The 72,089-nt window shown below is 40.4% G+C and overlaps 2 protein-coding genes across 5 annotated transcripts; one reads left to right on the forward strand and one right to left on the reverse strand.

Moving 5' to 3' along the window:
- Window positions 1–1,676: 1,676 nt before the first annotated feature.
- Window positions 1,677–21,851, reverse strand: LOC124117034 (isocitrate dehydrogenase [NAD] subunit gamma, mitochondrial-like). 4 transcript variants are annotated; one of them, XM_046478712.2, is made up of 14 exons: window positions 21,733–21,851; window positions 19,469–19,546; window positions 18,031–18,131; window positions 16,972–17,087; window positions 16,735–16,792; window positions 16,028–16,160; window positions 14,848–14,981; window positions 14,353–14,455; window positions 12,725–12,871; window positions 10,947–11,041; window positions 8,891–8,951; window positions 7,574–7,662; window positions 4,281–4,303; window positions 1,677–2,482 (listed from the first exon to the last, which is right to left on the reverse strand). In XM_046478712.2, exons 1-13 carry the CDS (start codon window positions 21,802–21,804, stop codon window positions 4,288–4,290), a joined length of 1,203 nt encoding a protein of 400 aa, XP_046334668.2. In that variant the 5' UTR covers window positions 21,805–21,851; the 3' UTR covers window positions 1,677–2,482; window positions 4,281–4,287. The 4 variants fall into 4 exon arrangements, with proteins under 4 accessions (XP_046334668.2, XP_046334669.1, XP_046334667.1 ...); XM_046478713.2 differs by lacking the exon at window positions 4,281–4,303 and adding an exon at window positions 5,856–5,888; XM_046478711.2 differs by lacking the exon at window positions 4,281–4,303 and adding an exon at window positions 6,860–6,925.
- A 1,642-nt stretch (window positions 21,852–23,493) lies between these two features.
- On the forward strand, window positions 23,494–34,830 carry LOC124117035 (putative ankyrin repeat protein RF_0381). Its single transcript, XM_046478715.2, has 5 exons — window positions 23,494–23,591; window positions 25,169–25,440; window positions 26,960–27,111; window positions 27,958–28,157; window positions 30,477–34,830. The coding sequence occupies exons 2-5, from the start codon at window positions 25,305–25,307 to the stop codon at window positions 30,988–30,990; spliced, it is 1,002 nt and encodes a 333-aa protein (XP_046334671.1). The 5' UTR covers window positions 23,494–23,591; window positions 25,169–25,304; the 3' UTR covers window positions 30,991–34,830.
- Window positions 34,831–72,089: the final 37,259 nt, after the last annotated feature.

The following is a 72,089-nucleotide window of genomic DNA, read 5'->3' on the forward strand; positions in this document are numbered from 1 at the left end:
TCTAAATTGGTTGACAATGATCAAACAGTTTGATAGCTCAGGAATAATACTGGTCATATTAATGGTTATAAACTACAATTTTTTACATTATTTATAAATACTTTTGCGATGTTGTTTTATGTATATAATGTTCTTGAAAAAATATCGATGAAATACTTTGGTTAAACTACGTTGTGGGCCTATAGAAAGATAATGGGTTTTTTTAATTTCAGGTCCTTTGTCGACCAAATTCATTTTATCACACATTGTGATGAAATACATTGTAAATTAAACCTCTAACTGGATCAGTCTTCTTTATATTTCAGAGAAGAATACTTCAGAAAAATATATTGAAAGTAATTACAATAATCCATGATAAATATTTGTGATATATGATATATGTTGTCATGTTTCAAATTTATTGTGTGCATAGATCACCTGTGTGTATGTGTGTTCGTGTACTACCATGTGTGTTCGGGTAACTACCATAGTATGCATGCATACAATTATTTTTCTAGGTTTGTCAGAACCATACCCGTGCTTTTGGGTTTCACCGAAGTGGTAAACGTCTTAGACTTGCATCACTTCGGGCTTTCCTCCCACATTAAGTTGACACGCCGTGATATAACTGGAATAATGTAAAAAGCGGTGTTAAACCCAATTCACCCACTCACAATTCTTCTTCATAATGACCTTCTACTACCGGTTGAAGGTCCAAAGATCATGGTGCACAGAGTAGGTACATTTAACACCACACCCTTCATCCAAAGATTTTCAACAGGGCTAAAGGTGGAAGAGCAGGTATGCGTATGCCCTGTTGCTTAACAAGAGCACAGGCCACAGTTCAATGGTGTGAATGACCATTATCATCCTGAAAGATTGGCAACTTCTTTATCAACACATAGTCCTCACTATGTGTCCTCGTGGGGTACCACAATGGGGTCCAATAACATCTCTCTGAAGCTGCGTGGTGATATTCCCAACAACTGTGTCCTTGTTATAGCTGCAAATTGCTACAGCAGCATTGCAAAAACATTCATGGCCGCATCAGTAAACACAGCTACGGACACTAAAAGAGGTAGAATGGCCAAACTGACGACCATTGACATTGATTCCAACGGTGATGACCTTGGAAGCAAGCAAACAAGCTTGTCTATGAGGTAGCGTAAATAACGGACGAAATGCTGGACGTCGAGAAGGGAGACCAGCAGAACACAAACTGCTTCCTTTGGAGTTTTTGCCAGAGCAACTTTTGTAGCATGAATGTGCTATCTTCGATTGACTTGACCTCGGAAACGTATTAGGCAGGATAACAGTGTGAGTGAGTGAGTATGGTTTTACACCGCTTTTAGCAATATTCCAGCAATATCACGATGGGGGCACACCAGAAATTGGCTTCACACATTGTACCCATGTCAGGAATCGAACCTTAATTCAGCTTGACGAGCGAACGCTTTAACCACTAGGCTACCTGACCGCCCCTGCAGGACAACAAGGTTAACAAGGCATCTATCCTGTCTCTATGTTGTAACCCAATGACGACCACGTCTTTGACCAAGTCTTTGACCAAATGCAACAGTTCCAGTAGTTTGGTACTGCTGTCAATGTCATCCAAATATGTGATGTTAAACGTGCTTGCAACTGACATGACAGTTCATCAAACAGATTTTCCAGATATACTGAATATAGAAAGTGAATACATTGTCAACATGTTTATTAACGAAACAGGTGTCCTTAACGTCTCTATTCCACACAAGACTGTACAACAAATACACACTGGTACAAATAGCCTCATTAGCTGAGTACGAACAGTATTCACAGATTGTTTTCATCACAAATGAAGGATTGCAGAGCGTCATTAGAGTCAGTATCATCAAATATTTAACTGAGATTCTGCTTTACACAGACTGTGACCAATGGAATTGTTTCTCCCATCATCACATTCCAATGATTACCCAACATGACATACAATGAAAACGCATATTCAACTTTAACTTGAGGACAAGCAAACGATTTTAGCAGTAAATATTTACAAAGAATGATGACGGTGTGACAAAATGACATTGTTGTTTTTGATAATCTAAAGTCCAAAGACACATAATACCTTAATCACTTTTGTTACCATTTTGTAAAATAGTAAAAGAAATGGGAATATGTGTTTTCAAAGTGTTTCAGAAAATAATCATTGCAAGAGAGTGCATATCTTCACTCTTTTGTGACTGACCAACACTTGAGCAAAACATATAGATAACACAGGATCAACTACTTCCAAGGATATTTGCCACATCTATATATGTACAAAATATTACATGTAATATTTGTGGAAAATAATAAATAATATTGCAGAAAGATAATCAGATTCAGTTAAAGAACATTTGCTGGAAGGGAAATGCAGCTTCTACACAAGTGGCCTGTATGCAAGGTGCTTGCTGCAGTAGCTGCAGTGCAGTGGTGCACTTGGTGGGTCAGCCGCTCTACTGGAGGACCTTCCTGTCTGTTGGATCTGAAACAGCCACAACACTCAGTTACACCCAACACTATATCCCCTATATTAAATGTACTGAGCAATACGATACATTCCAAATAAATGATTTGCTAGAGACAAAAGTCCTTTGGATATTTTCGTGATTTTAGCAAATTATTACAAGATATGCTATTTATACCATCACCGGAATTAATAAATATATTCAGGACATTTTGGATGACAAAAAGACAATGTCCTAGAACTGATCTGAAAGGATGAGTTGTTATGATTACTATTTCATGCAATGATACCATATGAACTAGTTATTACCAAGATTACACATCATTAGAAAGTGCAAAGAGACCTTCATTAAAGTCATCTTTCACATGATCCATGGTGGCCATTTTGCCAGGAATTCAGAGTGAATACGTACAGTTACAATAGAACAAGGGGCTGATGATAATAACTGTATCACATGCATTTCAACACTACTACACATGACAACATATGATATATAGTATGATTGTCTTTCTAAAGCATGCACCGATAACATCACAGATACAACATTCAAGTACACAATTATTAATATGGATACATTTTCAATGTCTGTTTGAATATGAAGAATCTTTTTACTTGTTAATAATTTAAAACACCAAAATAATCATAAATGTATCTGACATAAAATTAACTTCAGAAGGATTCCTACTTTCAAAAATCTGTTAAAAAATGGCTCTCATTACACGTTCACAATAATTATTCCACACAAAGTCCAGAAAGAACAAGGCACTGAGTTAGACCCACAAAAATACATTTATGGTTTCACCTGACTTTTACACAAACAATAAATATTTCATAATATAAAACAGTTAGACACAATGAAACACCACTCTCCACCTGCCCACACCTGCTTCACTGGAAACACCGGGCGGTCGGGTAGCCTCATGGTTAAAGCATTAGCTCGTCACGCCGAAGACCTGAGTTCGATTCTCGACATGGGTACAATGTGTGAAGCCCATTTCTGGTGTCCCCCGCCGAGATATTGCTGAAATATTGCTAAAGGCCGCATAAAACCATAAAACTCACTCACTCACTGGAAACACTCAAAATCTAGTGAGTGAGTATGGTTTTACACCGCCTTAAGCAATATTTCAGCAATATCATGGTGGGGACACCAGAAATGGGTTTCACACATTGTACCCATGTGGAAATCAAACCCGGGTCTTCAGCGTGATGAACGAACACTTTAAAAACATCTAGTAATGTGCATTGGTTTGTACATGTGTTATGAGTTAGTATTGACATGCATCAAGTTGTTAAAACAGTGAGAAACCAAGCCCTTTCACAGAGTGGCTTAGGCAACTCTTTCTTTATTTTTGGTTTAAGGAACTGACCTAACAAACCCTTACATCTATTTTCCTTTTCCCAACACTCTGGTTCTGATGGCTAGAGAATCAAAAATATATACACTGTAACCACACAAAAAATGTAGTGAAAGTTTCAGATGATCATTGCGAAAACTTCTGATGTAAAACCTCACGTACATGTTTCTGTATTAATATTGAACATCCTGCACTGTAAACAGAATAAGCACTTAGCTTTGCCCACAGAACCTACTGCCCCAAATAACTTTATAGATAATAAACAAGAATTAGAAAAAGATATTTTATCTTAATTTCTGCTTCAATATACCGAAGCAAAATGGTTAGGCAAAAAATCTGTTTAAGCCTTAAAATAAAGAAAGTGTGTCCCTTCTGCTACATCTACTGTATGTAATAATACAGTAGTGCACAGGTCAGTTTGTGAAGGTCCCTCGACAACAGTTAGTGCCCCCACTCACCATCAGGTTAGAGCAAAGAAATGCTGTGGATTAGAATAGTTCAGGCACACTTTCATTTAATGCATGTTACTCTAAGTCGATGACAAATGTAATGTATTAGAGATGGGTTGCCTTTCATCCAGACTGATCAAACCTCACAGTATTATTCTAACAGAGAGTGAGTTGGGCTTAACACCGCTTTGAACAGTATTCTAGTTACAGGTTAATGTGGGAGGAAAGCCCAAAATGATGCAGGTCTCAGACGTTTACCACTTTGGTGAAACCCATGAGCACGGGTATGGTGCTGACAAACCTAGAAACATGATGAGGAACTGGGATTCAAACCCATGATCCAAGGTTTCTGACATGCCCAAAGGACGCAACTCTGCACAGCAAACTGCGGCACCTTAGACAACTGGGCCACCTGTGCCCTCCCTCACAGGACATTTTACCCAGGGCCGGGCAGGAAATGAAGCCATGAGCCACTTTAGTGATAAAGGATGCATCCCACAATCAGGCCTTACTTCATGAACTGAGGGAGTTCTATGTTTGGATGAAAGGTTTGCCAGGAACAATGTATCAATATACATCAATATATTAGAAAGATATGGTGAGTACAAATAAATCAGGTTAGTAGCACTACGATGCACATAATAGAAAGAAAATAATAAAACTAAGAAGAAGAAGAACAAAATCTCCCAATAAATTGCGGGTGAAACTGAAAAAGTGTAGTTCCTGTCATAGGTTTGCCAGAAATATGTCTTGTCAGCAACAAATTACAGTCTACATTCATAATCATAGACATGGGCTTAATATTGGAGTCCTATGGGTGAGTCATTGATCTTCTCTTCTAGATTTTTTGAATGTGTATTTTGAATCCATAAAACTTTCATAGGTGGATTCAGAGGGGGATCAGACCCCCCTCCCCCTTTGAAAACTAAATGAAGTATGTTGTAGACAATCTTCCCCCTCCCCCTGAGACTAGAGAGAGGATTTTGATATTTTGGACCCCCTCCCTTGCAAAAATGCTGATTCAGCCCTTGATATATAGCCCTATTTTCTTGCAAGGACCCTTGTTTTCGGTCTAAATTTCGAAAATTGAACTTGCATATACATGATATATATAGTAAGTCTCAATAAGTGATTACTTCTGAAAATATATAGTCGTATTCCAGCTACATTGTCTACATGGATACCTATGACAGAAAGGTGTTGATATGTTAGTGCAATAAGTAGGTCAGCAGAACTTACAGGAAAACAGAAGCCTAAGACAGAAAGTATGTCTACAACTAGTTAATGCCATGAGTATGCTAATCATCCTCGATTATCAAGTGTACCTTATCTCCATTCCATTGTAATAACACTTGGACCCGTTTGCTATATATAGATTTGTTTCTGAAGGTCGTCACCACCTCCATCGCTCTTATCTTTACCTTAGCACAAAACTTTACGCTCATGATTGATATGACAAGACGGATATTATTTAGTGTTGAAACCAAGCTAGGGTGGCAAATAGGTCCATATTTATATTAATATAATGGAGATATAATGCACTGGATGGGTTAGCACTGACTTATAACAAATGAAGTGACCTACCACTCAACAATCACACAATCTTCATGTTAACACCTTGGGAAACACAAACAATCATAGAATGCACTGTTATGGTACATGCTGTATGCATGATGATGCATTATGGACATCAGTGTAAATATAAACAAAATAAGGAGAACAGAAAGATAATAAGGAGAATAGAAACAAAGTAAGAAAGGCAGGCAGCAAAGGCATTGGACAAGTATATAACATTAAACACATGATAACAGTGTAACATGAATCCCCCACTCAGAGACATTATACTGACTCCAAGCCGACCAGTCCTAGTTTTAGCCCCTAAACGCCGAGCGCCAGACAGGGCAACAACAAGTAGTATGACGCTGACGTAGATTGAACCCCCGACCTTCTGCTCTCGGAGCAGATGCTCCACCACTTGTCCACAGAGGCGAACTGATCTTTATGTCATGCACAGACACTGGTATAACCGTTCATATGGACATTTCAAATTTAATAAGAACACAAGACTGACATTATGTGCATCGATCCATGTAACTGGGATACGATGACATGCCATCAACCAAGTCAGCGAGCCTGACCACCCGATCTGGTTAGTCGCCTCTTACGACAAGCAGAGTCGCCATTTACGGCAAGCATGGGTTGCTGAAGACCTATTCTACCCCGGATATTCACAGGTAAAAAAAACAGACTTGAAGTCTAGATCATGTGACACTGTGCAGCTCGCCACAACCAACACTGGCATAAAGGGAACAAAAAGGGGAAGTAACTCATGAAGAAAGCAGGAAGGCTTGTCGGGTCTGCACAACTGGTCTAAGGGAATGCAATAACCACACTACAGTGGAGTACAGAGTTGAAGTCGCTCTTGTTGAAAGCAGAAGGGGATGAAGAGATTGAACAACTGTTCAGAGAGCATGTGATCAAAGGGCAGAAAACCAACCAGCACATCTAGTTCAACCATGGTGCAAGTTGTCTGAAGGAGCAACAGTCAGGTCATTACGAGGGTTGAGGAAAGAAATGACATCCATTACCACATGTAAGGAATGTGGTTGTAAGAGAAGAGCTATGATTGTGTCGGCCGACGGGGCAAGACATTCCTAGGAAGGAACAGAGTTAAACAGCTACATTTGTCATACTGTAGACAACAGGACTACAAAGACTACAAAGAAAGATGGGACTGGTAAACATAATAATAAACATATCAATATCAAAACAAATCATTTATGACCTGATCTACATGCTTTTGAGTAAAACTATGCAACTATCCCTAACATGCTTAATGTCAAGTATGATTAGTTTGTAAAATGTTTAAACAATGTGAAGGTCATTATTAAATTTATATAAATGAATATATATATTACTCAACTTTTGATAGGGATATTCAGGGTTAGAAACTAACAGTTTTTGTATCAGTATCTTACATACACATATCCTAAACTGATCATTGTGGTACGATAGGAATATCCCTACTAAAAGTTGAGCAGCAGTCTGTGACGTGAGCCATCGGTCCAAAGTCTGAATCTATTATATTTCATCATACTCAGTTTTCTCAGTTAATAATAGTCCAAATATCATTAACACTCAAATGTAGTTTTTCTTATGAAAATGATCTCGCAAAAGCAGTCGGGACTAGTACAAGTAAACTCAAATGCTTGTTGCCACAGACTGGAGAGAGGTATGGCAGTTTAACATATGAACTGTTGAAGATTGTGTAACGCTCTGATTGTTGCCACTACCGTACATACCATGTTTTTGTCTTCGGTTTGAGGTCTTCTATGATAGCTTGGATCACCTCTGTGGTTGTAGCCTGTCCGCCAACATCAGGTGTTTGTGTCTGGGGAGAATACACAGAAACAAGTATACAACACCATGTTATCATATCATTATAAACCTATCACTGTATTACCCTACATCGCATTAGGTTCCTGACAACCTGGGGTAAACCTAGTAACCAGCTCGTCTTCCACACCTAGGTTTTGAAATGGGTCACTCATGAACCTGCTTTGAGGTCTGACATAAAGTAATATTTCAATAGTAATACCTAGGCTTTTTTTTCTCTCTCACAAACTTTGATCCATTTTCTTTTATACCGCAACATGCTGTATTGTTTCACTATAAGGTATCTCAATGTTTTCTTATTTTTTTCTGGTATTTTTTGCATTTAGGCAGTTCTTAAGTTTCTTCTATCTTATAATACGAAGCAGCTGAGTGGAAAAGTAGAACCAAACACATGATGGTAGCACAAAGTAGTCTAATCATTGTTCAATGTGCTTTACGGAAGAGAGGAAATTCTCCTTTTGAGGCGGTCCCTATCACTAATGGCATTTACATGTTGGTGGCCATGACAGTTTCTGTATGGATGCTACCTTCTTTGTGGGCAACACCGTCATTCACCTCCTGAATGGATAAGGATTATCGAGATATATGGTGTTTTACACCAATAGTGCCCGTCTTTGTTATTAATGCTGCAATCAGTAATATTACAGAGTCTAGGCTAGACAATCCAGTGATTAATATAAGCAACAATCCACACTATCAGGGTATGTTGACACAAATGAACCAAGTCTGCGAGCCTGACCACCAGATCATCTCTTATGGACAGCACACCCGTTGCAAGGAACCTATTCTAACACCACCAATCTTTCAAATGAAAAACTTAAAATAATGTACAACCTTTTCCGAAAATGTTTCCTTACACACTGTTTGAAGTGAAACTCATCACCATAACAGTGTATATAATATGTCATCATTTTCTTGGATCAATGTATTCAAGTGAAAGTCGATACAACATTATTTACCATAATTAGAGAGAAGGCTGATGGTACTGGTACATCTACTAGACTGTCATTGACTGTCAAAATGATAGTAGTGTTGTTGATTAGGTACATCAATGAGGCTAGACAACGATGCAATTACGTTGTGTATAACATTGTTGGCATTGTGATGAGTGAGTGAGTTCAAATTAAACGTCACATTGGCAATATTTCTGCCATGTCAAGATGACGGCCCTGTGATGTGTACCCTACAAGTTTCATATATCACCCCATATAACAAGCCTGTACCTCATGCTTTCCTAGCACATCCATGGTGGACTCTCTGATGAGTGTGGCATGGCGATGATGACTGAAACAGAATGTATATCACGTCAGCAGGGATACAAACCTGAAACATCCAGGAGCTGGGGTGGGATGATGTATAAGAACAACCTGAAAAGCCTGAACTGCTGCTAGCCAACTGGATGCTATTAATATCAGACAAATATAGTGAGTGAGTGAGTTGGGTTTAACGCCGCTTTAAACATTATTCCAGTTATATCACAGCGTGTCAGCTTAATATCGGAGGAAAGCCCGAAGTGATGCAGGTCTCAGACGTTTACCACTTCGGTGATACCCACGAGCACGGGTATGGTGCCGACAAACCTAGAAACATAATTGGGGTGATTCGGGATTCGAACCCACAATCATAGGTTTCTGGCGTGCCCAAGGGACGCAACTCTGCACAGCGAATCGCAGCGCCTTAGACGACTGGGCCACCAGTGCCCCCTCAGACAAATATACCTCGAGATAGTGGGCCAGTGCCAATTTGTATACTTGCTGCAGTATTCTGTCGGTGAATAAATACTGTTATGAGCAGTAGAAACTGTTGTACATTTATTTGCATTGATTGTCAGCAGCAGCAAATGATTGAAGTGCTTGTAAAATGTTAAGAGCTGTTGATTGCGCCAAGTGGAATTTTAGAGTTACTGCCCTTGCATACATGACCATGGCAAGCTTGATAATTTGTGAAGTTTTGGGATGGGACAGTTTCTAGAAGGCTGGCTGTAACTATATAAGAGTGATATGAGGGCGATTCAAGGCCTTTTTCAACCTGACTTGTGTCTTACCTACCTGCCAAATGCAGATTATAAACCTATTTGTTAACATCTATTCCTGCCATCTTCCAACACTATTCAGGATTCAAGAATGGAGACAGGACAATTTCATGACTTTTGACATTGACAAAATTCAAATCTCATTAAAATAAAATTTTAGTTCTCACTACCGCTAAACAAAGATGTAAGGACATCACATTACGGGTCACGTCGGAACGGCCTTTCATCTGATCAATCACAGCGTAACTTACCAGATCAGGACAGTGACAGTCGGAATGTCTTTTCTAATCATGCAACCTCGAAAAGGTTAACACAGGGTACTCCAGTTGAAGGCTGTAGGACCGATTCTGTCAAAATGATTGTCTATTTCTCGCTTCAATGGGATAAACATTTGAGATGGAAGAGACTTCGTAATCAGGAATGGAAGTCTTTAGTTTTAAACTAGTACCGTAATGCTTGAGAAAGCTGCTTTCTGTTTGGCTAATGTCTTCTTGTCATGCATTTCACAACACAAAGATTTAGGACTACTTGCTTCTTATTAGTGGAATCTCTTGACAAACATGGGGCACAAGGGTATCCTGCTCTGAAATCTCCTCATGGAGGATTCTCAAGAAATCACTGGTAAAACATACACTCTTTTTTCTCTAACACTATTTAAATATACTGACAGAAGAAATAGCACTTTGTGTACCTCATGTTCGGTCCCATTCTTTCTAGAGACTCCAATTCTAATGGAAGATCTGTTAAAATTGACAGAGCTACCACCCTTCTATTCACAGTGTTTGACACAAACACTGGTCAGCTGCACCGAGTCTAGAATATTTCCTTAAGGACCAGGACCCCGGTCCACAAAGCGATCTTAGCGCTATGACTGTCGTAAGTCAGTGTTAAAGAAAGGGAGTTACGATCGACTTAGCGCTAAGATCGCTTTCTGGAACAGGGCCCTGTACAACTCAATAAATGCCGGTCCTGTGGTCTAGTGTTATTTTGGGGATTCACAAAGTAATCTAAGTTTGTACTACTTTTGAAATCAGCGATAGATCGACTCTAAACTCTAAGCAACACCAGCAGCCTTAACAACCCTGCATGGTACAGTGGTCACCTTCGTGACTGGTTTCTCTCTCTAATTACCCACGCTAACATGTTGTATGAACATGATAAAGTATCTGCGAATTAAAACCCTTTTTCAGACAAATTTTGGTCAGGGTCAAACACAGATTCCCACTGCTGCCTGTAGAGACACCTACCCCAGATAGTCGAGCATGTCACAACTGGCCAGAAGCATGCCCGTCGGGTTGGCGATGTTCTTGCCCTTCAAGGTGCGGCCAGAGTTTCGGGTTCCCTGCAAAGACAAAGGTGAATCAATGTTATTTGTCAAAACTAAGATAGACATGGTCATTTATTACTTGCCCGTGAAGAGATCACCTGTTTAATAAAGATACAGCTGTATTACACATTGTGTTATACCAAAATGCGTGCTTATGTATTCTCGGAACACGTTTCATGAACAAATATTGAAAGCTCTCAACATCCCTTGGCTTATTCAACGACATTGCGTGTGGGGATGATAGAGGAGCTTATGCACACAACCTTGTTGCTAGGCTGACGTCACATGGCATTGTTTCACCGATGGATCTTGCATCAAAATTCCACAAACAACGTCATCGGGTATTGTGACGTGATTGTAAACTTTGAGGTGCAAGGCCCGTTCCACAAGGCGATCGTATTGTAGCGCAACGACTGTCGTTAGTCTAAGTTGAAGTAAGAGTTGCATAACCTTAGTGCTATGATAATTTTTGTGGAACGGACACCTGAATACTAAAGGTGGGCCGTTGTATGGTATTAAATTCATACTTTTGACGTGTTTGAAGTATTATTCTGTTAAACTCTATTGGATTATGCCGTGGATTGTGTAGGTGTCAGCCTATTCACACTCAACAGTATAATTCTAAAAATGTTATTAATGGCAAGTAATAAATAAAATACTAAACTCTCGTGTCTGAACTATTCACTCGTTTCATAAAATTGGTATCACACAGGAGCTCATTTAGTATTCTATATTTATACAACTGCCATAGGACACATATTTTGACCATCTTGACTATTGTGATCACAGAAGGAATAGCAGACTGTGATATTAATTTTACTATTAAGATTATGATTTGTTGATATATCATCTCAGATAAACAAAACTTCATGTCTCCAACACATTGCTTATTTAGTTTTCACTATTTGATGACACTTAAGCCAGAGTCGATATGCACTGTTGGCTCCCAACATGAAAGCATGAGAAAATTACTCCAAAATGTTGATTGTTTGTTGTTTAACACCGCACTCAGCAATATTCCAGCTATATGACGGTGGTCTGTAAATAATCGAGTATGGACCAGACAATTCAATGATTGACATCATAAACATTTATCCACGTAGTTGGGATACGATGACATGCATCAACCAATTTAAAGAGTCTGACCACCCTATCCAGTTAGTCGTCGTCCGGATTTTCACTGGGCTTCAACAAGTTGAGGTGATCGTGACCAATATTGACATACCCCACCAGCTCCACAAACCCAGTTCTGATAGTCACGTGATTCCAGCCAATACACAGAAGTAGGAAGTTATTCCAGGAGCGATTAAGTCGGATTAGAGTTGAACTTCGTAAGGCAGAAAAACCAAGTTACTCAGGTAATACCGGGTAAGTAATTACGGTTTCAGTGAAACGCATATGTACCAGCGATCATAATACTCAGCTGATCCTGTCACAGCTAAGGGACACAACTCTTCAGTTAATTCAAGTCCACACGGCCACCAGTTCCCCGAAATTTATAAGGAAACAGTAATTGAGAGTCAAGGTGCTGCAACATTAGCATCAAAACTGAATGGACAACATAGGCCTGCATAGTCCTGTGTACGGTTACTGTGCCAAATAGGGAACAAACACATATTACCAGCTGACCATCAGATACAAAAACATTTTTTTAAAAACATACAACATATTTTGTTTAGCCATGTTAACTTGACTTACTGTTTCAAAGACAGCATATTTTTCTCCTATGTTCATGCCAGGCACAACCCCTGCCCCGCCCACTAGTCCGGAGGCGATGCTGCCCAAGATGTTGCCGTACAAGTTGGGCATGACGAGGACATCGAACTGCTGCGGCCGAGACACCATCTAGTGGGCAGGGAGCAACACACATTAACTACTGGCAATCAGAAGGATACAAAATCATGTTAATGTGAAACATATATTTCTTTAAGCATGTTAAGATTTTGGTTTGGTTTGGTTTGTTTGTTCAACACCGCAACCAGCAATATTCCAGCTATATGACGGCGGTCTGTAAATAATCGAGTCTGGACCAGACAATCCAGTGATTGACATCATGAGCATCGATCTACACAATTGGGATCGATGACATGCATCAAACCAAGTCAGCGAGCCTGACCACCCGATCCCGTTAGTTGCCTTTTACGACAAGCATAGTTGCTTTTTACGGCAAGCATGGGTTGCTGACTACCTATTCTACCCCGGATCTTCACGGGGAATTTCTTTAAGATGCAGTATCACATTCAAATATAATTTCAGTGACAAACATTCAAGACTCCCTCCCTAAAATTCAAGGCCAATCAAATTTTAAAAATCAGTACACCTTCCACCATTTGCCTGTGGTACACTCTGGGCCCTTTTCTTCTTGAAGTTTGTTACAGATGCAGGCTTACAGGGTTCTAAAGGGGGTAGCCTAGATTAACATTTAGTCTATGAAATCTTATATTACACAATATCCTTCTTGACTCTAAAAATAAAAAAATAATTTTCCCGATGCTGATGTGGAATAGAGCTAGCTAGAGCTGGCTAGACTTGCTTTTGTATACGTTTCTAGATTGTGTTCTTTTTCATAAAATAAATAAATTCCACAGTCATGGTGCAGGACTGGTGGCAGCCAATTACTGGAAGGAAGCTAACTATGGACACTGGCTATTAATAGATAGTATACAAATAGCTTTCTCCATAGGTTTAAAAGATTTTAAAAGCATATAGACTCTATTTATTTCTGAGAACTTTACATTAGAAAATGAGAAAATACAAGGAGTTCACAAGGCCCATTATCTATTTTAAAGGCCTATTAAACATCTCAATTCAATGGCTTTTTTCAACATGCCTCAAACTGCAAGGCCACGTAAGACCATGTGAACAATGAGTGTTTCTGCAATGCATTTTGTATGAGGAGACCTATCACTTCACAGCCGAAATATTCAGGTTTACGTGTTTGTTGTTTTAGGGAGGGAGAACAAAAATATTGTTTGAGAGTGAAATAATTCTGATATATATAGTATGATAAAGAACAAGAACACTGATATACATAACAAAACCAAAAGTTTCTCTTGAGGAATTTAAGAATGTAGGAATAAATAATATCAGGATATAAGTCTCATCTGCAAAACATTTATTCAATCAATGAATTTGTCATATGCAACTGAAAAATATCTCATTGTGTTAGATACAGCTATTTGATCAAAACTGTCCAAACATTTTATACAGTATACATACATTGATACAACTGAAATTAATTTCTAAACCTATAACCCATATATCATTAAAAATATTTTGATAATACATATTGTTTTCAATAAGTGTTCCCTTATCTTGCTAGTTACCTGCATGCTTGCGTTGTCAATAATCATGTCACCAAACTCAATATCAGGATACGACTTGGCCACATTACGGCAGCACTCGAGAAATAAGCCATCACCCAGCTTCCTGAAATATGAAAATGTTTTTGTCAATCACTGATGCACCACAGGAAACATCAGACATACAAGCAAATCCATGACACGATCGTCTTCACAGAATGATAAATCCTTTTTTGTGTTGACCTTTCAGATGACTGTCAAAAATTGTTTGCCAAAATCCTAATTTAAAATCTCAGGAAACATGTTAAGAGGGTCAAAAGTTTAAAAGTCTGCAGCTTAATATATCAAGAGCACAGCTAATCTCTAACTCTGCAGAGAGTGAACCTTTCTGTCAATCCAAGAGGTATGTTAAGTAAAGGTTTGATTCTAAATATCTATCAATATTATTCTTTTTTACAATACTATGCTAGTTGTAAATCCCTGTGAATATTGTGCCTGGAGTTTGTGTTTACGACTCACATGATGTTGGCCTTGTGGATCGCTGTGACCTTCCTGCGGCCATGTTTGACGGCAAAGTCGAAGGCATACTTGGCTATACGGCTGGATTTCTCCTCTGTGATGATCTTCAGACTTTCCACCACACCAGGTACGTTCTGACAAAGAAGCCCTTCAGTCATTCTCATGTTTCTACACATGGTTTACAATCTGTATACTTTTGAATGAAGGAAAAGGGATCAAATCTAGTTTTTGTGATTTATACTGGAGTCTGAGATAGCACTAAACCAACAGTCTCCCCAACAGTCCCAGTATCAACATAAGGACTCATGACAAACATCTTATCACAGTGAGCTATTTCTACTCCTGGATATCATTAATGTGAGGGATGGTGCCACACAGGGACTTGGGTTGGAATAGGTCTCTAGACCTTCTTGCCTGTGCGCCGCCATTTGTTTGACGCAAATGCACGTGATATGAGAGGTGGAATCTGATTGGTCAGTAGGAGAGACATAAAAGGTACATAACTTGTAATAGCCACTGCAGGAGCTACGATCAAGCCCAGAAATTCCAACCTAGTTCGGCAAGGGTGGAAACTGGACTTCTACAGTCTGGTAACTCCCTTGCCTCATCACCTAAGATGCTGCATCACCAACATGCTACATTCATAGCCGGATGTAGGATGTGTCTACAAGCACTTATTTCACCTTATATTAAAATACTAGCTTCTGATTGGTTAAGGAGAGGGCAATTATTTTCCATGTAGCCAGCGCATGTAACCCTTTGAGAAATCAATCAAAACACAAGAGTTACTTGCATATCTCAAACAAGTATCGTTGAGTTGAAATTAACCGATGTTTCTGCTAAAGCATTGGGTAAAGGGAAGTAACTCTGTTCGTTTGTGTCGTCTGTTACAAATTTTGCTAACTCAGTCAAACTGCGGGCATATATTCTGGACCTGTATGAATGAATGTCGGTAAGATAAATTCATTGTCATCCAATCTGGAGGCGTATATGGTGTAATGTACCCTGTGTGGGAGCCTGACAGCTCAGGGTACATAGGCTCACACACAGGGTACATCGGCTCACACACAGGGTACATCGGCTCACACACAGGCTACATCACACCATATACGCCTCGAGATCAGATGACAACTTATAATGTACTGGGTAGCAGATGACGCCTGACAGCAAGCAGACTGACCTCATGCTCGAGTGAGGTATACTCCCCCTCTGTGTTTTCTCGGATGAGGATGATGTCGAGGTTGTCATGACGAGAGGAGAAGCCAGGGATGCTCTTACACCAGACAATGCTGGCAAACAGGTTCAGCTTGGTTCTACAACAGGTGGTGGTGCAGTGAAGATTGATTTTAAACCAGCAAACACCAAAATGGGCATCACATATTATACCTATCTCATGTTTATTTCATGTGGTGGTGGAAAGAAGATTGATTTTAAACCAGCAAACACCAAAATGGGCATCACATATTATACCCATCTCATGTTACTGTCAATAGATTTTCTTTCAGTGTTAGAAATAGGCACTAGTCCCCTAGTCCTTGCAAAACTGCCCAATAGTTAAGGTATCATAAGGAAAAGTAGAAATTTTCCATTGTTAAGGGTTTTGCTATATGTTATCATTATAAGAACTAGTGGACTAAAAATGTCAGTTTCTACCGCTGTGTTGTGTAACGCAACCGTCAGCAATATTCCAGCTATACCACAGTGACCTGTAAATAATCAAATCTGGCATAGGAAAACCTGTGGTTGATGACAGGTTAAATTTCCATGCAGTGAATATTGTGAAAAAATAAAATACTTGAACAAAGGCAAATATTCTGATAAAGACATCTAAAAATGTAGGTTTAATACACAAAACATACTTACTATTGGAGCTTATACAATACTAACCTTAGAGCAACATTCATTGAAGAAAATGTTGGATCATCAAATTTTGTCTCAATATTGCCTGAAAACATGAAAAAAATGAAACATTATGTAATGTAATGTAATACATTTTGAATAATATCACATATATCATGAGACATCAAGAACCAAGTCCAACTTTTAATTAGCTTCTAAGGATTCAAACAGCTATACAATTACCTAATTACATAATTACTATATGTCATACTGAATTACGTATACCTTTAATGGCCACCCCATTTCTCTGTACTGATAGTAGGGCCCCCTGCATGTGTTCCAACTCAGTGGTAGTAGCATTGATCTCCACAATCTCAAAGTCTATGGGGGCACCTGCATATCTGTAAGTAGATAGTGCATCATCATCATCATCATCCTCATCATCATCATCATCAATGTATTCATCATCATCATCATCAACATCATCATCATCTTCATGATGTCATCATCATCATCATCATCATCCTCATCATGTCCGTATTACGTCTGGTGTAACACATTGACTAAAGTGATTAGGACTACTTGTGGCTACAGAACAACTGTTAAACAAGAATCAACCTCAGTATTGTGGACCCAATCTTCCTGAGGCAAGAGAGTTAACCGACTACAGAATTCCCTTGCAGAACTAGGTCGGAGTTATGGAGTAATATTTTGGCTGGACTAACGAGTTCAATCAAAATCGCGTAACAAAATCGTCATCCGGTTCATAAAGTGCCGTGAAGATTTCGATCAACTGCAAGAGTTGCAAGGCATGTGTACCGCCAACTCGGCGTCAACAGATATTTTCCAAATCTTTTCACGTTTTTAATCAAGGTAATTACAGGACATTTTGCACTTGGCGAAGTAAGAACCGTGTTATTATTTGGATTATTATATTTGTTATAATATGGATTTTGATTATCAATAAGATCGTCTTGACTGGGTACCACATTGAAGCAAATGCAAGTCATATGAAAGGTCGAATCTGATTGGTCAATAGCAGGGACAAAACTCGTAATAACCACCAGTGGCGCTTTGACCGAGCCCAGAAATTCCAGCCTAGTTCCGCAAGGATGGAAACTGGACTTTTATAGACAGTTAACTCTGTTGCCTGGGGAAGATGCATGGACCCCAAGTTATGTAAGATAAGGTAAAACCCTGCCTGTCAGTATACACATTACATGAACAACACATTTTCTCTTTGCAACACTATTTGATATCATTCAAGTGACAAAATAACAAAATAACCATCTACAATTTGCCTGAAAGTGGCACCCGTGGTTGATGTGGACGCTGACTGCTCACCTGAAGACATCCCTCACATGGCCCAGTAGCTCCGGCCCACACCCATCCCCAGTCAGCAGCGTCACAGTATGGCGCCCACCATATCGAGCTAGAGACTCAAACTGAAATAACACCACACATCACTTCACCTCTTCTCTCATCTGTAGAAAAATTACCAAAACAATACCATTTCCAATACTTTTCATGGCTTGTATAGGTTAGTTATTGAACGCCACTATGACTGAAATATGCTTTTATGACATAAAATCAAACGTCTGCAACTTTAGCCACTGTCTGAAGCCTGTGTCGTGTAAACTTAGTTTACAATAGTCCGCATAATAAAGACCAATATTAACTGAAAATTATGGTGAGAGCAAGTAGACTCAAAACTTTCAACAATTACTGCCAAGACCAAGTGTTTCTGATTGGTCTTTATTCTAGGAGACTCACTTCTATCTAAAATGTCCAATAGAGTATTGTCAAAACTAGTAAAAATATTAAAGAATGTCTTTGATCACATTCAAAAATAAATAAAGTTATGAAAATGTTCTAGAATTTCTTAAATCCAATTGTCTCCAGCAAAAGCTTTGCAAGACCAGTCAAGTGTATAAATACCATTATAACTGATTAACACTGCTCCACTCATGCATTGCAACTTAGTGTGCAATCCTGGAAAACGGAACTCCCATAATGTGTAATTACTTCAGCCAAGAAGCCTAGCTCTAGTTAAGATCCCATAGGACTATAGGTAATAATATACCAGTAGTACCGTATCTTCTTGTGTATAGAATGTCCTGAAAATTGGCACTATTATAACATGGAATTACTTCAGCCAAGGAATCTAGCTCTAGTTAAAGATCCCATTGGACTATAGGTAATAATATACCAGTAGTACCGTATCTTATTGTGTATAGAATGTCCTGAAAAATGGCACTAATATAACATGGAATTACTTCAGCCAAGGAACCTAGCTCTAGTTAAAGATCCCATGGGACTATAGGTAATAATATACCACTAGTACCGTATCTTCTTGTGTATATAATGTCCTGAAAAATGGCACTAATATAACGTGGAATTACTTCAGCCAAGAAGCCTAGCTGAAGTTAAAAAATACCATAGAACTATAGGTAGTAATAATTTAGTATGGGTACCAGTGTGTGCACACTATGAATTTTTATTATTTTTCAACACAAAGACATTTCCATGATTACTTTGGCCTGATAAGACCTGAAATAGCATGTTAATAGATAAACAAAGATGTACTTAAGTTAGTCCTGTTATTACACTATCTGGTTACAATAAGTGAACATTGTCCATCTGGATTTACGTTTAATTTGTAGTTTGTAATATTAATTACATGGTCTGCATAACCCCCTTTATTTCTAATCCTGGATAATTACAACTTGCCCACTCCCTAATTTGTTCAGCCCCAGATGTAAACAGCAGTTTAGGGTTCTACCTGTGTACTAGTGGCAGTTGTCACATAATTCCTGTCTGTGTTTCCATAGTGTGCACTTGCAACCTTTCCAACTGAGACCTGAAAAAGAAATATTCACTTAAATACAACTAACCATATTAAGTTCATATTAGTTTAAGGATGTCTACAGTATGTGTACTGTTTGCAGGTATTTATGATAGATGATATAATTAAACTTTACAATCTTAAAAAGGAGTGAGTGAGTGAGTTGGATTTAACACTGCTTTGAACAGTATTCCAGTTATGTCATGGCGTGTCAGCATGATGCTGGAGGAAAGCCCGAAGTGATGCAGGTCTCAAATGAAAAACAGACAAAACCCAAGAAACATAGAAACATACTCAGAGCGAACTGGGATTCGAACCCACAATTGTAAGTTTCTGTGCAACAGCGAATTGTGGCACCTAAGATGACTGGGCCACCAGTGCACTCTTTAAAAATGAGGATAGTCCACATTCTATTGAGTTACCCCCATTACTAAACTGCGATACTAATTTTAAACTGTTGCTGTAGAGGCCTATAGGGAAATTACACACAGTTTTGCATAGCAATTAAAAATTATTATTATCATTTTTTCTTTGTTTTCACCAAGTATGGATTAAATGTTCATCTAGAAGAAAACATCAATATTTATACAAGATAGTGTGCTGTAGGAAATGGATAAACAAAATACACATTTACGTATTTCCTCCAATTTCTAACAGGCAGCAACATTTGATTGATGACATCATAATGGGCTTAGATGTCACGAAACAAAGGTTATAAAGTGTTATACAGTGACATCATTATTTAATGTACTTTTGCTGTAAGCAATAAGTGACCTGTTTTGTTTGACATATACGTGTTTGATCTTGCCTGCATCACTATTTCATTTTTCACGTAATTCAATTGGCTAAAATGGTTATAAATTGGAACTAATATACATATATTATTTTTTCGGTTCATTAATTTTCATTATTACACACAAGAATGCAGTTTATTAGGGATATTATATTGGCGCTGAACACATCCAAATATAGCTAGTATTAGGGTAGGTTACCCCGAACTCTATCCTTAGCCCTTTTATCCCCTTTTGTGTCGAATACTTTGGCTACTGGAAACTGTCCTGGAACATTTCACCGGCTACATTTTTTCAGTACTGATTCAAAAGCGAACTCACTGTTGTGTCGTCACTCATGCACATGCCTCCCTCGTTCCTTACTATTATCCACATCATCCTAACAGTGTTCCCCACCACACTTTTCTGTCACAAAATCCACCCGACGAATTATTAAATACCATATCATTCATGCGTACTCGCGAATTCGCCTGGAGCCTGGAGCCGTTTTCAGTTCGCACCATATCCGATCATTCCTCGCCACTCGGTATCTTGTAGATTACGGAATGGGATGAGTGTGCTAAAGGGCATCGGGATCATTCGTAAGTGTCCGTAGACTAAAGTCACAAGACACCATGCCTACCCGTAACCTTCGCAAGTGCCTGTCACCTATTCGACCCTTTTCGTTCAGTTCCATAATGTCGTAGGCATGACTAGGTAAATTTGCACTTTGTTTTACAGTGTGGACGTAGCTCAGTCGGTTAGCTGTCGGGCTAACAATCCGAAGGTCACGAGTTCGCGTCCGACGGATTCTCACAAAAACTGGTTGCTTGCCTTTGAGACATGTGACCTACGTAGAGACCGTCCTCACGAGAAGTTGTGGTACTGTATTCTAAAGGTGCACAGTAAAGACAAACTCAAACCAGCATCCTAACAATAAACAAACAGACTCAAGAGAGGGGACGGCATTATTAATTTGCAGAGAAAGAAACTTGCACTAGCCTGGGCCAGTTTGTTAAAGGCATCATCAGGGCAAGTAGAATTTAAACACTTTGGGGGTTATTGCTATGCCTATATGTTATCACTATTTGGACTACTAGAGCTTCTTGGTTATATTCTACGCCGAGTTTTTCTGTCAGAGTCCACATAATTTGTAAGCCATCAATTCACAATTCAGTTGTCTATTGAGAGCACTGGATAGAAACATAATTTATGCACCACCCCACTCACCCTTCACCCTCCCCCCTCCACACACACACACACACACACACACACACTCACACACACTCACTCACAAACACACAGAAGTCTGTTGAAGTGAAGATTGAAAAATATCAAATCTGATAGTCCCTTCAAAACCTGGTAATCTCATTGGTTTACACGATAGCCTTCACTAAAGAGCTTCGGAATCCTATTCGAATGCTATCTCACCTGAGACAGACGTGAAAAAGCATTGTTTTGTTTCAACAGAGCAGAAAGCAGACGCTTCGTGGGGGCCGCCATTGTAGTGACCTTGACCAACAAGGTTGCGTTTTGTAAATTAAGGAACGGGATTTCTTCTGAATTTGGAATTATTCATCGATATTCTTTTACTGTTAACATCGACGCAGGCTTGGAACGATTGATAACTTACAAGTGTAATAAAATATATTTTAGAAACAGGAATGCATCGATTTGTAAATAAGTTCTCAATGTATATTTCGAGTGCGTTTGAGAAGAAAATACATATAGCATCAAAGGCAACGTGCACTATGAATAATATTTTAAAATTATATTCGGATAATTTTTTTCATGCAATAGGAACTCTATATCCGAATCCACTCGGAAACTTCGGAGCAAGTTTGATTTAACTTGTTAGTCATTCACGCCTCACTGTGGCGTCACGTACAGTGTTGCACGTTCACATTTGACACTAATTAGTCTCGGTCGTAACTGGAATTGGACGTCGGGACGCATTAGGTATATATTGAAAGTGTTGAATGTCTTGTGCTCGTCTCCCCAGTTTTGTGAGTAGGTCCTGTGTATTAGCCCCAAAGCCTTGTGGGCCTTTAATTGCCTGATTGCGACGAATTAACAAGTAAATTAACAAACCGACGAGTAACGTGTTGTGGCGATGGCCAGACAGTCACCTTAATTGTAACATCTCACTGTGCGCGAAATACGCATATGTCGGAAAGCTGGCACGTTAAATTCCCAATTTAAGTAAGTAAGTAAGTAACATTTATAAATTAACCAGCTCTAGATAAAGCATGCTTAATGGTGACAACCAATGCACAGTCTACGTTTTGTATACGACCATACGTACGAATGCATGTGTTTGTATTGCCACTGGTGTGTGTATACATGATTGTGTTGCAGAGTGACCTAACAGCGATCGGTTTATTTAAGGTATGTATATTTTATTAATTACATTTTCCGGACACTTTACGAATGTACTTTGTTGAGTGACACATCATTAAGGAAATCTAGATTATTTCACTTGTAAAGTTTGATCGCTGGATTTTACTTGTAGTAGACTAGACTCCTTTTTGATTAATTAATTTGTTTATTTAATTTATAACCGATTGAAGACGTTTTGTCTCATGCTATTCTTCGTCTTGAATCTGAGCTAAATTCCCCGTCGACATACATGCTGACGTGTATTTCACTTACATGATCCATGATTCAGAATTTAATTAAAAATTAGATTTTACTTTTGAAGTGATTAGCTCGAAACGGTCATATCGTTTCAGACATACAGATGCTCATGTCTCAAATTATGCAGACAAGTCCAATTTTCTCACTCAATAAAACTATACGTTAGATTATGTATGTGCTCATTTCTTGCATAAATAAATCTGTGTAAGTAATGTTACGATGAAATGGGAGTCTGTTACGTATCGAGAGCATTACTGTATATAGATTGGTGACGCAACGCCCATTGAGGGATACTCACCTGGAGCGTTCAATAGCGGTGATTAGTTCCCCTAACGGCAACTTGGGGCCAGCAGGTTTTAAGCCCATTTTATCCAGCATAATGGATCGTTAACCAGCTGTTAACCACATGTGGTTGATAACATTATAACGGGAAATATGCATAGTGCATAATCCATATAGTGGATTGTTGTGTTGCATGTATTTCTGTTGTCAAGTGGAGTAATGTAAATTTAAGTTTTCAAGTCCGCATCCGTTTCCTCTCCGAGCACAGTTTTACAGAAAACCGGTAACTTGAGGGGTTGGGCACCGGGAGTCATGCATGAGAAGGACGATAATATTATGTCGGGTTGAAATCAACAATATGTCAACACGATGTGAGTCTCGCTGCATCCCTATATTCTCACTGCATAATTGTTAACAATGCTTATGTTTTGTTATATTCCTCCGAGTTGTAATTGAATTAGTCTAGAGGAGGAAATCCGTCACTGGAGCGTCTGTTGATTTGTGTACAGTGGGTGGGTGAGTCATGCTCTCTCGCGTGGTGTGGATTTTAATGTAGCATGTGATTTTGATGTTGTCTGTGGTGAATTTACTAACTTATACCTTGCATTATCAGCCTTGATGGAATGAACACTATTTAGTGACAATATTCTGAAATCGTGTAGAGTATACAGTGATTGTGAAATCCAGTTATCAACTGTTGATACAGATGTATAAAAATATCAAGGTCCTGTCTCCTGTTTCTGAAGGTAATTGTGTTTACATGAATAATCAATTAAATCAGTTAAATAGCAACAACTCACACACACTTATCTAATATTGATCTAATATTAATAATAAATTCAAAGTCAGTGCTCGTACAAAATTTATTGGGGATGTATTAAGAAAACGTACACATGGTATTGCTTTGGCGATTAGGGCTAGGACAAGTCCAAATTTAATACTCAGGTACCCAACCCCCTATTATCTGACCCGACCTGCATACCTGCTGTAGGTCTCAAAGAGTTGGGTACAAAATGTCTGATTGGGAATTGTTTTACCGGACCCCTTGCAAAAAGTATTCAGATATACATATGAAACAATCTGGGCCCACTTGCACAAAACGATCTTAGCGCTAAGACTATTGTAAGCCTATGTTAATGTATGGGAGTTAAGATCATCTTAGCGCTAAGATTGCTTTGTGCAAGTGTGCCCAGGTCAGGCATACTCAGAAATTGACTGAAACTTTATCTTTACACAAAGATATAAAAGTCAGAAAGATATGCAAACTTGTAGGTAACCATGGAGTTATAGTTGTGTACTTTTCTCACTACACAACATATCACAAGAGTAACAACAGGTCCGGGTAGTCCTGTGGGTACCGGGTCCTACTCTGTACCCACCCAACCAGAGTTCCCGAGCGAGTTATCCGTCCCAGCCCTGTTGGTAATGTTTCGATGTTGATTCTTACACCATTCTGAAGATGGGATGAGTATGACCATTATCCATATCCTTACTGTACATCTGGCTTCATCCAGCTATCTATGTGCTATTTGTTATCAATAACCTGTTGTTACTGTTATCTGCCATCACAACTTATCCTGTATATAAACCTCTCCTCACTTTCTTGTACTCATCCAATCTCAAGAACAGTGTAGAATCTACTTAGAATCATCTCCAATGCAATAAACCAGAAGTTAAATTGTTATCCATAAAATTGTTCTTTCTCTTATTTACACACCAACTAGAAGGGGCGGTGGGGTAGTCTAGTGGTTAAAGCGCTCCCTCGTCACGCTGAAGACATGAGTTCATGAGTACAATGAGTGAAGCCCATTTCTGGTGTCCCCCACCGTGGTATTGCTGGAATAGTGCTAAAAGTGGCATAAAACCATACTCACTCACTTACCAACTAGAATGCCAGTCAAACAGTTGATGATGTATAAGACAAGTTATGTTTTCGCACTTCTTGCAGAAACGTAGAAGAATCAGTACCATATCTGCCACATTGTAATGGACCTGGATAACACAAGTATTGCACGATGGAGAACGAAGATGTAGCAACGTGACACAGAAGGACACTATCCAGATCTCTGCATCCCGAGAGCACTATGACACACAAGTATGTATTGGCAGCAATCAAGAAGAAGGATGTGGACAAGTTCTTCCAGCTGATTGATCTCCCGGGCTATGATGTCAACACATCGGCAAAGGGTGACACGCCTCTCATTTTGGCAGCCAAATCAGGTATAGTCTACAGCCAGTATGTCTGTACAGTTTTCTTAAATGTTTGAAAACAGTGTAGTGCTTCAGATTCCATGTGGCTGGTGTCATGGGTAATATGTGTATGCAGTGTTAGACCAAAGGGGGTATTTGAGGTTTGTCGCTATAGTATTTTAATTTGGGGATCCCCTAATGTTTTAATTCTAGCTTAGAGTGATGACAAGTACACCTAGGCTTATGCCAAATACATGCTTAATTTATAACACTACTTAGCACCACTAGTGATATGATGAAGCTGGAACTGTTGTTCATGAATCTCTCCCCATCTTGTAATGAATCTCTCCCCATCTTGTAGGACTGTGTCACTGTCTCTCTCCCCATGTTGTTTGACTGTGTGACTCACTCTCTCCCCATGTTGTAGGACTGTGTGACTCACTCTCTCCCAATGTTGTAGGACTGTGTGACTCACTCTCTCCCCATGTTGTAGGACTGTGTGACTCACTCTCTTCCCATGTTGTAGGACTGTGTGACTCACTCTCTCCCCATGTTGTAGGACTGTGTGACTCACTCTCTCCCCATGTTGTAGGACTGTGTGACTCACTCTCTCCCCATGTTGTAGGACTGTGTGACTCACTCTCTCCCCATGTTGCAGGACTGTGTGACTCACTCTCTCCCCATGTTGTAGGACTGTGTGACTCACTCTCTCCTCATGTTGTAGGACTGTGTGACTCACTCTCTCCCCATGTTGTAGGACTGTGTGACTCACTCTCTCCCCATGTTGTAGGACTGTGTGACTCACTCTCTCCCCATGTTGTAGGACTGTGTCAGTATCTCTCTCCCCATGTTGTAGGACTGTGTGACTCACTCTCTCCCCATGTTGTAGGACTGTGTGACTCACTCTCTCCCTATGTTGTAGGACTGTGTGACTCACTCTCTCCCCATGTTGTAGGACTGTGTGACTCACTCTCTCCCCATGTTGTAGGACTGTGTGACTCACTCTCTCCCCATGTTGTAGGACTGTGTGACTCACTCTCTCCCCATGTTGTAGGACTGTGTGACTCACTCTCTCCCCATGTTGTAGGACTGTGTCACTCACTCTCTCCCCATGTTGTAGGACTGTGTGACTCACTCTCTCCCCATGTTGTAGGACTGTGTGACTCACTCTCTCCCCATGTTGTAGGACTGTGTGACTCACTCTCTCCCCATGTTGTAGGACTGTGTGACTCACTCTCTCCCCATGTTGTAGGACTGTGTCAGTATCTCTCTCCCCATGTTGTAGGACTGTGTGACTCACTCTCTCCCCATGTTGTAGGACTGTGTGACTCACTCTCTCCCCATGTTGTAGGACTGTGTCAGTATCTCTCTCCCCATGTTGTAGGACTGTGTCAGTATCTCTCTCCCCATGTTGTAGGACTGTGTCACTCACTCTCTCCCCATGTTGTAGGACTGTGTCACTCACTCTCTCCCAATGTTGTAGGACTGTGTCACTCACTCTCTCCCCATGTTGTAGGACTGTGTGACTCACTCTCTCCCCATGTTGTAGGACTGTGTGTGGTGACGGAGAAACTGATCAGCAAGGGTGCGGACCTGAACATGAGAGACGGCGATGGGAGGACTGCCCTGCTTCATGGCTGTCTGAGTGGCAACAGTGAGGTCGTCAGGCAGCTGCTCTATGCAGGCAGTGACACCAACAATGTGAGTACAAGATGATCATTGCCGTAGTCATGCAACAGTCATTACTGCCGCCTGCTGAGATGCATGGATAGAACTTTGGAACTACCCCACTGGCCCCAGTCAGCTGTCTGGTGTTAGGGGTACCCCAAGAGCTTGTAGTAGTATAATATTCCAGCAATATCACAGTGGGGGACACCGGAAATTGGCTTCACACATTGTACCCATGCAGGGAACACTGTGACCACTAGACCATCCCCCCACCCCTTTCAGGCTTTTAAGGGGCAGCCTGATATATGTTATCGCCATTGAGGGAAGCAGACATTTCAGATTAAATTCCTCTGCTGCTATGAATAAGATGTGAGTTAATAAGTTTGTTTTGGTAATGTGTCAAACAGGCAAATATGAAATAGCCACAACAAAACTCAATTGGCAAGTTCAATTGCAGGGGATTGGATGGAAATTAAGAGGATTTTTTGTGTGAATTAACATGATTAAAGGCCGTAATAATTGCAAGCTGGGGTATATTCCTGCTGTACTGCTTGTTGATGGTCATCTGAAGCTAAACTCAAGTGGTGTGGATTGAGTTGCCTGGCCTTCAGTTGATTAGTTACTGTCAATTTACATACTCACTCACTCACTCACTCACTCACTCACTCACTCACTCACTCACTCACTCACTCACTCACTCACTCACTCACTCAACCACTCACTCACTCAACCACTCACTCACTCAACCACTCACTCAACCACTCACTCACTCACTCACTCACTCACTCACTCACTCACTCACTCAACCACTCACTCAACCACTCACTCAACCACTCACTCAACCACTCACTCACTCACTCTATATCCCCCTGGTTTCAGTACACAGTGAATGGTGACTTCGCCCTCCATGAATCCATCACCAGCGGGGACATGGACACAGTCCAGACGCTGTTAGAATTGGGCACAGACGTCAACAAGTCCAACTGCATCTCCGGCTACACACCGCTCATGTTGGCGTTGCTCAATGGGTTCGGGGACATTGTCAGGCTGCTGCTCCGATACGAGGCCAACCTCAACCAGTGAGTATACACACGCACAGCCATCTGGTTTCTGAATCATATTGTTCAGCAATGCAACCAGATTCAGCACCTTGAATTCATCATGAAGTCACCTCATCTCAAAACCTCTAAATCATGTGGATGACCAGAGTCAAATACTAAACCCAACACAGAAAAACAAAGAAAAACGCCATGGCTAAACGATCACATTAAAAGTGAGCGAGATATGGTAATTTATATGAGGGGATAAGGTACATATAATTGTGGTGAAAGTTGTTAGAATATCGCTGAAATGTCAAACTTAACCCCCCTGTTTAAAAAACAGGACTTGTCCAACATTGCTGAGGTCAGATTGTATTCAGGGAGTCATCATTATTAAAAGACAGGTAAATATTTTTAAGGCATGTACTTTTTACTAAAATCCTTAAAGAAGCTGTACATGATGTTCATGTTCATCATAATCATTTTGTCACCCTGATGGAAGTAAAGAATTATCTCCCTTAGAATGCGTGGAATGTTATGTACATTAAGTCTTTTTGACGGCTCACAGTTGTACCATGACTAGTGCTAGCTTTCAATATAGATGTTAGTGATCGATAATCGTTAACTAAATATTGACAATTGTTGATAATTATCCGAGGAGTAACTTTCAGCAAATATACAAAAAGCTCAGAGACAAAACATCATATTACACATCACTGGTGAGTGGTGACACATTTATACATGGATTACTTTGTGGACATTTAAGGTATAACAAAATCAGTTGCTTTTGTCTTGAGCAGTCGACAAAAACAAGTTGCTTTGGTAACATTAAACTTTATTTCATCACAATAGTGGATGTGAGATATTATCGATGCCACAACTTTCATATTTGATATAGTTAATTAGGAAATAAACATACTGTGTTGTCAATGTAGAGCTAGGTTACCTGTAGATTTAACCGCACTAAATTGAATTTGGAACCAAAAGCGCAGCGTGAGGTTTCAAATGTTAAATTTAGCGCAGTTAAATAGTTAAATAGTGATATTGGGACAAATGATCATCTGAAGTTTCCTTTTTTAGCATTACTCCAATTGAAATGTACCTAGAGTAACCTCCCTTCCACCAAACTCTGCTTCCAAAATATAGGAAATTGGTTTGAATGTTTTTTTAGGCAAATCAATTCTTAGGATTAACATTATTATCCTACTTGCAATTATGTATTAGAGAAGTTTAAGATAGTTGAACAATTATTTCTTTATTGTGAAAATGCCAATTGTCAGTATGAACCAGGGAATTGTAAATTGAACACAGGTCTAGTTATGGCACCTACAGGTTACTGCTGGCTGTAAGAAACATCCATTGCCTTTAGGCAGATTATTACTGTAAATCTTGATATTAACTCGAGCGTGAATTAAATGCGAAAAATGCAAGTGGTCATCGCATTTATACCAACAATAAGACATTTTGGATAGCAGAAATTCCAACTTAGACATACGCTGAAAACAAACAACTATGTATTCCACATAACTGTTTATTGAGCAGCACTTGTTACAAGTATATAAACAATGTCATTCAAACACTAATTACATCCTGTGAATTGTCACTGCTGGGGTCAAGACAAGCGTTCTACTCACTCATGTCATCACTGATCACACCTGCAAGTCCAGACAGACACCACCCAACACAGTGTCTTTGCTCTTTGCGACTGCATCAAAGGCCGACACGAGCCAGCGCGCACGTATTGTTTTAGCTGAAATACTCTACTCAGCGCTTATAAGCCGTGTTATTTGGTGTGTGATTGGATTAATGTAAGGTTGGATTAATGTGAGGATTCTCCTGTAAACCTGACAGAGGACATTTTGTTTAGATATAAATCCACTGATGCTTGAGAGGAGGGGGTGTCGCATTCATATTGAGTCACATTTTTGGCTAGGGGCCAGTGGTCGCATTCTTTTGGAGACACATTAATTTCACGTTTTACAGTATTCATACATCAAATACTTGTTTGCTTGTCCTGGTTACTGAAGCCTGATTACTGTGAAATAGCTGTAAAATGACAGACAGTTGGAACTCACATTCACTCACTCACAGACTACACTGAGTAACTGACTAGAAGCATCATGGAGCCTCACTTCATTAGGTTTTTGGGCGGTCGGGTAGCCTAGTGGTGAAAGCGTTCGCTCGTCATGCCGTAGACGCGGGTTTGATTCCCGACATGGGTACAATGTGTGAAGCCCATTTCTGGTGTTCCCTGCCATGATGTTGCTGGAATATTGCTAAAAGCGGCGCAAAACCATACTCACTCACTCATTAGGTTTGTTGTAAGGATACATTTCATGAACTGTTTCCTCTGTTCAGGGCCATCATGGAAGGTGACACAGCTCTTCATCTGGCTGTTCAGGTTGCTCCTCCGGATGTGATTGCCGACCTTATCCATGCTGGTTGTAACATGGACATCCTGAACAACATGGGGGAGACTCCCCTCATCGTGTCGGTGTACGAGGGACGCATTGATGCTGCACGCTTGTTGATCCTCTCAGGATGCAGCATTGACAGGTACGACTACTTCTCCCCCCTCTGTGTCGCGTGTGTGCAGAACAGCGCCATCATGGTGCGATATCTCCTCTCCGAGGGATACAACGTCAGCAAAGATAATTCAGTGAAACAGAACCTTTTTTTCAAATTTGAGGACAACTACCCTGAACTTTTCTCCTACATATTTGAGGACAGATGTGTGAAGCCCATGAGTCTACGCGAGATCTCCCGAGTTCGTGTCCGTCAATTACTAGGTCCTGACGTGTCTGGTCGTATTTCACAACTCTCACTTCCAGGGATACTGAAGGACTGGGTCGTACAAGATGTGATATACTGAACGCAGGAGCATGATCTGCTTATTTATGGTCTGCCATAGATTCTGTCTACATCCAGTTCATCATGCTGAGTGCAGGCTGTGGTCTGGGCTGCTGTCTGTCAACTGCAGGTTTGCCCTTTCTTTGCTGGAAAACATACAACTTGGACATACAACTCTCTGTTACAGCAATATATATCAACAAGTAATATGTTTCCAAATATGATCACAATGATGATTTAGAAGCACCCTACAAAAACACTTACTGAGACAGTCCTGTGTCACAGGCCGACAGAGTTGTATGTAAAGACACTTATGAAATGTATGTAAAGACACTTACGAAATGTATGTAAAGACACCTACTGAGACAGTCCTGTGTCACAGGCCGACAGAGTTGTATGTAAAGACACTTACAAAATGTATGTAACGACACCTACTGAGACAGTTCTGTGTCACAGGCTGACAGAATTGTATGTAAAGACACTTATGAAATGTATGTAAAGACACTTACGAAATGTATGTAAAGACACTTACGAAATGTATGTAACGACACCTACTGAGACAGTCCTGTGTCACAGGCCGACAGAGTTGTATGTAAAGACACTTATGAAATGTATGTAAAGACACTTACTGAGACAGTCCTGTGTCACAGGCTGACAGAATTGTATGTAAAGACACTTATGAAATGTATGTAAAGACACTTACTGAGACAGTCCTGTGTCACAGGCCGACAGAATTGTATGTTAAGACACTTATGAAATGTATGTAAAGACACTTACTGAGACAGTCCTGTGTCACAGGCTGACAGAATTGTATGTAAAGACACTTATGAAATGTATGTAACGACACCTACTGAGACAGTCCTGTGTCACAGGCCGACAGAGTTGTATGTAAAGACACTTATGAAATGTATGTAAAGACACTTACTGAGACAGTTCTGTGTCACAGGCCGACAGAATTGTATGTAAAGACACTTATGAAATGTATGTAAAGACACTTACGAAATGTATGTTAAGACACTTACTGAGACAATCCTGTATCACAGGCCGAGAGAGTTGTATGTAAAGACACTTATGAAATGTATGTAAAGACACCTACTGAGACAGTTCTGTGTCACAGGCTGACAGAATTGTATGTAAAGACACTTATGAAATGTATGTAAAGACACTAACAAAATGTATGTAACGACACCTACTGAGACAGTTCTGTGTCACAGGCTGACAGAATTGTATGTAAAGACACTTATGAAATGTATGTAAAGACACTTACGAAATGTATGTAAAGACACTTACGAAATGTATGTAAAGACACTTACAAAATGTATGTAAAGACACCTACTGAGACAGTCCTGTGTCACAGGCCGACAGAGTTGTATGTAAAGACACTTATGAAATGTATGTAAAGACACTTACGAAATGTATGTAAAGACACTTACTGAGACAATCCTGTATCACCGGCCGAGAGAGTTGTATGTAAAGACACTTATGAAATGTATGTAAAGACACCTACTGAGACAGTTCTGTGTCACAGGCTGACAGAATTGTATGTAAAGACACTTATGAAATGTATGTAAAGACACTAACGAAATGTATGTAACGACACCTACTGAGACAGTTCTGTGTCACAGGCTGACAGAATTGTATGTAAAGACACTTATGAAATGTATGTAAAGACACTTACGAAATGTATGTAAAGACACTTACGAAATGTATGTAAAGACACTTACAAAATGTATGTAAAGACACCTACTGAGACAGTCCTGTGTCACAGGCCGACAGAGTTGTATGTAAAGACACTTATGAAATGTATGTAAAGACACTTACTAAATGTATGTAAAGACACTTACAAAATGTATGTAAAGACACCTACTGAGACAGTCCTGTGTCACAGGCTGACAGAATTGTATGTAAAGACACTTACTAAATGTATGTAAAGACACTTACGAAATGTATGTAAAGACACTTACGAATTGTATGTAAAGACACCTACTGAGACAGTCCTGTGTCACAGGCCGACAGAATTGTATGTAAAGATAACTGTGATTCACATTTACACAAACATGTATGTGATATTTTTCTCGGCCATGCAACAACTCTGAGTCTTGCCTTGCCAGGATCCACTTATTGTAGGTCTGAATTCAGAGGGGCGGTCGGGTAGCCTAGTGGTTAAAGCGTTCGCTCGTCACGCCGAAGACCTGGGTTCGATTCCCGACATGGGTACAATGTGTGAAGCCCATTTCTGGTGTCCCCCGCCGTGATATTGCTGGAAGATTGCTAAAAGCGGCGTAAAACCATACTCACTAACTCACTCACTGAATTCAGAATCATCCTGATTAAGATCCTTGGTGTGTCATCACCATAACCATTTGTGTTGGCATCAGTGTTGGGGTAGCTATCAATCCATCTTCCCGAGGCAAGAGCGTCCACTAGCCTTTTAATCAAGTCTTGTTACCACCCTTGCCACATTAAGCCCACTTCCCTGTGCTACATATGATTGGACTATCGCACATATTGATAGTCCAATCAGAAACAATTTCACAAAATCAACATCCATGACTAGTACACCTTCATTTGAAAGTGATTAACCGCTGCCGGTCTTTATTGACACGTCTTTTCCATCTTTTAAACCCCCCAAAGATTGCCTGATTTTGTGTCGGGGATAAAATCGCGAATGTTTTCCTTTTCTGATCGACTAGGTCGTTGCCTATGGTATGCATATAGTGGCCATCTTGGTGAAGATATAGGAGATAAGAACAGCGATCTGATTGGATATCGCGTTTTCATTACAAGGGGCACAACTTGTGATCTACACCAGGTGGCGCAAGGGTCGAGCCAAGAAAAGTTGCCTTGATGTGGCAAGGGTAGAAACTAGACTTTGATATTGGCTAGTGGACATGCCTTGGGAAGATGCCATCAATGCCACTCTGAGCTTTCTTCACACACCATGAGATGCAAACCAGCATGAAACTCTGCTCACTCACACTCACTCATTATTCTTCCAAGTTTCCAGGAAAGCAGTCATGGCCCTGTGTTTGTTGAATGTCCTATACATGTTTAACATCCGACTGTCAAAGTGCCCCGATGACTCTGAGAAAACGGGCCCAGCCTTGAACAATTCCAGACAATCAATAGTAATGTTGATCGTTGTGTGTATTATGTATTTGTAGGGTAATCACGAACTACTAATTTGTTGTTGGGGAAAGGATGTTAACACTTATTTTGAACTTTCCTCATAATATTAAAGAAGATTTACCCTTTCAAATAACTACTAAAGGGAACTACAGTAAACTATGGTTATAACGAACTCGAAGGGATCACTAATTTTAGTTTGTAATAACCTTAGTTCGTTATAAGCATATAAACAGCATTTATACAACAAATGGTCGGGACTAAAAATAAGTTTTTTATATTTACTGTATCTATTTATAATACTGATATCAATATTCAAGAAAAGATTTACATTTACTCAGTGGCTATCAAACTGTTTATGCAAAAGTTTATGATGTCATATTAGAATATATTTATTTGAGAAAAAAGCAGAGATAGTTGCAATCTCATTAAAATCAGACCTTAGTTCTCATGACCGCTAAACAAAGGTCTGAAGACATCCCATAAGGGGTCACGGCAGAACGACCTTTCATCCGACCAATCAGTGTGTCGCTTACCAGATTATGAAAGTGCCAGTCGGAATGTGATTTCTAATCATGCAATCTTGAAAACTATAACATGGTGTATTCAGAATGATAGTTACGGGTTTAACGACTGAATCCTTACAATCTAGACCATATATTAGCCATTCCAGAATGTTTTTTGGTTCAGGTTTCAAATTTGTAATCAAGAATTTGTCAAAATATGTTTCGAAGCGTAGTCGCCAATTTGAAATTTGTGCCGTAAAGCATGAGAAAGCTGCCCTCTGATTTGTCATTCCATTGGTCGGTCACAGTTCGCGCAAGGTCGGCCTGACGTGACCCGTAATGGGATGTCCTCTGATCTTTGTTTAGCGGAAGCGAGAACTAAGATCTGATTTGAATGAGAATGAGGTAGTTGTTTTGAGGGTACGTTGCAATGGGATTTATATGCACTGTATGCTAGTCTTCAAATTAAAGGAAAATGTTTCTCTAAAATATGTTGAGAGGAAGATTTATATATATTTACAATTTGTGATAAGAAATTTGTATATTCCTTTGTTTCACTTTAAATACTTTTGCTATACTTTATTTATATATTTATGCAGAAATTTAATGCCATTTTCCTTTTGGCATAATTGAGATATATGATGCATGTGTTACTGACATGTCTTCATGACAATTACTTAGCTAGCTTTATGTTGGTCATTCAAGAACTTGCTAATGAAGTGACCAAACTATGATGAATTTTAAAACTTTTTAGAATAATTCAAGTTTTAATTATGTCAATTCTTTTATGGACTTTTGTTAAATATTGGGCCCTGTTCCACAAATAACTAAGACAACTCTTATACTTTTAAAAAGACTTACGACAGTCACTGAGTTACGATCACTTTGTGGAATAACGCCCTGAAACCTAAGATAATTTTATGTTAACTATTTTACAAACATTTTGGTTATAACAGGACGGAAACTATGAGTGAATATATTTTACACTGAAAAGGAAAAATGTGTCTACAAGTTGCCTATTTCAGCTTTAGTATTAGTTTACAGACAAAAAAGATACAGCATTATTATGCTTATATAACACAAGATCTGATTTTATTGATATGTATTTAATGTTTTATTGCTTTCTTGCCATTGCGATGTGATTTTTGGTCTTCTCATTGGGAATCGCTATGTCTTATATGAAAAATATTTCACCCATTCCTTGTGAGCAGTATATTCCATCCTTATTTGTAAATATGTCATTATTTCAAAAGTCTGGGAATTGTACAGAATTTCTACAGACTTTAAAATTGTTCTTTATGCACTGAAATATTTTCTGCTAACAGCGTACACACAAACGGTAGCAGAAATGTCATGATGCTGTTACTATGGTTACAGTGTTTACAGCACTAAAATGTTTACTTTTCAGACGTTCAGCATGATAAATGAGTCTCTGGATAATAATATAAAAAAATCAGTCATTTGAAGTAAGAGAGGTGTCACAATGATATTACTCTTAAAGATTTATAAGGCTTTTATGTGTGTATTGATGAATGCTCTGCTGTATTGACATTTTATGGTGGCACATTAGCAGGGATGAATCCTTAATATAAAGAATCAGGACATCCTGGGTCAATAATAAAGAAAATATTTAACATGGTGATTGTACAGCCATCCCCTGCTACCTTCTTGGTGGCACTGATTGCTCAGCAGGATAAGGCATTGCATTTCGCCTGTACAGAGTTGTGTCCCTTAGCTGAGCCAGGATAAACTTGGTTCAATCCCCAGATTCACATCAGTCTTGATCCAGCAGCATCATTCCTGTGCTCATGGGTTTTACCAAAGTAGTATATTATCTTCATCACTTCGAGCTTTTACCACCACATGATACTGAAATACCATTCAAAGAGACCTTCAACCCAACTCACTGTCAACAGCAAAAACATTGTCGGGTTAGAATTAGTAGTAGGACGATGAACCAATGGACCGATGCATCAGTGGATCGCAAATTTTTACTTCTCGATACAATTATCGATCACAATCGCACTCAAAGTAATAAGTATCAATTCTAACCTTAAATGTATTCTTTTATAAATGTTAAACCAAAAACTAATTACTTGTGAAATTGAGTAGTGAAAAAGTAAATATTTTCATCTGTTGCGCCATACTTGACACTGTCAGCTGTAAATCGATAGTGTGCCAGGTATTTGGCCATCCTGTCTATGAAAAACATGGCTTACGCACCACAGAAAAGAGCACATGCAATTATTGTCGTGAGCAAGGTATCGTGATACGTATCGGATCGCACAGTTGGTGTATGCTCCCAGCCCTAGAATCGCAGCATTGATACCCCTTCCTGTAGATATTCATTGATGCACCCTGAGAACTGTGCAGCTGATACTATACATTAGAGAACAAATATGCACTTATATTGATGTTCCGGTTCCTGAAAACTGTCACCATGACATCGGCACAATTTCTTGCAACTGTGATAGTGTGATGTTATTAATGTTTCAACATGACATCATACAATATGTATGCAACACGTTGTAAATACTTATTTATTCAATTCTTTTAATAATTCCTGATTTTTTAGCATTTGTTTTCTTTTGTTGAGTTTTATAGTTTATGGTCATGATTTTGCAAACCATAGAACTAGACAACTTAGTTTAGAATTAACTTCAATACAGTTTTGTGTTAATGGAGGTATGAACGTAAACATACCATACTGTATAACTTTGCGTAGCGTACACATTTAGTTTTACGTTTTTGACTCCATAAATGCAAAAATATATTGATGTTTATTATAGGTCAACAATAATAACGACACTGACTGCTAATTAATCTTTGACAAATAAAAACTTCAGGCAACAATACGAAAACAGTGTCATCATTCACCTCAGGTGTTCAGCGCAAACCTTCTTTGATGTAGTCCCTTAATGGGCTTGGCTGAAATATTTTGTTCGTCTCATAGAAACAAAGATGAAAACAATTGCTTTGATGGTCAATTCAAATGCCACAATATCTCTTGTAATGTATAATTCATTAGTAAAAAATATAACTAATTGAAACAGTAATTCTACCAGCTAATGTAATGAATTAATTAATTTGTTCATATATCTGAAATGAATATTTTTGGATTTAGGAATTATAGAATGTGTTTAGCAATGGCAAATCAACGTTTTACAATCAACAACATTAATATTGTGTATGGCTGAGCCAACGTATGAGATGGTATGTTGTTGGCAAGGATAGTTGCAAACATCTACAGTATGATAACTGCTCTAATAAGACATTAAAAGATATTGTATAAAAAATGTATATTTTTCTTATTGCCATATGAATACGTTTCTGATGAGATATTACTTCCGTTAAGATGTAACAGGTGTTTCATAACCATGATTACAAATATAATTCTCTCCATCTTTCTAATCACAATTATCCTGTGTATTATTTATGTCAATGCTTTAAACATCCCACTGAGAGATGGAGATATTGTATTCAATGGGCCCAGGGTATGTATCATTTAGTATATTGATGGAGATGCTTGTATATACTCTAGCTATTTAACCTAGGATGCAATATTTCATTATTTCATTTCATTATTAGATACATTATGTCATTTACCTGTGTAATTCCATAAACACCCTATCAATTCCTTGTTGCTTGGGTTCCAGAAGTATCTGATTATACATTGTGTTACATGTACGGTGCTCACTATTTATAACTCTACCATAATGTAAAAATATCTATAAATAAAAAAAAATATACATTAATTATGTGTGTTGTGTATTTATCGATTGCAGCATTCTGTTGTAAAAAAGGCAATAAATCAATAGTTTCACCGGTCCATCAAACTGATGAGTCATCCCACAGCTTGGAGTAGCCTTCCCTGCACATTATTCAGACAGTGGTTCGAATCCCAAACAAGAACCAGCACTTGCATTAGCAGTGTCTGAAGCCATATAACAGCTTAAAGTGGAACCCTGTTTGTTTGAACTATACTATTCAAAAGAAGTTTAAGAACACCCGATTATTTCATATTACTATAGTTAATCTACTACGCCATGACACTAACTATAGTAATATATCAGGATCGGGTGTTCTATAACTTCTTTTGAGTAGTATGTACTGTTTCCAATTACATCATTTAACTCATTTTCTGATTAGCCAACGCCTCTGTGGTGTAGTGCACAGGGAGTCATACCAATAGACCTCAAAACTGGTAAAGGGCTAAAAAGGACTGGCCGTCTTGGAGCCAGGATACTGTCTGAGTGGGGTGTCAATGTTAAACTGCAGCATGGTATCTCAGTGGGCTAGCACTAAAAACCGGCATAAGGTCGGACTGGTACAAGCAGCCACACACGCATGTATGTCTCTATGTAAGTGAAACTATCCATGCATTAAGACGGCCCCTCCAATGCTTATCCCTGGTGTCCCTGGACTAAGGCTGCTCTGCATATGATTTGTTTGTTTGTTGTTTAACGCTGCAACCAGCAATATTCCAGCTGTATGACGGCGGTCTGTAAATATTCGAGTCTGGACCAAACAATCCAGTGATTGACATCATGAGCATCGATCCACGCAATTGGGATCAATGGCATGTATCAGCCTGACCACCCGATCCCGTTATTCGCCTTTTTCGACAAGTATAGTTGCCTTTTGCGGCAAGCATGGGTTGCTGAAGCCCAATTTACCCCAGATCTTCATGGGTCAGGAGACTTCATGATGTGCCAAATCGGGTTGCATTGCTTAATAACATGATTCAGAAACCAGATGGCTGAGCGTGTGTATACTCACTGGTTGAGGTTGGGTCGCCCTTTAGGCAAATATCGGTTGCTGAAGACCTGTTCTACCCCGGAATCTTCACGGGTCGGTCTGCACATGACTGAAATGTGGAGCGTACAAAGCATTGGAGACTATGTCCCTGATATATCCCTGACTATGGATACCATGTACTGTATAGCATATACAAGTTGGATATGATTATGACAAGGAGTATTAAGGATAACTACTTCATTTTTATACATACAGATGGGGAAGGTGATGCCTCGTTCACCCGATAGATCAAGATAAAGCCCTGAAACGTTGTGCATGTATAATATACAGAAGTTATGAATACACAATCGGCCATGGGAGCCGTTCCAATTTACACTTGTCAGAGGGGTACTCAAAGTACGTGATCTAGACTACCAGTTGTCGGACTTTCATTTTTGTGGAAGCCTCGGTGGCTGAGTGGGTTAGATCGCTGACTTTGTGTGCTGGCGACTAGGTGCCTGACTCTGGCAAGTGTGGGTTCGAATCCCGGACGGGACTCAGCCCCCCAAAAGTACGACAATCTGTACTTTACTAAGAAAGTGTTATCCCAAATATAGCATCTGTTATATACAGAAGTTGTTATCTATAATTCTCAGTGTCACTGGTTGCCATGTGATACGATGAACCCATCACAGAGAGCAGTGAGTGAGTGAGTATTTTTTTACGCCGCTTAGCAATATTCCAGCAACATCACGGCGGGGTACACTAGAAATGGGCGTCACGCATTGTGCCCATGTGGGGCATCGGACCCGGGTCTTGGCGTGACGAGCGAACGCTTTAACCACGAGACTACTCCACCGCCCCCAGCAGAGAGTAGATCCCTGCGTTATTCATGACGTCTCGTGACGTGACTGACCTTCTTGCAGGTGAACTTTCAAAAAGTGACAATTTCTTTAACGCCGCACTTAACAATATTCCATCTATGTGACGCCGATCTGTTAATAATCGAATCTAGATCAGACGACCCAGTGATTGATATCGCGAGCACTCATCTTCGCACTTGGGATAAGATGACATGCGCCCACAAAGTCAAGGAGTCTGACCAACCGATCCCTTTAGTCGTCCCTTTCAAACAAGGGTTGGTGAAGAACAATTCTAACCTTGGTCTTCAAGGGTGAAGGGGCAATTAGTGACAAATGAACTTTTCATCCCTAATTCAAGATAAAACCATCTTGGCCAACCGATCCCCCAAAACACAAATCAACAAGCCCGCGATACTGACGAAACTATGTTGTATGTTTTAATAGGGCCTTCAACAGAACCAGCGTGGAAGGTGTCGTGTACGGCTGTAGGTGAACTCGAACTCGTAACCAATATCATTCGTAGCCATGGAGATTTCGTAGACACTCACAACTTTTTGTCTACGAATTCGCCGCATTCGTTTTGTAGGCAGGTGCAGACTGTTCCGTTATGGAAGCATTTACGGAGGTCATGTTACACGCCGAAGAGGACAGATTTACAGGTCAAAGGTTAGAAGATATAATAATGACCAGATTGAAACAGTTCACTTCCTATTTTAAACAGATACTGAAGGCGGAATACAATTAACAATAGCCCATTCAACTATGTCATATCCCCTCACTACTGTTCTCGATAGGTTTCCCGGACTTAACTTTTGGCTTGAGATCCGTGAAGATCCGGGGTAGAATAGGTCTTCAGCAGCCTATCCTTGCCATAAAAGACGACTATGCTTGTCGTACGAGGCGACTAACGGGATCGGGTGGTTAGGCTCGCTGACTTGGTTGATGCATGTCATCGTATCCCAATTACTTGGATCGATGCTAATGATGTCAATCACTGGATGGTCTGGTCCAGACTCGATTATTTACAGACCGCCGTCATATAACTGGAATATTGCTGAGTGCGGCGTTAAACAAAAAACAAACAAACAAACGTGTGGCTTGAGACCATCGTGAGATGAGACTCTAGTAGATATAGGGTGGTTTAGCACTAGTATGTCAGGACCTACAGATGAATAACTTGGTTTAGGCAGGTTCTGTACTTAACGTTTATTAAGAGATGAGACGTCTCCATGATGAAACCCGAAGCTTCCTGCTGTCCCGAGTTTAGGGGTTGATGGACGCTGCATATGTTTGTATGCTATATAAATAATACAGTAAACTACGAGCGACCTCAATTGCCTGACATCTCCCAGAGCTACACCTCATGTGATATGCTGATTGGCTGCCCCATATACTGTGTCAAGTTAGAATAGGGATCGAATGGTCGAAAGATTGGCGGTTCAGTATGATGACTTAGCCCTGATTGACATTCACACTGTCAACCATTGGTTTGCCTGTATCGGGACCCTTCCAGACAGGCGCACCTGATAAAGCTGGCATATGACTGACTGCTGTGTTAACGTGTAATCAATCACTATCAAATCCATATGTGTTCATTTGACGGATACCTAAGACTGTTAAGGTTCACATTACATTGAGAGACCGCCTCCGTGGTCTAGTGGTAGAGCGTCCACCCGAACAGCGGAAGGTCGGGAGTTCCATCCCCGGCAAAGTCATACAAAAATACGTTAAAAGACGTTAAAAGATGGTACTTGTTGTTACCCTGTCTGGCGCTCGGACTGGTCGGCTCGGAGTCAGTATACCTTGTCTGAGTGGGGTATTCGTGTTCAACTGTGGCATGGTATCCCAGTGGGCTAGCACTATAACATCGGCATTAGTCCGGACTAGTACACACACACACACACACACACACACACGCGCGCGCGCGCACGCACGCACGCACGCACGCACGCACACACACACACACACACACACACACACACCACACACACACACACACGTCGCTATATAAATGCAATAATCTTCGACGCGACGTTACACCCCATTTCATCCCACCTCCTTACCAAGAGCACCCTCTTCCTGCAACATCTGAGATGTGGAGAAAGCATCTCCCATATAGGTATATGTGCTCATGACAGTAAGTAATTTCAGCATCATTGAACATTATCCCTGTGATGTCACGGCGTGTTGGTTTGATATGCAAATAGCTCCAGAGGGAATATCCCCAGAGATAGATCACGTGATGAAACCAAAGTCCGGTCGTGACAGATTAGGACTAATATTATCCGGACGAATGTTGAATTCTAACCACGGACCAGCGGCTCCTTGCACTGTCAAGGGACTCAACTCTGCACAGCTTGTTAAACCGCGAGGCCATCCAACAATGTACAAAGAAAGTGAAAGACATTCTCTCCATCACAATCATCACCATGGTAGTTCTTGTACAGTACCATTAATATGGTGCTGGTTTTCAGTGCTCAATTCTTGTACTTTTCACTAATATTTTCCCTTTTACGCCCAGTGGAATCTCATCCGGTAATAATCGAAACTAATTATTCTTTGGCGTTGTCGTTTTTTTTAAACAGTTAATGCTGATTACTGCAAGGTAACTCAATACACTCAATGACCTTTATAGAGAATATGTCGAATCTGGAGGTCTGTCAGCACTAATCGTGGAATATTGATCAGTGCGGCAGTAATCAAATAACGGTAATTGTAGTAATCATGGCAATTTTATGTTCATCGGCATTGATATAATACCAGTTATGTCACATTACATAACGATCATATTCTGAAGTACCCCAATAACGCGGTGAGTACACATCAACCTGACACACGTGGTATGATCGTGATTTATCACTGACTAGCAGATCACGTGCACCCACTGTACTCACGTGGGATTGTCATATTACGCACGCTGTCTCCATGGAGATTCCTAGCCGGAGTTGGTGTCTCGTGAGGAATGTAAGTCGTCATTATGTCACACTGCAGCAACTATTAACATACATACTGCTGTCATACTCCATTCAACAATTATTACCACATATACTGCTGTCACACTCAATTCAACAATTATTACGTGATATACTGCTGTCACACTCCATTCAACAATTATTACCTCATATACTGCTGTCACACTCCATTCAACAATTATCACCTCATATACTGCTGTCACACTCCATTCAACAATTATTACCTCATATACTGCTGTCACACTCCATTCAACAATTATTACCTGATATACTGCTGTCACACTCCATTCAACAATTATTACCTCATATACTGCTGTCACACTCCATTCAACAATTATTACCTCATAAACTGCTGTCACACTCCATTCAACAATTATTACCTCATATACTGCTGTCACGCTCCATTCAACAATTATTACCTCATATACTGCTGTCACACTCCATTCAACAATTATCACCTCATATACTGCTGTTACATTCCATTCAACAATTATTACCTCATATACTGCTGTCACGCTCCATTCAACAATTATTACCTCATATACTGCTGTCACACTCCATTCAACAATTATTACCTCATATACTGCTGTCACACTCCATTCAACAATTATCATGACATATACTGCTGTCACGCTCCATTCAACAATTAATACCTCATATACTGCTGTCACACTCCATTCAACAATTATCACCTCATATACTGCTGTTACACTCCATTCAACAATTATTACCTCATATACTGCTGTCACACTCCATTCAACAATTATTACCTCATATACTGCTGTCACGCTCCATTCAACAATTATTACCTCATATACTGCTGTCACACTCCATTCAACAATTATTACCTCATATACTGCTGTCACACTCCATTCAACAATTATTACCTCATATACTGCTGTCACACTCCATTCAACAATTATTACCTCATATACTGCTGTCACGCTCCATTCAACAATTATTACCTCATATACAGCTGTCACGCTCCATTCAACAATTATCACCACATATACTGATGTTACGCTCCATTCAACAATTATTACCTCATATACTACTGTCACGCTTTTTAACAATTATTACCTCATATACTGCTGTCACGCTACATTCAACAATTATCATAACATATACTGCTGTCACGCTCCATTCAACAATTATTACCTCATATACTGCTGTCACGCTCCATTTAACAATTATTACGACATATACTGCTGTCACACTCCATTCAACAACTGCCACATCTACTGCTATTTCGCACCAATCAGCCATTATCGCCACATATACAGCTGTCAGTCTCTACTCCACAATTATCACCACACATACTGCTGTCACACTACCTGGTTCGATTATGAAAAAATGAGTGACCTGATTCAACCGAGGTTACTACATTTCTGCCGAGCAGAGATGACTAGACTAAGCTGCGTTAAAAAGGGAGAAATATGACGCATAAAACACAACCTTAGATTTAGTACAGATGGCGAAACACAACAACCTGCTATTTTTCCTTTTCTTTTTCATACATGTTAAACAGCAAGAATGAATATAAACATCAATACATCAAACCCATATCCAACATTGTCATTCGAAGTTGCATTATTGATTCTAAAGTATAAATATATTAATATCAACAGTCGAATCTGACGTCCTTTGCGCATATCACACTACATATATTCTATCAATATCTAGTTAATAGCATTCATTAAAATGCTTCTATGACTGAATCAATAAAACTAATTACTTTAACGATGACGTCATATGGAGTACCGCATCCCAGGGATTCAGTAGGTGTGGGCAACTCGGGTCAACCTAAGTATGACGGAAATCAGTTAACATGTGCTGGTCAACTAAAGTTTGGCCAACACGGGTTCAGCTGGGTAGTCCAGGGGGTTGAAATCGAGCGGAAGCACTATTACACAGAATTCACCCACAACAGCGTACTGTATTTCAATTGGATAGGGTTCCGGGGAAATTTAATTGAATTCGGTTTGCGTGCGTGCGTGCGTGCGCGTGTGTATTCAGCAATGTGACAACGACCTGGAAGATATTGTGAGCAACGATCCACGTCGTCAGGGTACGATCACACTCCATCAACCAAATCCCCGAATCAGACCACAAACCACCCGATCCTTTAAGTCGCCTCTTAAGACCTGAATAGGTTGCTGGGGACCAATTCTAACCTAGAATCCCCACTGGTAGTGTACCACAGCAGTAGGTAGCCAAATATAGCAGCTAATATTCATCACCAGTACTTCATGCAAACCGCCATGATAGCGCTTCTCTAGTGCTGCCTTCCACATCAAACCAACACCTGACATCGAGAGCCATAACGGGAAGATTGTCTCCTGCTGTTCGTTGTTTGTTTTACGCCGCGTCAGAGCAAAGTCGCATCTTAGGCTAAAGGGAACAATTCCGCAGGAACATTAAATGTTATTACGTAGGATCGTACACCACTTTAATCAAACGTTCAGCCAATGTGGAACTGTTTCTGGCTGGTATATGGGGCATACACCGTCCAAGAATCCCAAGAGTCCACAGAGAAACAAGCATTGGTATTGGGGATCTATAGCTTCGAAGAAGCTCAAGTGAGACACAGGCAGTGGTACTTGGACCTTTACCTTCCAAAAGCCCAACAGAGAGATACAAGCATTGGTACTTGGGCCTATACCTTCTAAGATGATCCAGAGAGATACAAGCATTAGTAATGGAGACTTAAACCTTCCAAGAACCCAGTAGAGAGATAATCATTGTATCTTGGGGCCTATATCTTCTACGAGTCCCAACAGAGTGACAAACATTGGTATTGGTTACCTATATCTTCCAAGAATCCCCATAGAGAGACTAGAATTGGTACTGCGGACCTATACCTTCCAAGAAGCCCAAACAGAGACACAAGCATAAGTAATGGGGGCCTATACCGTCCAAGAAGCTCCACTGGTACAGTGGACCTATAGCTTCTAAGACTCTTCATAGTTACTGGGGACCTATACTGCCAGAGAAGCATCACAGAGTGACAATAATTGGTACTGGGGACCCATTTCGTCGAGATTCCCCAAAGAGAGGGAATATTTTGTACTGTAGACCTATAGCGTCCAAGAACGCATACAGAGCGGTAAGCATTGGTACTGGGGACGTACAAGCTTCTAAGAAGTACATAGATAGATGGGCATTGGCACTGGGGAACTATACTGGTCAAGAATCCCCTCAAGGAGAAAAGTATTTCAGAAAGAATTTGTATGTACGGGATAAACCATAGATAAATGCAACAAAATGTTGTATAAAAAACACCCTTTGTATTATGAGAGACAGCACACATAAATAATATAATTAAATATATATGCAAACACATACACATATAATGGTACAACAACAAAAATACACTTTCATGAATATACAAGAATATTGCATGTTGCAGACAACTGCCTCTGTCGGTCTACAGACCTTTGCATAATGCATTGTGGCTAAATACTAAAGAGATTGGCGTGTTTTATAAATGAAATGTCGATCGCCAGAACTGTTCTTGCAGTTCAATCATAAGCCTCTTGGCTGGTATTTATATTTGTCCATATATATTTGTATTTTGAAAACATGTCATTTGTAATCTTTTGGAATGACATCAAACAGGTAAACTGATAAACAGTCAAATACTTTGTCAGAATCAATAATCAATAATTTTGATATCATGTGCATGAAAGCGATTACTGGAACTGTGTGACATCAATGTTCACTCTGTAAGTTGCGAGCAGGAAAGTGAAACTGTGGTTCTGCCACGTACACACTCGTCACAGGTCGTTAAGGTCATAACATATTGATATTAGAGGTGTGTGCAAGTACGTGCTTAAAACAGAGTCAGTTCCGTCACCGTCATTTTTCTCGGAGCTTCTGAAGTCTAAAACACCCACCACGTACTTCTAGTCCAAACAAAATAACTTCCACACTTGCTCCTAATCAAGACAACGTCTTAAGATCCACAAATTACCAAGTATTACAAGTAAAACAACAGCCAGACAATGTATTCAGTAGCAGAACACCAGCACAAAACATAGTTATATAACATGATGGATCGCCAATGGTGGAGTAATGTATGTACCATTTGTATGAGTTAAACATTGAGAATTTAGGATTTCTTATTTTGTATTCTTTTGCTGAGAACAGGAACAGACCTATATGGCGAAGGACAAGATTATGATCTGTTTGCATTAGCTGTGTGCATCATCAGAGATGGAGATTCAATGTAATACGGGGAGAGGTACTACAAGTACCAAAGTACCTGGCAATGGGGGACACAGGCATATTTTAAAATAACCTCAACGCTGACCTTGACTTTTGACCAAATGCTTTTCAAGGCAGTACCCCATCTAGAGAATGTATACACCAAATGTAACGATACATGGATTACTACTTTTTTAGAAAGTGTTACCACAAACGTATTTATGATTCCGTGACCTGAATTTTGACCTTTTCATGACGTGTGCAAAAATAAACCCATGTGTAAATTTTGAAGTCCATGGACGAACAATATAAATTGTCATTAGAAAGATCACGGGCGGCGAAGAAGTCGGTGAAATTCCAAAAGGACCTTAAGGGTTCTAAAGAGTGACAAATGATAAAAACATGTTTGGTTATGATTATACGTTTTCCCCTTTTTAATGCTGTTGCTGTTGTTTTTCATATGTGTTTTGTGGTGTTGTAGAAGCGCTTTATGTTATACAGTGAAACTCAATGTATATGTGAGCTTTTATAAATCGAGTTATCTGAACTTCGAGACAAAACGACCATATGGAACGCCAGCTCAGCACAGTGTCGATAAGTATTCTCCCTGAACCATAGTATTACAGTGAAAACAGTATTAAAGGGCATTATCATGAATACTTATCTTGTGCTAAGCATTCATTATTGTTTAGAGGTCTGCACTTTCAAGTAAATTTCATTTTCAGCATGCAATGAGCTGTGACCTTCAGGGCTACCTACTGAGTGCCATTGGCATTTCCGACTGCTGGCGAGTCTTTAAGCCCAATGACACAGATACTCAAGTTACTTCATGACTTGAGTGAGTGAGTGCGTTTGGTTTAACGCCGCTTTTAACAGTATTACAGATATATCGCGGCGTGTCAGCTTAACGTGGGAAAAAAGCCCGAAGTGATGCAGGTCTCAGACGTTTACCACTTCGGTGAAACCAACGAGCACGGGCATGGTGCTGACAAACCTAGAAACATAATTTGGGCGAACCGCGATTCGAACCCCCAATAATAGGTTTCTGGCGTGCCCAAGGGACGCAACTCTGTACAGCGAATCGCGGCGCCTTAGACGACTGGGCCACCCGTGCCCCCTCATGACTTGAAACACTTTGAAAATGTCGCCATCCTCTAATTTCTGAGACCCAGACGGTCAAAACATATTCCTTCGTTCGACTCTATTTGACCTTGACCATAAATTTGAACAGGCACTTCCGGTTTAACAGGAAATGATCCTTTTTATTTCAAAACCACCATTTACAAGCAACTGTTACTCACAAACGTCAAGGGTATATACAGTTGTGTGTGTAAATAGTTTAAATATCATTAAGAGAGAACCATATAATATATGCCTTACAGGATGACTGTCAAGGGTTTACATTCAGGCCGAGGGTAATGGGAACACACACTTACATTCACAGATATTACAATAATGTGGAGATATTTTAATGAGATGTTTCTGTAGGAGATGCAACACGGTAATGATTAGAGAGCTTGCAATTTCCCTTTGAAGGCAACATGTAATCCCTGATGTACTCTGTCTTCAACGATTTATTTCCAAGTACACGTTTTTTACGTGCTACAACGGTTTGAAGAAAAAGACACATGCTCGCTAAATCCGACGAGTTCTTGATTTAGCAATCTCTGCGCAGGTGGTCATTTCCGGAGTACACTTGACGGCGAAAAGGGGGGAGGGGGGTGCATTGTGAGCACATATTCCCTAGGCAGCAAAACCTGGTACAGCAATTTCCTCTCTGATTGGAACATCAGACTCTATAAACAAACACGTTCCAACACAGATCTCATTTCACTGACTGTACTCAAGCATTAAATGTCCATTTCAAGTGAATGTGAGTGAGTGAGTTGGGTTTAACGCCGCTTTTAACAGTATTACGGCGTGCCAGCTTAATGTGGGAGGAAAGCCCGAAGTGATGCAGGTCTCAGACGTTTACCACTTCGGTGAAACCCACGAGCACGGGTATGGTGCTGACAAACCTAGGAACATAATCGGGGCGAACCGGGATTCGAACCAACAATCATAGGTTTCTGGCGTGCCCAAGGGACGCAACTCTGCACAGCGAATCGCGGCGCCTTAGACGACTGGGCCACCCGTGCCCCATCAAGTGAATGTGAATATTTTACGCAATTTGTAGAATGTAAACTGGAACATATGTAGCCTAACGTCATCGACAATGAAACCAAGATCAGAGATGCATGTTTTAGTGCTACATTGTATTCATTACACATGTTTTGATATTAAAACCGCATTAACATATATATGAGGGCTCTCATGTACAACGACATCGTTCTGACAACCAAATAACCAGTTTGACAAAATAAGTATGATATATAACCCATAAAAATCTATCATCATTTATGATGTTAATGCGGTCAGAATCGAGCGTTTTAAACAACGCAATTTGATCCAAGGACATAGCTAGACATTCTAGACAATATAATCACACACCTCCATTCTTTATCAGCCCTTCGTGGCACCTTGATACGGGAGGTCACACAACACAACAGCTACATTCCAGACAATACATTGACAGAGTTTAATTGGCAGGGAACATCTCAGTTCCAGGAATCAATACCATGTCAGCGTGGAACCACTTCTGTAACGGAAGGGATAGCAGCCGTTTTGAGAATATATTTTTTGCAGTTATAGTTCAGGTCCTAGCTGCAGTGTAAGAGTATGTACCATAAAAAGTTACAGTTGAATACATTCCCTCGTAATACTAGAACAAAGTGGCTTTGTAGAGAAAAGGATGCTCAATCACTGCAGAGGAAATGCGAAGAGAAAAGGTCTCCAAAAAGTCCAGGTCAGAAAGTCAAACGCCTGTATAACGGCAACCTCCAAGGAGAGGCGGTGAATCCGGCACAGACTACAAAACATGGCAGTCGGATCGTGCTGTGGCGATTTCGAAGGATGTTCAACAATTGTAACATTGGAAGGACTTCCGATGGGGACTTGTTTACTGTTAGTGTCTGCGAACTAGTCCTGTACCCTAAACATCAATCAAGTAGGCAAACCTATGTTTTTCCACATTGCAAAATAGAAAACTTTGTTACGCAATGAAGGGCCTGGGGCAATGATGGATTGAAGGCCTTCTGGTACCTTCTTCCTGTGTTTGTGTTAGTCACAGTAATGAGTGTAGCGAGGGAGGAATAATAAGAAGACACCTCATAACACCCCATACTGGTGACACTGCCTAAATACCATAGTTCCCATACTGGTGACACTGCCTAAATACCGTAGATCCCATACTAATGACAATGCCAAATTGCCTTAGTTCCCTTACTAATGACACTGCCCAAATACCGTAGTTCCCATACTGGTGACACGGCCAAAATACCTTAGTTCCCATACTGGAGACACTGCCTAAATACCATAGTTCCCATACTGGTGACACTGCCTAAATACCATAGTTCCCATACTGGTGACACTGCCTAAATACCGTAGATCCCATACTAATGACAATGCCAAATTGCCTTAGTTCCCTTACTAATGACACTGCCCAAATACCTTAGTTCCCATACTGGTGACACGGCCAAAATACCTTAGTTCCCATACTGGAGACACTGCCTAAATACCATAGTTCCCATACTGGTGACACTGCCTTAATACCGTACATCCCATACTGACGAGACTTCCCACATACCTTAGTTCCCATATTGGTGACACTTCCCAATTGCCATAGATCCCATAGTGATGACACTGCCTAAACACCGTAGATCCCATACTCGCGACACTGCCCACAAATCTTAGTTCCCATACTGGTGACGCTGGCCCCATACTATTGACACTTCCCTACTGGTGACACTGCATAAATACCCGAGATCCCGTTGCGGGTGGACTGTCCAAATACTTTAGATCCTGTACTGGAGATATTGTCCAAATATCTCAGATCCCGTAGTTGTGAAAATACACTTTTCGATTTCCCACAGACGACACTGCCCAACTATCGCGTACGCCGTAGTAGTGACACTGTCCAAATACCTTAATAGATCATGCACTGGTGACCGTGTCCAAATATTTTCTATTCCATAGTGGTGGCACAGCAAATTCCAAGGACCAGCACCCACGACCTGCATAAATATTAAATGTTATGATAACAGTGTCCCCAACATCCAGTGGATATCACGTGTACGACTCAACTGTAAAAAATGTAAGTGAAGTCTAAAAAAAAGCCTCAACAGCTACGTTGTTTCTTAGTGTGCGTTGTTACTTACTTACTTTGGAGATTTAACGTGCGCTTTCCGACTAATGCGTATTTGGCCGTTTAATGTGTTTCCGAAAGGGGCGAAAGTGGTGTGTGCAACCCAAGAGGGGGCTTTAGGGGTTGCTTATATAGAATTTGGGAATTTTGAGATTTGGAATAGATGCCGATGGGGTTGGGGAGGAGAACTAAGGGAGCTGGGTATGGTGGATGTTTGTTTGTTTATGTGATTTTGATTTGGTAGATTATTGTGTTTTTAGATGCGTTTTATTAGTTCCGTTTTGATTAAGAATACGCCTAAGGCCTTGAAGTTTTCTAGTTTATTTTGTGGGTTTAGTATTGCTTCTGGAGTGAGAGCCTTGTTTAGATTGAGGGTGGTTTGTAATGCGGTTCGATGTGTTAGGTAGTGTGTGCGGTGGATGAGTGCGTGTTCTGGGGTTTCTAGTTGTTTGCAGTGTGGGCAGTTACCTGTAGTGTTTTTTAAAAAAAATTTAGGTGGTTATTTAGGTTGGCGTGTCCTGTCGATTTTTTTTTGATGGATGGAGAATTTTTGGTTTGGTTAGTGGTTTGCTGAGTGCTTTTTTGATTTGGCTATTTGAGTTTAGATATACACTACTGCCTAGAAGTTCATTCCCCTAACACGCGTTGAGAACTTGTGTAACACGGGACCGGGTTCCAGTTGAAGTTGACAAATTTATCAAATGAATAGTGAAATAAAACAAAACAGTGAGATGTGAAATTTGAGTTAATGAGCGGCCATTGAGCTGTGTTCACCAGACCATAAATACAAAGGTCGGCCGTCTTAATTAGTGTTCGGTTGCTAGACTTTTATGGCATGAACCATTCCACTAGGGTCCAGTCTAGCCATTGTGGCTAGCCGACAATAGAACAGTAGTGAATTTAGATGCGAGTTTATTGCTAGGGGAACCCCCGTATTGACACGATTGTCGCGGGTTGGTAAATGTTCGCCATTAATAAAATGATTGTTTGTGGATTGCGAACATATTCATTTTGCCCACATGAGTCATTCCACTTGATTGCAAAATTACGTTTTTCGTTCGCCAAATTTATGCTTTTGACAGTACAATTATGATATAGCCGTCACCACTACTAATGTCTCATTATTTCACGTAGGAATATGTCCCATTTCCCCACACCCCACTTTCTGTTTTGTATTTTGAAAGAATAAATAAAAGAAAGTTTTGTGTGGGACACTTTTATACCAATTATAGGTAACTGTAGGTTATGCCAATTTTTGGTGATTTTTTGCTTGTTAACACTTTTAATTTCTAATTTTGAGATTGGTAAGTTTAAGCTTATTTCTGGGATTTTGAGGGATAGTTTAGCTGCTTTGTGTGCGTTGTAATTAGCGTACCTTGTATAAAAGATGCCCATGAGGTAGAGGTACCATGGGCGTCAAATTAGCCCAGCTGTCACCTGATCCTGATGCTGCCAGGCTTGTGACTGCACCCTGCTAGGTCGGGGACGGTGCCAGTCAATCACCTCTGGTCGCACATGCTGACAAAACAGATTAGGCAAAATGGTAAATCAGTGCGGCGGATGTCGTGGAGGGAGAAGCGGAAGTCGTGTAGGTAGCGCCGTCTGGCACGACACGTCCAATTTCTAGTAAATCGTTAGAGGTGCGTTAATGAACGTATCTAGCGAAATACACTGAAGGGGAAAAGAAAGTACACCGAGTTTATTTGTAGTGTCATTGAAATATATGTAACTTAAATTTGCTGACGTCTATTTAACCATTTCTTATTCCTACAACAGTAATCTGTGGCTTGGTAATTTTGCGTAAAAGCAAATGGGTTCAAGTAAGGAATGAATTTGAAATCACTGGACCACAAAACCATGTTTGAAATGTTGTAAAATTATAGCAAGAAAAGCAAATGTTTTTATTTTATAGGATAAGATGTCAAAGATACCCATCATCAGTTGTTTTATTATGCGAATTATTTTATGAATTTTTTAAAGTTTTATATGATATTCTTTGAGTGCTGGCGATGCGTCCGTACAGTTCATTGTTTGGATATATTATTGCTAACTCAAGACATTTACAATCGCAAATCAAATATATAATAAAATCAATTGAGGAGTATAGTTTCCTTTGCTTCTCGGGTTATAAACGGATTTGTAGCGCCATGTTTAGAGAGTGTAATATTTAGAGATTAACAGGAGATAACAAAACTTGATACTTAATTAAAGCGCGTGTCAAATTCTAAATTAAAACAAGATGTAATCTGAGGAGGAGTTAATAAAGACAAACAGTTCCAGTACCGACAATTACAGAAACTGACATAAAAGGTCACAGTTACAAATTTTGTTGACCAAACCACAGCGGAGGTCAATGACGTCACGGAGCTGTAAAAAATCCTTTCCCATTTTTTCTCCTCTGTAGGTAAACAGGTAAACGACAAAATGATATACCGTTGTCAAAATGAAAGGCTGTTTCATTGTCTTATCAATTCAGTAAGGCGTTATCAGACAGACAGACAGATGTTTTATTTTCGTCTCACCGCTGTATATCATAAAAAACATGCATAAAATAGACGTTTATACTTAAAAATAATAATACAGCGCCACTCATATAAAGTTATTAGAGACGATACACATAACTTGATGATATATACAGATACAAATGTTTTATCCATATAACAATAGCTTTCTGCGTTGTAATATTAAAAAGCAGGTTTTGGCAGTGACATATACCAATTGTTTAAAAAGGACACACAACTTCACATTGTTTGACAGGCTTAAAAAGTTGGGCATATTAGCCGTTATACTCGTAAATAATATAGATTTTAGGTCATCGTATTGTGGACGTTTGAATAAAACCTGTTTTTCATCTTCAAGATGATCATTACAATTAAAGCACACTCTGTCTTCAACCTTTAAATTAATATATCTGCCTGTGTCGATTCTTAAAGGTGCAATACCACATCTAAGTTTTGTAAAGGCAGATCTGTAACTCCGGGGCTTACAGCACTTGACATAGTTTTCACAGCAATAATAATTTTTAAACATCCTATACGTACGGAGTTTGCTTGTACCAATATGAACATTACCTCTCCATAGATATTCCTGCCATCCTTTCGATATTTTTCCATAAGGACATCTTGTATTTTGCTGGAAATAGCTTTCGTATTTAAACCAGTGGTGATGTTCCATACCTGCTGTATGTTTAGGTCGGAACTTTAATATCTAATATCTCGTTAATTTCGCCTTAAGAACTCCTACCCTGTCTGAGTACAAGTGTGTATTAGACTAGACAAATGCGCATACGCAGCAGACAGCGAGTTCCAGATTGGCTTCTACGATCCATTTAGAGGGCACCGAGTGCATCTGCTGAAAATGTCAACAGTCAATTCTGATGAAACAGTATTTCAAGCGTGACACTTGCCAGTACACATGTCTACAGTTGGAAATGTTTCACGGACAGTTTATCGGAAGTTCTGATGCTAACGGCTCGTTTAGCCCAGTTGAAATCACGCTCAAAATGTCTGACGCTGCCAGCGGTGTCGTCTCTTCCGCCATGGCCAGCGATGGTGCCAGCTTCAACGACCATGTATCAAGGACAATGTGATATAGTTTATCGTAAACCTAACGTGCGGCCTTACATTCTGTGTTTAATGTTCATTAAAGATCATGCACATGAACGGGAAACGTTCAGTGAACTTGGGGGCCGGTCGGGTAGCCTAGTGGTTAAAGCGTTCGCTCGTCACGTCGAAGACCCGGGTTCGATTCCCGACATGGGTACAATGTGTGAAGCCCATTTCTGGTGTTCCCCGCCGTGATATTGCTGGAATATTGCTAAAAGCGGCGTAAAACCATACTCACTCCCTCAGTGAACTTGGAGCTCGCCGCGAGCGGGCATGAGCGGCGACATTCGTGAATGTTATCGGTTACAGAAACACGCGAGTGATGACGAATTTGGCGGCCACCGACTGTATGGCAGTATATAAACACAGTCATGTCAATAGGGATGTGTTGCTATTCACTGCTGATGAGGAATGTTAAGGGAAGAATTTGGTTTCTAACTTTGCAGTTTTGTGATTTGTAATTTGTATCTTCAGTTGATAGGAAACAGTCCTATTGTGCAGCTTATGCGGCCATCATGAACAATGTGAACTGGCACACGTGCTTTAAGCGAAATAGACAGGCAGTGCTTCAACATTAGATATTAAAATTTCAAACTGAAATTGAAGTTTGTTATCCTTAAGTTTGTTTGGTTGAATTTCCCGGTAAACAAAAGCGGCGTTGTTCTGATCGAAATATGTGCCAATGAATATGACTATGTTGTATGTTTTAATAGGGCCTTCAACAAAACCAACGTGGAAGGTGTCATGTACGGCTGTAGGTGAACACGAACTCGTAACCAATATCATTCGTAGCCATGGAGATTTCGTAGACACTCTCAACTCGTAGACAAAAAAAAGTCTACGAATTCGCCGCATTCGTTATGTAGGCAGGTGCGGACTGTTCCCTTATGGAAGCATTTACGGAGGTGCTCACGTTACACGCCGAAGAGGACAGATTTACAGGTCCAAGGTTAGAAGATATATACCAGATTGAAACAGTTCACTTTCTATAGCTTGACTATTAATGAGGGCGGCGTTGAACAACAAACAAACAAACGAATGAATGTAGCGAAAGTAGCCCCGTATAGGTCAAGGTTCAATGCTTAGAATAACTGAAAAGTGACATGTGCACACTGTGGGGTAAGAAACAATATTGTATGTTGCAGGCCATCATGCTACTTCTACTAGAACTTCCTTTCTCTGTCAGACCGCCTCCGTGGTCTAGTGGTAGAGCGTCCGCCCGGAGAGCGGAAGGTCCGGGGTTCGATCCCCGGCCGCGTCATACCAAAAGACGTTAAAAGATGGTACTTGTTGTTACCCTGTCTGGCGCTCGGCATTAAGGGGTTAAAGCAAGGACTGGTCGGCTCGGAGTCAGTATACTGTGTCTGAGTGGGGTATTCATGTTAAACTGCGGCATGGTATCTCAGTGGGCTAGCACTATAAATCGGCATCAGTCCGGACTAGTACAAGCAGCCACACAAACACACACACGTGTGCACGTCGCTATATAAGTGCAATAATCTTGGACGCGACGTTAAACCCAATTTCACCTCACTTCATTTCTCTGTCTACATGACCTTTAGCCAAAGCAACCCAGCGTAATGGCTAAAGCGATTGGCGTGTTCAGTAATATTAATATCAATAGTCAGTTACATGATGTATAGTGACTTTAATCTTAAGCATCTTGGTTGCGGCATTGATATTTTTTTACAAATTCGCAATTCGAATCAATGTCGTATCTAATATTTTGGAATGCCATATAAATTATTTAATTTAAGGGGGTTATCTAATAGCCAATCTTATCAGTCTTGTCTAGTGAAGAAATCAGCTGCGAGGTCTTAATATGAAATAATCAAACAATTTGTTAGAATCAATAATTTAAGGAAACATGTGGATATGTTCTGTACGAGCGGAATTTCAGGGACTGTATGACATGAGATTTCACTCTGCGAATGGCGTGCAGGGAAGTGAAACTACTGTCCTGCCACGTCCACACTCGTCACATGTCGTTAACTTTGTAAATATAGAAACTAAAGGTGTTTGCAAATACTTGCCAAAATCAGAGGCAGTCCTCTCGCCGTGGATCATTTCCTCAAAGCTTCTAAAGTGTGAAAAATACCACGTGCTTCTAGTACAAAAAACCCCCATTACTTCCAGACTTTAAATTTTAATCAAGACAACGTCTCAAGATACACAAATTAACAAATCTTACAAGCAAAACAACAGCCAGGCAGACAATGTATTCAGAAGCATTGAAACTCGAATTTTATGTAATAAAGCGTAAATAAATCGAGTTATCTGGACCATATGAAACCGAAGCATACCATAGTGCTGGACCACAACAATAAAAACAGCATTAAATGGGGTTCCTGTAAACGTTTTTTTTCTCTAAAACGTTTCGTTAAATTCCGATCTTGATCTAGTGTTCATGATTAAGTCTGCACTTAAGTAAATTTCTTTTCGCAGATTCCCTTTAATAAGAAATCGTGAAGAGCATGTGTCGCCATCACCTGTGACCTTCCTTTGCGCCATGGCTATCTACTGAGTGCCAACGGCATTTCCGACAACAGGCTAGTCTTTATGTGTTCTTTCTAACACGCGAGGCCCAAGGACACACATCCACATTTATATTCACGACTCAACACACTTTGAAAATGTCGGCATTTTCATATTTCTGTGACCCAGACGGTCAAAACATTTTTCCTTGGGCCGACTCTGTTTAGACCTTGGCCTTCAATTCGAAAAGGCACTTCCGGTTTGACAGGCATGCCCTATTGTATTTCAAAACCACCTCTTACAAGCAACTGCTAATTGCAAACGTATCGAGTATATACAGGTGTGTGTGTGTGTGTGTGTGTGTGTGCGCGCGCGCGTGTGTGTGTGTGTGTGTGCGTGTGTGCGTGTGTGCGTGTGCGTGACACTTTCATCACAGATCTGATTTTACTGACTACTCAAGCACATATAGGATAACCATCCATTGGTGATTGTGTTATTTTTAAAAATAATTTATTTAATTATATTAACATTGATGTTTGTCGAACGTCTGCTGTGATATTAGTAGTCACGCATCAATAATGGAACACAGCTCCAGTGTAAGTACAGAGAGGTATGTTGTAGTGCTACCACCTATTCGGAACAGATGTTTCGCCATTATAACCACATTAACATTTATGAGCGGTGTATCATGTACAATCTACTTCGTTCTGAAACCGCCTTCGTGGTCTAGTGGTAGAGCGTCCGCCCGGAGAGCGGAAGGTCCGGGGTTCGATCCCTGGCCGCGTCATACCAAAAGACATTAAAAGATGGTGCTTGTTGTTACCCTGTCTGGCGCTCGGTATTAAGGGGCAACTGTATACTGTATACAGTGTCTGAGTGGGGTATTCATGTTAAACTGCGGCATGGCGTCTCTGTGGGCTAGCATTATAAGGGGGCATGGGTGGCCAAGTCGTCTAAGGCGCCGCAATTCGCTGTGCAGAGTTGCGTCCCTTGGGCAGAAACCTATGATTGTCGGTTCGAATCCCGGTTCGCCCCGATTAAGTTTCTAGGTTTGTCAGCACCATGCCCGTGCTCGTGGGTTTCACCAAAGAGGTAAACGTCTGAGACCTGCATCACTTAGGGCTTTCCTCCCACATTAAGCTGACACGCCGTGACATAATTGGAACACTGTTAAAAGCGGCGTTAAATCCAACTCACTCACTCACTCACTAGCACTAAAAATCGCCTCAGCCCGGACTAGTACAAGCAGCCACACTCACACGTGCATGCACATCGCTATATAAGTGCAATAATCTTGGACACGACGTTAAACCCAATCGTTCTGAACACCATTTTGACAGCTTAAATATGATATATTATACTTCATGCAAACCAATCACCCTCTGAGACGATTCTCGGTCAAGATTGGGTGTTCATCCGAGGACGTACATTCTAGACAACATAATCCCAGACCTGCATGTCCGGGCAGCCACACTACATCAACATTCCAGAGAATATATTGACCGTTTCTAATTGCCGAGGAACATCTCTACCCCATAAATCAATAGCATGTCAATGTTTCCACGTCTGTAACGGAAGCGATAGCAACCGTTTTGAGAATATATATATTCCGGTCAGTTCGGATGCAAGAGTATATAGCAAAAACACTACAGTCTAATAAATTCCTTTCAGAGACTAGAACAAAGTGGATTTGTGGGGAAAGGGACGATCAATCACGACTGAAGATTCGTGTGAAAAAGGGTTCCCAAACCAAGTCTGTGTGAGAAGTTACACGCCCAAATTACCGGGTTCCCAAAAGACAGGCTGTGAATCTGGTATAAAAGACTTAAACATTCATGTTGGACCAACCCGTGCGGGCTTCGAAGATGCTTCACATCTGTAACGTTCTTGCTGTTTACTGTTTGTGTCTGCGAACTAGTCCAAGACCCCCGAAACACCCATCCTGCAGACAGTCCCAAGTTTTTTAAGATTGCATAATATAAGACTTTGTCACGTAAGGAAGGGCCGGGGGCAATGGCAGATTGAAGGCCTGTTGGTGCCTTCTTCAGGTCATGCCGCTTGGGCGCTTGTGTGTGTGTAACCCACAATTATGTCAATGTGTGAGGAATATATATAATTCAAGAAGGGACACTGTCTTTACATCCGGTAGGGGGACAGTGCTCAAATACCTTAGTTTTTATGCTGGTGACACTGCCCAAACACCTATCTCGTACTGGTGACACTGCATAAACATCTTCTATCTCGAACTGGTGACACTTCCAAAACACCTTCTATCTCGAACTGGTGACACTTCCCAAACACCCTCGATCTCGAACTTGTGACATTTCCCAAACACTTTATATCGTGAACTGGTGACACTGCCCAAACACCTATCTCGTACTGGTGACACTGCCTTAACATCTTCTATCTCGAACTGGTGACACTTCCCAAACACCTTCTATATCGAACTGGTGACACTTCCCAAACACCCTCGATCTCGAACTGGTGACATTTCCCAAACACCTTCTATCTCGTACTGGTGACACTTCCTCAACACCTTCTATCTTGTACTTGTAACACTGCCCCAACACCACCTACCTCGTACTGGCGACACTTCCCAAACACCTTCGATTTCGAACTTGTGACATTTCCCAAACACTTTATATCGTGAACTGGTGACACTTCCCAAACACCCTCGATCTCGAACTGGTGACACTTCCAAAACACCTTCTATCTCGAACTGGTGACACTCTCCAAACACCTTCGATCTCGAACTGGTAACACTTCCCAAACACTTTATATCGTGAACTGGTGACACTTCCCAAACACCTTCTATCTCGAACTGGTGACACTTCCCAAACACCTTCTATCTCGAACTTGTGACACTTCCCAAACACTCTTGATCTCGAATTGGTGACATTTCCCAAACACCTTCTATCTCGTACTGGTGACACTTCCTCAACACCTTCTATCTTGTACTTGTAACACTGCCCCAACACCATCTACCTCGTACTGGCGACACATCCCAAACACCTTCGATTTCGAACTTGTGACATTTCCCAAACACTTTATATCGTGAACTGGTGACACTTCCCAAATACCTTCTATCTCGTTCTGGTGACACTTCCCAAACACCTTCTACCTCGTACTGGTGACACTTCCCAAACACCTTCTACCTCGTACTGGTGACACTTCCCAAACACCTTCTACCTCGTACTGGTGACACTTCCCAAACACCTTCTATCTCGTACTGGTGACACTTCCCAAACACCTTCTATCTCGTACTGGTGACACTTCCAAAACACCTTCTATCTCGTACTGGTGACACTTCCCAAATACCTTCTATCTCGTACTGGTGACACTTCCCAAACACCTTCTACCTCGTACTGGTGACACTTCCCACACACCTTCTACCTCGTACTGGTGACACTTCCCAAACACCTTCTATCTCGTACTGGTGACACTTCCCAAACACCTTCTATCTCGTACTGGTGACACTTCCAAAACACCTTCTATCTCGTACTGGTGACACTTGCCCAATACCTTCTATCTCGTACTGGTGACACTTCCCAAACACCTTCTATCTCGTACTGGTGACACTTCCCAAACACTCTTGATCTCGTACTGGTGACACTGCCCAAACACCTTCTATCTCGTACTGGTGACACTTCCCAAACACTCTTGATCTCGTACTGGTGACACTTTCCAAACACCCTCGATCTCGTACTGGTGACACTTCCCAAACACCCTCGATCTCGAACTGGTGACACTGTCCAAACACCCTCAATCTCGATACAAGGCCGACTCTTTGTCTTTTGGCCTCGCAACAGTGATTCAACAACTGCAGTTCTCCCATCAAGACTTCAAATTTAATTGAATATTAAACCGTCAACGTCAACAAGGCAGGGTTTATTTCATCTTCCACTGCCCGTCCTCCCCCTTTGAAAATGACCATCGATATAAGGAGCACACAAAATAAAATGGATGATCTCTTGGAGAAGGTGAACAATGTTGGTAATATCGGATGCGTATTTAAGGTAGTGGGTTTACGTTGTATGTGTCCGCCATAACGCGACAAGTGATCATTAATGGGTTTATTGCAGTGATTCGCTGTGTCTTGTTTAAGAGCGTTTACTGAAGGCATGTGTAAAGTATTTATTACCTTTGAGCATCTAAATCGTCAGACCTTGCCTAAGAGAATGTACATTACATAGTAACTATAGAATATGAAGTGCCTTTTACTATTTTTGCCCTATTTTATGATTTCCGTAAAACACTAATTATTATCACAATTTCATCATCAAAACTAATAAAAAGCATTTTTTAGATGTCAATGAATCGTATTACTGAAATAATAAAATTAACTATATTTGATTTTGATAATTCGATTTATTCGGCTCATACTATTTTTGATATCTCACTTTCTAAACGCATGTGTAAAAAATGGAATTTGTGATATTAATAATTCACTCCTTGATTAATGAAAAAGATTGAATTCTCCCTTAAATTCATACCACAGTAAATATGCCATTTCTCAGTCCTTTTCCGTCACGTATGTAATTTGATGGAATATGTCTTTGTGTTTGTGTAATATTAATTATTAATTATTAATAATTTGTGTCAAGGCTTTGTGCCACTTAATTGCTGAACATGATATTCCGCCAGTAACATAAACACGCCACACTCCGAATTAATCCACAGTCGTGGGAGCAGTTTCATAAATTCTATATACTGATATGTAACAATCACCATTATTTCAAATGGTCAAAACTCCCATATCATATCGGGGGCCGAAGGCCGGACAGCTGATATGGAGATATCAGGTTCATATGGGGTATGATATGACCACCGCCTTACAGTAACCTTTTAATCATATACCAAATAACACCAAATTGTGAAAATGTATCTATTTGTAAGTGGATGCAATATATTTTCACCTTGGTCACGGGAAAGTGAGACGGGCAGACGACGCACCAAGGGACGTAACTCCTATTTCTTACCACCCGGGCTTAAACAGATCTACCATTCATAATTCAAATGACATACCATCCTGGCAGGGGATGTGATAGGGGCCTGGTTATTACACCCCCTGTGATAAAAAAGTTATTACCGCCTGAAATGAATTATTGATATCATGAAACGGGAAATAAATGGTAAAACGGCGCCTCATATTCGATGGCCTGTGGGATTAACCAGACCTAACAACACGACAATTATTACACACTGGTTGAGACTTTTGTGTGTCCAAGTTTTGTTTGTTGAAGCCAACAAATTACAACACACACAAGACACGACAATCAAATAGTTCTAACTCAGTGTATAAATGCGTATGATTTCACCCCGCATTTTATCAATAATAGAGACATCATTGCAGGAGGACCCGTGAAGATCCGGGGTAGAATAGGTCTTCAGCAACCCATACTTGTCGTAAAGGCGACTATGCTTGTCGTAAGAAGCGACTGACGGGGTCGGGTGGTCAGGCATGTCATTGCATGTCATCGTATCCCAATTGCGTGGATCGATGCTCATGATGTAAATCACTGGATTGTCTCGTCCAGATTCGAATATTTACAGACCGCCATCATATAGCTGGAATATTGTTGAGTGCGGCGTTAAACAAGAAACAAAAAAATCATCACAGGGGACACCTAGGATGGACATGCTACACCCACACCGAGAATAGAACCTGAATAAGGGGGCACGGGTGGCCCAGTCGTCTAAGGCGCCGCGATTCGCCTTGCAGAGTTGCGTTCTTTGGGCACGCCAGAAACCTATGATTGTTGGTTCGAATCCCGGTTCGCCCCGATTATGTTTCTAGGTTTGTCAGCACCATACCCGTGCTTGTGGGTTTTACCGAAGTGGTAAACGTCTGAGACCTGTATCACTCCGGGCTTTCCTCCCACATTAAGCTGTCACGCTGCGATATAACTGGAATACTGTTAAAAGCGGCGTTAAACACAACTCACTCACTCCATATCAAAGTTGCGCTGCAACTATGTCCACTGTATTTATACGTGTATACTACTGCCCTTTGGAATCCTAATAAACTGTCTGTCAATATTGACTTCAGTCGTCAGAACAGTTCACTTAGTCAACTATTTGTATTTAAACTTCAAAGTTTGTTCCGTTCTGACGACATCTTTAAAACTTGTAATTCGAATCAAAGCCGAGTGTAATATATCGGAATGGCATGTTTAATGTAAAGAGGTAATTCACTAGCCACTCTTGTCAGTCTTGTTCAGTGCAGAATGCGGCCGCGGGGTCTTTGATATAGAATAATCAAACAATTTGTCAGAATCAATAATTCATGGAAACATATTATGACATTTTCGAATGACAGCGACACAACTGTACTGTATCACCTCGGAGATCACTCGCCGTGTTGCGTGCTTTGGGGTGAAACGCTGGTTAAATAACATACATCATTGAATCAAGTGGTAATTAATGAAAAAACTTGTTCAGTAATGTGTATAGGATTCGTACAGATGATTACGTCGTTTTCATATGTGCCTTGGGGCTTGGATTGCCCAATCGTCTAACGCAGCAATTCGTTGTGCAGAGTTGTGTCCCTTGGATACGCCAGAAGCCTATAATCGTGATCGAATCCCGGTCCGGTCTGAATATGTGTCTAGGTTTGTTAGCACCACACCCGTGCTGCTGGGTTTCATCAAAGTAGTAAACGTTTGAGACTGGCATCACGTCGGGCTTGCCTCCTACAGCAAACTGACACCCCGTAACATGCATTTAACTGGAATACTATTCCAAGCAGCATTCAACCTCACACACTCACTCACTCACCACTCATCCTTCACTCACTCACTCGCTCGCTCACTCACTCACGCACTCACTCGCTCACTAACTCACTAACTCATCCACCCACCCACCCTACCCACTCACTCACTCACTCACTCACTCATTCACCCACCCACCCACTCACTCACTCACTCACTCACTCACCCACACACTCACTCACCACTCACTCACTTACTAACACCTATGCACCTATGGAAGAGCAGTCTGTCAGACAGTGACCCATTGTTAACTCGAAGATTTCGTGAACCTTGAACTATATTGAGTTACCAGGAGTTCGAGACAAAAGGAGCTTCCATATTAGAGGGATTATGCCAGGACCATAGACGTTAAGTGTCTTAAATAACTTATATTATGACTATAATACCATTATATTATATTTAAGAGGCTTCAGTATCAACTCAAAAGTTTAGGTATCGTGTCATCATTGTCTCACCTCGATCTCAGCATTCCATAAATTCACCAATCGTCGATTTCCTAGCCATTACCATACCTTACCAATATGCCTTGTACCCTATCATGTAGTGTCGACATCTCACAGTTATTGGCTAGTGTCTGATGTCAACACACGTCACATAGTACTGGTAAAACAATTTGATCAGGAAAGGTGTGAAGGTAATATAAAGATTGCATTGTTTCGCACACTGTGGGACAACCTGCAGATATATGTGACGTATGATGGGCGATTTCAGTACCATTCATCGAGCCAGGAACGAATCTTCAGTGTCTAATGTTTACTTTCTTTGTATTGCTTCCACCGGTTGCACTTCCAAAATGAATTTCCTTAATAAGAAAGCACGAAGGACGTGTATCGCCATCAACTGTGGCCTTCATGGCTAACTACTGAGCGCCATTGGCATTTCTGGCTCCTTGCTAGTATTTACAAGTACTTTCTGACGCGCGAGGCCCAAAGACACACTTACTCATGTAACTTCATCACTCGACAACCTTTGAAAATGTCGCCTTCCTTCTGTGACCCAGACGGTCAAAACATATTTCCTTAGGCCGAGTCTATTTTGACCTTGACCTTCAACTCCAACAGGGACTTCCGGTAGGACAGGTCAGCCTGCAATCCTCCCTTGCATGCATTTTCCCCTCTCGCACGTCTCGGTGTGGGTGAGTTTTTGAAATCAAAAGAAAGAGAGAATCATATGAAACACGATATGGAGGATAATTGCCACATTTTTATATTCAGTGCTGCGAGTGATAGGAATACAGGCTTGAATGCTCATACCCCTCCATCTCGCGGAGACATCTTAATGGGATGGGCTCTTCAAGATGGTAACGATTGGCCCGCGTGTGACTTCCCTTTGAAGGATACATGTAGTCCCTGATGTTGTCAGTCTTAAACGATCTATTTTCAGTACACGTTTAAATGCTGCAACGATTTATTTTCGAGAACACGTTTTTTTTTTAAATGCTGCGACGATTTAGAACAAAATATATACATCCTCTTATGTTCTTGATTTAGCCATCTCTATATGCACATGCTTATCTCTTGAGACCTACAGTTGTTCACTCCCTTTGATGGAGAGTTTGGCCTGGGATTATTGTGGTCACATATCCGGCAGTCAGAAAGGCAGACAGATTGTACTTAAGTACGCCTTATGTACAGCAATATTAAGTTAAAACATATACATATGTACACACGCTATTTTGTGGAGTGAGGGAGTGGGTGAGTATGTTTTTTATGCCACTTTTAGCAATATTCCAGGAAATCACGGCGGGGGACACCAGAAATGGGCTTCACACACTGTACCCATGTTGAGAATCGAACCCGGGTCTGCGGCGTTACGAGCGAACGCTTTAACCACTTGGCTACCCAACCGCCCTCAATTTTTGTAGATGTAAGAGAAAGAATAATAGTATATATAGTATGAAACAATAGCTTTCTTTACATAAAAGTAAAACTGCAGGTATAATTATCACTAAATATAGTGCACGAGATATTCCCTCTGTAATACATTCATGCTGGACGACGAGATATGTCAAAGGATTTGGGCAACGTTGAAAGATAAGTATTCGATTGACATTAGAAAACCGAATTTCACAACATCATATAAAAGACTGAAATGAATATGTCAAAAAATAGAGCTAAACATTCAAGATTTAAATACAGATGCACAACATCGGGATATTGTTGATTGTTTGTTTGTTGTGTAACGCCGCACTCAGCAATATTCCAGCTATATGACGGCGGCTGTCTGTAAATAATCGAGTGTGGACTAGACAAGCCAGTCAATCCAGTGATTGACATCATAAGCATCAATCTAAGCAATTGGGATACGATGACATGCATCAACCATGTCAGCGAGCCTGACCACTCTATCACATCGTCGCCATCTTACGACTACCCAAGTGCCCTTTACGGCAAGCATGACTTTTAAACAATGACAGTCACATAATAAGTTTTATAACCATAACTGGATTTAAACAAGAGACACGACCGAAGCTAACCAACATTGTTTTCAAACCTAATTTGTCAAAGCTTCCCCAAGTGACCTGTTATGTAACTCTAACACGTTTCTAACATCACGAGAAACAAAACAATAAACAAGCTTCGTCCATCTGGAATGTAGAGTTCCAATTCTTGCAGCTCCCAGATTTACAGTTTTCAGACCATAAAAGTACTGGTTTATTTAGGCGGACAATGTCCCTATTCACCAGTCTTCGTCACTGAATAAAATTGACTTCCACTGAGAAAGGGTGACCAACTTTTCTCCATTTGCAGCACCATTAGGCGTGTACTTGCCAACTCCTAAGAAGTACTTACAGGCTCTTTTTTGGATTGTGGTTATACAGAGAATCTCACCCTCGTGTCTTTTAATATCAAATATATCAACACGAGTTGATAAAAGTGGAAAAATTCCGAGGCTTGCCGAGGATATTTGCCACTTTTATCAACGAGTGTTGATATGTTTGATATCAAAAGACACGAGGGTGAGATTATATTTATCATCCAACATCATTCTTCCAACTTTTTCAATTTGTAGACAGTAATTAGCAGTGTCTTCAATGTAAAAAGTACTGCTAACAGCTTCAGTAGCAGAGCCTTTAGTGATGTCATCTCATCAAAGCGATATCTCCTGTGGGAGTCAGTTTTGGATGATAAACATGGATATTCTGTAGTTCCGCAAGTGATAACTGGCAAAACAATTAAATAATGTAACTTACTGAAACGTTATATGGCATACCACCCATGGCTTTACACTAAGTTATGACTGGATGAGCAGCTGCACTTGCTGTGACTTTGTAGTCTCGATGCTCATTCATCAATAAACACAGATACTTGTATTTATCTACACCATCCAAGACAATATCACAACAGTTAAATATTGCGACAGTCTTAAGGACTGACTGATATCATTTGATATTTCAGCATTGACATTCGTTTAGTTTCTACAACACACTATTTCAAACATTTCAGCATAGATGGAAGATCTCATTCTCTCTCAGTTAAAACAACCAGACCATTGGCATACAGCAGCATACATATATAGCTACTATCAACAGTAGACCTTTAACGATACCGTTCGGTGGGACAGCTAAATTGGTTCACTTCTTAAAATTCCAAATTTTAGGCTCAAAATAGACTTTTGAACATCTGTGGAGACTGCGCAAACGATATGGGGAATTTTTTTTTTGTAGCTATTAACAACGACGGTGGTAACAAACACCCTTGTTTGACTCAACACCCATCATTATCCAGTCCGTTTTAAAGCTGTTAGTACTGACACAACTTGACACATTGCTGTACATTGTGTGTAGGACATTCATCATGTTTCCCGTTTGCCTTAGATCACGCGGTTTTATATATCTATATACTGAGTCATAAACCTCAGAAATGTTGATAGTTTCTTATTATTCCTAGTGTCAACAATTGAAGTTAACGTCGATATGTGGTAAATTATTATCCCCCTTTTCTAAAACCACTTTGCTCCACAGTGATAATACCATTTATTTATTTCCATTATGTTAGGCACACATTTATCACGTTACAATACAGCTTGTATACAACCGAAGCTAAAGTAATGCCACGATAGGAGAAAGGGTCTATGTGGTCTGTCAGATTCGACTTCTGAAAAGGATTAATTATACATTGCTTCATGACATATACTATAACACTTACTGAAGCGTTTTACGAGCACGTTTTTCTTAAAACTTCTGGGGGCACGGGTGACCCAGTCGTCTGTGCAGAGTTGCGTCCCGCCAGAAACCTATGATCGTGGGTTCGAATCCCGGTTCGCCCCGATTATGTTTCTAGGTTTGTCAGCACCATACCCGTGCTCGTGGGTTTCACCGAAGTGGTAAAAATCTAAGACCTCCTGCATCACTTCGCACTTTCCTCCCACATTAAGCCGACACGCCGTGGTTATACTGGACTACTGTTAAAAGCGACGTTAAACTCACTCACTTACTCACTCTTAAAACTTTTATAGGTAAACCATCGCTGCCTGTAGATTTACCATTGTTTAGCACTGTTGAATGCGCTGGTTAATTCTACTACAGTAAAAGGTTTATGTTGGTTACATTCTTGCTATGGTATGGTCAGTCTCGAACGGGCTGAGACGTGGACAAGCTACACGGAGATTGATTATTAAACATAGTTTCATAATCTGTTTTCAATTTACCAAGGACGTTAGGCAGGGAGTTTGACACAGATCCATCAGTGCCTACACCAATAGTCTTAAAAAAAATACTGACTTGGATATATCACATAACAGTTTCTACGAAGTCAACCACATCAACATTCCGTGTAGAATTTTCGTGTGGCAAATAGCAAACAAAGAAACATTTTGGCCCAATGTAATCTTGTCTTTCTGAACAGAGCTGAGCTGAGCTGAGCTGAACAGAGCTGAGCTGAACTGAACTGAGCTGAGCTGAACTGAGCTGAGCTGAGCTGAGCTGAACTGAGCTGAGCTGAGCTGAGCTGAACTGAACTGAGCTGAGCTGAGCTGAGCTGAGCTGAACTGAACTGAACAGAGCTGAGCTGAACTGAACTGAGCAGCAGCCACCCAGAAAGCCACCAATGCCTTCATAAACACACGCTGCTAAAAAACGAATTCATATCAAATAGTTCCATTGACTTAATCATTGTAAAATAATTCCCTTCCTGATTTGAAGTCTCAGAATATGCGTCCAATAATACATGCATTCCAATATTTAGACTTATATCTGGTTTCACTGATTGTATTTCAACATTTAATGTTCCCTTCAAGAATATATGAATATATAAAACTGACATAATTATAGAACGTTATATTGTACAGTTCCATAATGGAACTTAAATATTAACTATAATCATAATACAGAACGGCATTTCATTTATAATGCGATCATTTATCCAGTATAAATGTCTTGAGATAACAACGGCGTTAGACTTTGTATAATCATGTATGATATTTAACCATTGGCTATGTCACTAGTTTGGCACTCTAACAATGACAGACTATACGTCTTGTTCGCCAGACAAATAAAGCAATCATCCTCTTTCAGAACAGATCAATACAAAGTAGACCTTTTAAACAAAGCATTTCCGCAACTTAATCCTGGAGAATACATTCAAGAAAATACAATCTCACACTTGCATGCAAGACATCACTTCGCGGTGCCTGTGTACCGTCGTCCACACAACATCTACATCCCAGAGAATACATTGACATGTTCTAATTGCCGAGGAACATCTCTTTTCCATAAATCAATACCATGTCATGGTTTCAATGGAACCACATCCGGAAAGAAAAGGATAGCAACCGTTTTGAGAATATATTTTTTCACGACTGTGGTTAGTGTGAAAAAGGGCTTCGACAAACAAGTCAGTGTCGGGAAGTCAAACGCCCGTATTATTGGGCTCTCCAAGGACAGGCGATGAATCTGGTAAAGACGAAAAAACTCTATCTGACCCGCCGGTGGGGGCTTCGAAGGTGTTCCAAATTTGTTAACTTGAGCGCACTTCCGGCGTGGGCTTGTTTCCTGTTGATGTCTGACCTCTGCGAACTAGTCCAAGACCCCTGAAACATCAATCCTGCAGACAGTCCAATGTTTTTTTTCCACATTACAAATAGAAGACTTTACCACGTCAGGGAGGATCTGGGGCAATGACAGATTGAAGACATTTTGGTACCTTCTTTGCCTGCTTCCACCTGAGTGATTGTTTTAGTTCAACCCACAATGCAAAGGTATGAGCTAGAAGCCCCTTGACTGAAGAATAGATGTCCGTTCAGAAGTTTGGGTATTCCTACACTGTATATTTTTCCAGAGACGAATATGTCCCCACGGTCTTTTCTTGGCGCTGGTTCCGACTGATGAGGATGGGGAACGTGGCTGCTTGTGTATCATTGTGACCAGAGGCTATGGCTCGATGCTTATACTTTCAATAACTGGGTCATCTGTTCCAGACTCGGAATACTGACTGGAGCGAAGTGACTTTTCGGTGACGACACAGGCCCCACGGGGAAACTGTGCTATCTGTAGTTCACGTCGTCATGAGGTCAAGGTCAAGACACTTTCGACCCTAGACACCATGCCAAGATTAAGGCGCTGGACATATCTTGAGTAGCCTCCCTTATATGTGCCAGGATCAGATGATCCAGACTAATATTGCCAGCCATCACTTCATGCCATGCCATGGCCTTAGGTTGCCTGTTCCGACTCCGAAAAGCCAATGATTGCTCCGAGATGCCACTAATGACATCAAATGCGAATGATGACTTCAAGGTGCCAATTGTGACTCATTGATGCCCGTGTTGACACCGATGGTAGATACAACAACCGGTTTCTAAAATCATAAGAAATCACTATTTAAAACAGAAGTCCACTGTACAAATCCGGCGATATCATAAGTATGTGTTTATGAGTAACTATCACTTAGTGATGATACTAGGTGTTCGCGAAAATGTGAGCGCATCCTGCCCCACCTGTGGCACGCATCACAAACACATGCAAAGACAAGTCAAATATTCAAATGACACTTCTAATAATGCACAAAGTATAAACTCATCTTCCACCGCACAAACTCCAATTAATCGAGCGAGTGATGGCGTTACGCCGCTAAAGACAATGTTACAGAAACAGCGCCACATAACACTGGACCATCACAAATAAACAAGGCACCTTAATACACAGCACCATGGCGCGGACAACCAGGTGTTTTAAAAAAAACCTCTCTATCAGAAAACAATTTTGCTAATAAAAACCATTAAAAGCCAATAACCGTTTCCCCAATAATGTGTCGATAATTACTAACGCGACTAGGACGTCTTTATCGAGATTTAAAACGTAAGGACGCACCGGTAGTATTTCAACAATACAGTGACGGACGTGTCCTTTAGACCAGTACTAACAGATTGCAGTAGGGATGGACAGCACTCACTGGCACACACCAGATCTGATCACATTACAACCACGAGGAATTGATGCTGTGTTCCATCTCTTCTCAATGATTGTAAAACAACCGTAATGTGTGCTGCAATCTCATTAATTCAAAACGTGTTTAAATAGACTTCGAACCCCAGAACTAATCACGGCTTACGAATGCTTGCTAATCATTTATTCCTTTCACAGAGATGCCAACCTGAATATTTCTTGCATTCATAATGA

Source organism: Haliotis rufescens, unplaced genomic scaffold (genome assembly GCF_023055435.1).
Source record: "Haliotis rufescens isolate VD_foot unplaced genomic scaffold, xgHalRufe1.0.p SCAF_45, whole genome shotgun sequence".
NCBI lineage: Eukaryota > Metazoa > Mollusca > Gastropoda > Lepetellida > Haliotidae > Haliotis > Haliotis rufescens.

Excerpts from the sequence above, each read along its gene's own strand:
- LOC124117034 (XM_046478711.2), bottom strand. The coding sequence starts at position 21,804 with ATGGCGGCCCCCACGAAGCGTCTGCTTTCTGCTCTGTTGAAACAAAAC. Across the intron at positions 19,547-21,732 it reads CTTTTTCACGTCTGTCTCAG|GTCTCAGTTGGAAAGGTTGC; the intron begins GTGAGATAGCAT and ends TTTCTTTTTCAG. Across the intron at positions 18,132-19,468 it reads CAACTGCCACTAGTACACAG|TTTGAGTCTCTAGCTCGATA; the intron begins GTAGAACCCTAA and ends GTGTTATTTCAG.
- LOC124117035 (XM_046478715.2), top strand. The coding sequence starts at position 25,305 with ATGACACACAAGTATGTATTGGCAGCAATCAAGAAGAAGGATGTGGAC. Across the intron at positions 25,441-26,959 it reads CATTTTGGCAGCCAAATCAG|GACTGTGTGTGGTGACGGAG; the intron begins GTATAGTCTACA and ends CCCATGTTGTAG. Across the intron at positions 27,112-27,957 it reads CAGGCAGTGACACCAACAAT|TACACAGTGAATGGTGACTT; the intron begins GTGAGTACAAGA and ends CCCTGGTTTCAG.